The 64738-nt window shown below is 41.0% G+C and overlaps 1 protein-coding gene across 2 annotated transcripts; it reads left to right on the top strand.

The window, feature by feature from the left end:
* The first annotated feature begins 29577 nt into the window (after positions 1-29577).
* LOC117821694 (carbohydrate sulfotransferase 11-like) lies at positions 29578-60070 on the top strand. 2 transcript variants are annotated; one of them, XM_034696148.1, is made up of 4 exons: positions 29578-30850; positions 52515-52591; positions 53597-53761; positions 55332-60070. In XM_034696148.1, the coding sequence occupies exons 1-4, from the start codon at positions 30757-30759 to the stop codon at positions 56013-56015; spliced, it is 1020 nt and encodes a 339-aa protein (XP_034552039.1). In that variant the 5' UTR covers positions 29578-30756; the 3' UTR covers positions 56016-60070. The 2 variants fall into 2 exon arrangements, with proteins under 2 accessions (XP_034552039.1, XP_034552040.1); XM_034696149.1 differs by having other exon boundaries at positions 30276-30850; positions 53600-53761.
* Positions 60071-64738: the final 4668 nt, after the last annotated feature.

Raw genomic sequence — 64738 nt, forward strand, 5'->3', positions numbered from 1 at the left:
GAAACCTCCAGCAGGACCAGACTCATGTTACACACACATCTGCTGAGACCGTGTTGGAGAGAGGGATAGAGGAGATTAAGAGAGAGAGAGATGATAGTAATGAGACGGATAGTAGTAGTTGAAGCAACTATGGCACATCTGGCGATGATCCAGAGGGACCTACGGGACAAGGGAGCTCAGGGACTCCAGAAAGGTCTATGGTTAGTAACTTTAATGGGACAGGAAGAGTGAAGGGCTCAGAGAGTATCTTATGGATTAAACAAGGAAGCTAACATTACTTGGGGGAAGAGTGAGAATACTGAGAGCTTAGGAAAGTTACAGCAGCATTAAGGATCTAAGGAAGTAAGGATGCTTGTGTTATACACTCTTCCGCCTTGGCTTAAGTGGTGTAAGGGATGTGTCTTAAAAAAGCCGATGCACTCTCATCATGTTTAGACTTTGACAGATTTTATGCACTGACTGGCCAACAGATTCGCTAGTTGCATGTTGAAACATGATTGAAGGCTGTTAAGAGCCAGTTTAGCAATGATTGTCTACAATGCAAAGAGCTGTAAATATTTAAAGTTAGACTTATCAGTAGCCTGGACAACATAACCAATAACGTAATGAGTCAGGACCGTGAAGGGTTTTCATTTTGGTAATTTAAGAGTACTGTAACCCAGTAGTTTCTTATAGTAACACATGAATTAAACAGGTTTAATAGCAGTAATCTTGTTTGTAATGAGTTCTTTTTAAGAGTTACATTACTCAACTGAGGCCAAGACTCAACCGGTCGGGTTGGGCTGTACGCTCTCCCTCCCCCTTCAATCCCGTTTTCATGAGAGAAGAGAGAAAACAAAGAGGGGAGTATGAAAAGAAATATTAGGAGTAAGAGAGGAAAAGCAGAGCCACGGGGAGGGAGTGTGTTTGGGCTACCACTAACACCCGCTGGGTCAGGCTGGAAAATAGTGCATATTCAGACATAAGAGGACTGTTGAGTGTGTCTCAGTCAGCCTTGAATTCCTGTTCACTTTCCACTGATGGCAGCTTACAGAGTCAGAGTCAGCTCTGGATTACTTCTGCAGCTGTGGAACAATCTAGTAAACCTTTGAGCTTCTTCAGGCGTTGCAAAGACTTTATCCACTTTGTTATGTCTGATGCAGAACAGAGCTGAGAGGAGAATACTGCATCTTACGAGCCGCCACCCAGAGAGTGCAATCAGAGAGAGTCAGGGTCTTGATCTCCGTGCTCTGTTTATCTGTTACACACCTCAACGTCTTCTGCAGTCCTTAGAAATACTTTCCCCCCTCGTATTTCCCTCATTCTTTCTCCCAGGTTTGTCTGACACTTTTTAGTTCTGAGGAGTTTCTTAAAGCGTCAAACTGGAAAACTTCCAAAATAAACGGCTGGTGATGAAAGAGAGAGCGTGCGACAACAGCAAACTGAGTTGCAAAGACAGTTTAGGGGTCCTCGCCGGTGTCGTCTTTGTTTGAAACTTATGCTGTCTCAGAACAAAGTCTGACAGGGTGGAAGGAAAGTTTGAATCCATAAAGATATGCTGCATATATCTCCTGTGGCAAAATTCACCCTGCTTTGCCGGTTATGCAGCAAAAATTAAAACTGAATAGAAGAGGCATTTTCCAACTGGAGAGCCGTGTTACACAGACAGCGTAAATATCAAAATTGAATCTTCAGCACTTTGTTATGTGTGACTGGCAGGTAGCAGAGAACATTTCATCTTATTTCTGTTGTTGTGACTGCTGCGAGGAAAGTGATGAATTGTTTTTGGCAACTGGCTAATAAGAGTGTAGCGCACAATTTCAGTGGTGCCAAGTGTTTCTATCTTCTGTTTGCATTTGTGAAACGGACGCACTTAAATTTAAAATGGGACAGCCACCGCTTGTCGAGCAGCCCAGATGGAGCCTGAGGAAAGTACACCTGCAGTATGGATGTACTCCCATAAAAAACAATTACAATAAAAAGATGAATCCAGTAAGAGGATGAGATGTGCTGCAGCTTTCTGTCTTCGTGATTGGGTGATTTGTGTTTGAATAACTTTCAGATATTTGACACATTATTTCCTGAGAGCTGAGGCACAGTCAGGATGCAGTCGTTAAGACCCCCCACCCGTCCAACCATTTCTCCCCCCGCTGTCCCGGGAATTGAATCCTTCAGAAGCCGAATTCTTCTCTCCACTGACTCAGAGCTTCTTCTCTCTTTCATACTGTTTCAGAAATAAAACATCTAGAGGAAAGCAGACTTCATCTCTGTCAACACCTACGACTAGTGCAGTTAGTAATAGCTGCTGGACTTTTTTTAATCTCCAAACTATCATCAAAACTGACCTGACCTTTCACTGTATCTCAGTGTAGCCCATCACCAATGCTCTTTCTTTTTCTCAACAACAATTATTAACTTTCACCAAAGGCAGGTACACACTACAGGATAATCAGGCTGATTTTTGTCCCAATCTCCCCCTTACGATCAAAGCCAGCAAAGGCCCGATTGTCGGATATTTGCAAACGACATCCTGTGTGATTTTCCTGTGGTGTTGGGTGTGTTAAGAGTGTAATGTCACGTGTACCTGAGCAAAAGCTAATCAAGATGCGAGCTGACTCAGATGACTGAAGTAAGAGGAAGTAAAAGCAAACAAAAACATGATGCTGCCGAAACTCACCGCTGTAATGAATACAACTCGCGCTGTAATGCATACAGCCCACATTCCCGCTGTCTCCAGGGGGGGTTGGAAAGTAAGAGGCCGAAAACGAACATCATTGCCTCTTCCTGTTGGTCCACCATGTTTGTTTACACCAAAGCCACGTTTTACTATGCGAGATTTGGAATATTGAGCGTGAAGAACCTGATACTCTGCTGAAGAATCGGTTAGTGTGTGGTGTGCTCTGTAGTCACACACCATAAGATCAGAAGAGAGAGATCTGGTGCGATCTGTCTTTTATTGTCATTAATTGTGTGGTCTCTAAATGTGTGAAGGTTTGAAGAATCCTGTTATGTGTGCCAGCCTTAACATGAGCAAACTTTTTCCAGCACATACCATAAAATCCGAAATATAATTACACAGTTTATAAGATGCATTGTTTTTAAGGGAATGTGGGGGGAAAGATCCTTAACTGTGTTCCTGTGTGAAGACTTCCTTTGCATTCAGCAATATGCAGTTTCTATGAAGATGTGTAGCTCTTTCAAGAACTGTCTGTTTTCATGGTCTTGTCAGCTTCATGTACTGTAGTTGAGCTCAGCCTGAAGCATTGATAGCCATTAAGAGGTATGGATGGACCCACTCCCCGCAACCAGAGTTGTGCAACCCCCCTCTGCAGGTCACTTATTGTCTTACTGAAGTGACAATCAAACAGAAGAAGAGACAACAACAGCAGAAAGTTGACAAGCTGATAAGTAAATTGAGTCTTGTCAATCAGACCAGCACTCCGCAAGGTTCTCATACTTAGTAGTTTAATACGGTTTTCATTAAAGCATTATTATGACCTAATGAGAGAGAAAACGTCAAGAAGTGGCACAGCTAGACCAGCATGCTTTGCACATTGAAGCGGTCTCTTGCCTTTTTGAGCTCCATTTTCTGGGTGAAATACCACAACACGGTAGAACACGTCTCTCTGTATTTTATACGGGTGTATTGGTGGCAATAGTGTATAGGACACAGCTCACTTTTTAGATGACAAAAAAGGTATTCAAACATAAAGCTGTTATAGGTTTATGACAACTTTAAAGGTCATTACAAAAGGATACATGTAAAGAAACATGGGTAACCAACCCCACATCCTGAATCAATTCAGCTTACACTGAACAATTCTTATCAGCTGAAACACACTTAACTCAGCTGATGCAATTAGTATAATAAAACACTTACTTTAAGTTACAAAGTGCATTTCTAGGGCAGCAAAACAAATCAGATAGGATATAAAATCCAAAGCAAAGACAAAGAAATAAAAATATCAATTGAATGTATGTCATAATTTCATCTGGAAACATCAGACCAAGAAGCTTGCAGATTTTGATCAAAGGGCCTCATGAATCATTAATGTACAGTACGTCTGTGATTGTTTAAACTGGGTGTTATTTTGCTTTATGATCAGCAGAGGTCATAGTTTCACCACTGAAGCACAGCTAAACTTCCACCAGACCACTGCAGTCAAACTAAGAGATATTTATACAAACAGGCTCTGAACTGATACTTTATTTCCTCAGCTTTGTAAGTGACAAATTAGTTTTCTTTATAACCACATTCAAATAATCAAAGTATTTCTTCTCAGATTTTGTGCTGTGCTTGCTTTTTATTCATATATTTTCATGCAGTCTTAAATACATAACTTTAAATGTACAAAGAGCAAATAATGGTCACTGCAAAGGTGTCCACAGTTCATCTTAATAAGTATTTCTGCATGTCCTCTCTTAAACTTTGTGTGTGCATCTAGAGCTTGTAGTAGCATATATGTGGTCTTAAGTTTATGCAGAATGAGGTGCATGTCTTCTGCAATGTGTTTTCCCTCACAGGTAACAGTTGTAGACTTTTCAGCTAGAGTCACTTCAGTTCTATTGGCCTCTTAAATGTGCAGATTTTAAGGAACAGATTTAAAAAGGACACCCTTGTCTTCAAGTTTTTGTTTTTTATGCAGCAGATCATTTCCAGGCTCTTTATTCTCTGATTTTCTAAATTGCATAAAAGCTGCCGACTGGATGTTTTATTATATCTGAAAAGCCAAATGTCAGAATAAGGAAAGTTGCCACCACAGAGCAACAAAACACAAGAGCCTGTGTGGCTGTTTTTGGAGGTCATGGTTTAACGGGGCACAGATGTGTGCGAGGAGATTAGTGCTCATTCAGGCATGATGTGTGTCGTTGCTCAGATTGAATTTGATTCTCCTTGTTTGGTTGGCCGTTGTTTGGATCCTGAGAAAGAGTGCGTCTGTTTGACTGGGACGGACTGAAGTGCGTGGACGGATCCATCCTGATCTGCCACCAGGTGGTATGGAGGCCACATGGACTCCATGTTCTGTACTGTACGGTTATCTAACTCTGGCTGCTCCTCTTTTTTTAATCACCAGCAGCCTTTTGGAGCGAGCTCAGGATAGAGTACAGACACTTGGCGTGTTGTTACAGTATATGAAATGCAGACACTGATCAAGGAAACTACGACAGCTACAGCGTTAAAAAATCTAGTCATGAGGGATTATTTTGATTAATGAGTATTTAATCTTTGATGGATGGGTAACTGTGTGTGTATGTGGGTGTCTGCTACAGGTGGCATAGGAAAATCTAAATTGGCACATCTGATGCCCAGCCGGCACATGTAGGAACATCACAGTCTGCAGATTCAATCTGGAATACTTACGGAGCTCCCCTCATCATTTATCAGTCTGTTTTGCTTTCTGTCTGTCCGTCTCTGTACGTCTCTCTCACACCTCATCAAACTTACCCTGTCCCTCCAGTCTGACCCTGTCTATGTCAACAACACTGCCACCTAGTGGTACAGTCAGGTTCCTGCTGCAGATTTCCTGGTTCAGCTATGAAAAAACATCTTTGACCTTACTCTGTCAATGACACAATCAATGACATGTGTACTTATAATATGAAACAATTTTTCCATGAGTCAAATTTTATATCAGGGCCAACTAGTCAGCTTCTCCTCCAGCAGTTACTCCCAGTTACATCGCACAAAATATCCCAGAAATATCTGATCTCTGGGATAGGACCATGTCGATACAAAAAGGATATGGAGTGCAGATATAAATGATATCGTCACACGTCGCATTTGTGTTGTCAGCTCAGTATTTTCATGCTTCGGTGACAAATAACGATGACATGCCACAGACTTCATAATACTCCAGCCAAATACTGAGTACATTTATTTCATGATATGGCATCGGGTTGTATTTGGATAAGTAAGTGAATGTACATGTAACATTTGGCGGAACGTACTGTATCATATGAGGGAAATTCTGCACAGTATTTGTCCTGATATAAAGCACAACAATAAATCTCCATATATGTTCCAAATATGATCCAGATGTTTGCAAGATTTGCAAAAAAAATATCTCCAGATTCTTGTGGTTTTGGTGCAGTGTCACTTGAGTAAAATGTTGACACTGAATGCATCAGCAATGTATATTCATAATATATCAGCTTCATAAATGTATAATGGATATATTGATCCCACTAAATCCCACTAAACACACTTTATTTAAACTTTGTATGTTGTGTGGTTTAATACAGAGAGTGTCTGCAGGTTCGAGCAGAAATAGACTTTTTAATTACATTCAACCAACACTTAGATTATTACCTCATTTAGACACCAGCTCCAAGGTCTGTTTCACCGGCTTCATAGCACTCTGGATGATGCAAACCCTGAACTCTGGTGTGACAGTCCTGCACTTTGTAAAACTGTCCTCCACTCCAGATTTAATGTTTTAGATAAAGCATGGCAAATAATCGTCTTAAAGTTAAGATTTCTGGTTGTTTCTCGGGCCTCTAAATATTTTAAAGCAAAGAAAGGAGCTGAAGGTTGATTCCCTTTTTTTAATGCAGGTAAGTTGAATATTAAAAAATGTATAATCTAGTTGTTGGTTTAACTCAGTTAGTAGAGCAGGCGCCCCGTGTACAGATGCCATACTCCTCGTAACACTGATCGTTGGATTGATTTCTGGTACCGACATGATTTCATACACAGCATCCTCCACTCTCTCCCCACAACTTTGAATCTCACGAGATGTCCTATTTTATTTATCTTAAGAAACTTTTTTCGACCAGGTTGGTCCCACTGAGATAAAATACATTTTCCAGGGGAGACCTGGCTGAGAGAGTCAGCTGCAAAAAAAACAACAACACAAAGTTGCAAACACAGACATCCGGGGAATTAAGGAATACAATTAACAAGCACTAAAACTTGTAATAAAAGAGAAACTATCTAGGGGTCAGTTGTGCAACCAGGTAAAATAAAGACAATGACAACAAAAAGATTCTATCAAATAAAGAAGAAGGTTTGAATCCACATAATGACTTGCAGGATTGAATGTTTTTGTCTTAAGGGGATAAAAAAATTATATCACGTTTTCACTTTTCTTAAAAATATTCATTTTGTTTACAACAAATCCACCATAATTTAAAATACAATATGACAAAAATAGCTTTGCATTCTATAAACCAAAAAGAAACCGGATCTTCTTGTTTTATTTCTCTGTTAGATTTCATCTCAAAGCCCGGAGAGGAAGCCAAGACGGATTATTCGATCAAACAGATTTCCTCAGTGTAGTATAGCAGTTAAATCTGAAAATGTACACACACCAATGTGTTTCTGATTTACATGAACTCATGGCGCTCAGTAAACCTGGAGCAGATGAACGAGGCTGCATCATGACATGTTAGAAATGGGACAGCTTGGAGTCAGAGTGCTGGGTCTCTAACTCCCCTCCTGTCTGGTGCTGTACCACATGTGTTAGTATGTTTGGACACGAGGTACGTGGTGTTCTTCAGTGGTGTTTCATTAAAAAAGTTATACAGCCAAGTACTGGTCTGGAATGTATACTCCAGCGTTTTCAGTCATTTCTGTTTTGTCATATGACTGCTGATTTATTTTTTTAAACACAAAAAATAATTTTCTGTTTTTAATGGGGCCATTGTCGTGTACAAGCCAAGCAACAACCTCCAGCCATGAGAATTGAAGCCGATGTGGAAGTGTTAAAAACTGCAGTTTCTCAAGTGTCTGAATAGCTAATTTCTCAATCAGCACACACTGTACTTGATAAACAAATAAACTCAGTAGTTAAAACCAGTTTTTATTATCTGAGGCTTTTTTCCAAAATTAAATCTGTTGTATCTTTTAATGATTTTAAGCGCTTTATCCATTATTTTATCTCGACCCGCTTGGACTACTGCAATGCACTTTACACTGGCATTAACCAGGCCTCCCTCGCTCGCTTACAGGTAGTCCAAAACATGGCTGCTCGCCTTTTAACAGGAACCCGCAAGCATGAGCATATCAGCCCCGTCCTCACATCCCACACCTGGCTCCCTGTCCATTTTAGAATTAATTTTAAGATTTTAATGTTTGTTTTTAAGTCACTACGGTCTGGCACCTCAGTACATCTCTGACCTCATAAACATCTACGCCCCCTCCAGAGCACTGAGGTCAGCTAATCGGGTGCATCTCGTCGTGTCAAAAAGCTGACAAAAGACGAGGGGTGACCAAGCTTTTTCAGTGGTAGCTCCTAAACTCTGCAATGAGTTACCCACCCAAGTCAAAATGGCCCCCACCCTGGATACTTTTAAATCACGTCTTAAAACTCCTTTTTACTCCCTGGCTTTTAATACAGCACGAGAGTTTGTGTTGGTCTCTGTTTGTCCTTTAATGTACTGTATTTAAAATTTTACTGTTATTTATTTGTACCGTTGGTATTTGTTGTGCAGCACTTTGGTAACCTTGTTGTTTTTAAAATGTGCTATATAAATAAAATTTATCGGATTGGATTGGATTGGGGTGAATTTCTGGGGGGAACATGGCAGTTCATAAGGTATTAAGATTACAAGTTTTCCATGATGAAAGGCACAGCTGACTTGATTGACAGACGAGAACAATGCAGCTGTTGGCTAGGAGGCATAAAGCCTGCCTCTTTACCTCACACTAGCTCAACAGCAGTTCCATTGAGTTCAGCATATCCAATGTGGCTCCAGCCAACAATTGGCTTCAAAACAGCGCTTCAGAAACAGCAGGGTGACCTCATGGATACTACGTCCGTTATCTATACAGTCTATGGTACAAGGCCTGAGTCAACTCAGACAACTGATGATCAGTGAACAGAACACGCTGTTGGTACTGCCCCTACTCACTTTCTTTGGTGCCAGGATGTAACAGTCCCAGACTTGTTTCAATTTAGTTCTTCAGACTTCTGAAACTAAACTTATACGTCACCAGCATTTTGACATGCATGAAACATCGTACAGATGTGGATAACTGTGGACTTGCTCTTTTAGATTGTCATTCAAACTTTCTGCTGTTGTTGCCGCTGCTTCTGTGTTCTTTGTCACATTCCCCATCTTGTGCATCTTGTGTCCATGTCAAACTAATTTTTCAGGATGTGCACAGTTGACATGCTAACCTATGCCTTGGAGCCTTCATTTGTGTTGCGAGTATATATCAAGCCTAAGTTTGTAAAGGTCAATAATTTACTGTCATTTTAAATCTAATTTACATTAAAGAAATGGAATCACTTTTTGTGATCACGTTTTATTTTTATAGAGCCCAAAACCGCTTTTTTTTTAGGGCTGTTAACATTTTTAATTCTGCTGTTGAGTTAGCACTTTTTGTATGGGAATCTACAGAGACTCTCAAGATTATTTTTGGCTCATCCATGTTGGCTCCATTTTTAGAACGGAAGATTGAAGATTGTTCCCAAATAGTTAAACGAGTCCCTCAGAGCCAGATGTCAGCTTCTCTAAACTCCCTCATTTGGGGCATTTTCTTCCTCCTCCCTCTGATGGGGGATGCCTTAAATCCCTTTAGGTTATTTTGTGGTGAAATACTGCAGCTAGCAATTTTCTACTTCTGAAAAATCTCTCTTTTTCTAAAGTCGTTTTTCACTTGAAAGCTTGGAAAACATCCAACAGAGGAGTGTCAGTTTGTAATCAGCCCATCCTCTGTGGTCGCTGCTCCTCTTTTGGTCGTAAAAAGGAATCAATAATTCTTCTGTTCTAATTAAACTACCCTTGCCTTCAAACGCTGCCACAACCTCAGCTGAGTCTGAGTGCACAGGGTCTGCCTGAGCCGGACTGCCACATGACTGAAGTTGTATACTTTGGGATCAATTCAAGTGGTTTGTGTGTGGTTAGACAACCCATTTGCAACGAACTCAGTACAGTTTTTACCTTCCAGCTGGACTGAAGCAGTAGACCCTGCAGCTTTGTGGATGAAATGCAGAAACATTCCTCTGCCATGAGCTCCTCCAAACATTTGGAAAGCTACTTGTTCTACAGTAATTTGCAGTGTCAGGGTGGATAATTGTCGAGTCACCAGACGTGCCGTCCTGCACACTTTGTACTCACTCTGTGCGTATGAAAATTGCAACTGCATGGTGTGATTCCTGCAAACTTGGTATGATCGGTGTAATGACATGCCCTGTGTCCGGCTTTTTACGTGGCATCATAGAAAGTACGGAGGACATAGATGACTGAGATTTGAGTTCTCATTAAACAAACCGATAGCAGAGGAGCAGCATGTGGAAGCACTCAGGCTGTGTTAGGGCCGCTCCCCTCTGAAGACTACCTAAACACTGCCGGAGAGCAGCAATTACAGCACGAGAGATAATCAAAGCTCTGTGTGGTAGCACTGATTCACTCAGCGTGTGTTTGTAAGATTCCTCTGTCACCAGGTCACAAATCATGAGACAGAATTAAAGATTGCTGAAGATAGAGATTCTGTCTTTTCTTCGTAAAGTGAAAATTGTAAAACATATTTATCCTAGTTTTGGTGTTGGGGTATTAAAACATCTCACAGGCAGTCATGCTCTTTAACGTCCTTACCATCAAGAAACTGCTTTACATATTCAAGTCAAATCCCATAACTTTATTCAAAAAGCACACTTAAAATCAGTTGTCCAAAGCTGCACCACTTCATTCCCCTTTATGCTTCATGTTGATCCTTCATCGGCGTAATGTTTGTGTCATGCAAGGTGCTGTGGAAGCATTAAGCCTGGTTTATAAGTCTGCATTGGATCAACATCTTAGCCTACGTGCGTAGGTCTGTGTAGCCCCCACACATATGCAGAGGCCTACACACGTTGCAGACATGCACCTCCTCCAAACCGTAAGCCCTGTGATTGGTCTGCTCGGTGGCCTTGTATATCATATCTCCACTGATGTCTCCTCTCTATTGTACCCTGCAATCATTGCTTTATGGTAAACAGCAACATGTATCAGCTCTAAATTATCATAACACGTTCAGAATCGCTGCAAAAAAGTGAACAGAGAACGTAACGGGGCTGGAAAAAAAAGGGCATTGTTCCATACTGCTTGCCCCAACCCTTTACAGTCTCACCGCTGCAACGCCTGTTACTACCTCTGATGCAGAGAGCGACATCATGCCTCCATAACATTTATGTTCATAGCAAGATGTTACATTGGTGTAAATGTATACGTTTTTCAGTATAGGAAAAAATCTGTACAATTCCCAGCATGCAGGCCTGCTCATGGTACCTAAAGTCTTTGAAAGTAGTATAGGAGGTCAAGCCTTCTCCTTTAGAATTGATCTACCGGTCAGGGTCTGGGACCAGAAATCGTCTCAGTAGATGTGTGTCTAACATGAGTCTGGTTCTGCTGGAGGTTTCTGCCTGTTAATGGAAGTTTGTCCTTGACGCTGTAACTTGCTAAATGCTGCAAAGTGCTCTGCTCATGGTGGATTAAGATGAGATCAGACTGAGTCCTGTCTGTAAGATGGGACTTTGTTAATAATATAACATACATCTAGACCTGCTTGGTTTGTAAAGAGTCTTCAGATAACATTTGTTGGGATTTGGCACTATATAAATATAGATTGATTGATTTAATGATTGATTGACAAGTGCAAACATAAAACACTAGAAGACAGACAAAAGCCTGAGTAGAAAGATTGGACTTTGAAAGTGTGAAAGGAGACCATTTATTAACCAAAACTGTTCTAAGTCCTTCTTCGAGCCCAATTGTTGTCCCAAATGAAACTTAGAAACTAGTTAAAATGTTCCTCTACGCCCACTCAGGGTGCTGAATCAATAAATCTGTCTTTTGGTGCTATGATAACTCTCTTGAGCACCAGATGTGTTTTAAAGTACACCACATACCCCTGTAAGCACTGGCCAAAAACTAAAGGGGCTCTTCTTTTTCATTTTTAAATTATTCCAGCTGTTTGTTTGACATGTTTCTTTAGTATAAATCCAGTATAAATATTCAGCGGTATTGCTCCTGCAGAGAAAAGAGAGGAACAGGTGTTAAAAATGGACAGATACATTCATGAGTCTTTTAATATGAAATCCTAGAAGTCTTATTCCTAAAGGTGCTCATTTAGTGTCAGAGGCTTTTATTCTGAAAGGTTTGGATTTTTTTTCCTTCACTTTGAATCCAAAGACACTCAAAACTTTAGGAGTATTTTGAAATGAAGCAGATTTTCATGACCTGTGATATTTATTTTGCTAATTTGGTTACACTTGTCTGTGTGTCCAGGTCTCTGCTTTATATTAGGTGTTCCTACACCACCTGCATTCTTTATCAATGTCAGCTGCCTCGTTGGTCAAGACCTGTTAATAGTTTAATCTAACATCATGGCGGTCTGCTTGAGGAGCACCAGCTTATAAGAAGTTGAGGTCATATTTGGCAGATTTGAGTCGCTGGTTAATGAAGGCTTTTAAATTCCCAGCTCTTGGCCGGGGTGTGTTTTTATTTTCTGTGGTAATGTTTGTTGATGTGAGCTTCGGCAGAAGCTCAGGGTCTGTGAAATATTACAGAGTTTTCCCTCAGACAGTGTAATACGACGATAAAATTAAACCATGACATGCATGATTGCCTCAGTTTGTGTACCTAAAGCCTTCAAACACCCTGAGTTTCAATGTTCAGTACGAGTTTGACCCACATTTTACACACAACACACATACAAGTGTTACATTAACACCGCTGCAGAGAAATAAAGATTCACTGGACAATTTTTTGAAGCGTTTCATAGGTTTTAGGAAGAAATGCTGCAAATGGAAAGAGTTTAATAAGTTCTCTTTTTATAGACATCATCAGCTTTTATGACTGGAAATATAATCATAATGTTATCCTCGCTGATGACGATTCAGGGAGTTGCGAGTACACATCCTGCTGCCCTCTTTAAAGTTTTTTGCTGATGCACTGTAACCCAATGATTTCAGCCGCAACACGTGAGATGCAGCTTAAAATGGAGTTCATCAGGCGTCAACTAGAGGATGGCTGCAGAAACACCGGAAACCACATACACACCAATTCAAAAAAGACTATCTTTGTAGCAATAATGAACATGTTTAAATCCTGGTTCAAAAAACACTGTAGGTCAGAAAAGCTAATTTCTCAATCGGCACACACTGAATGTGGGGTGAATTTTTGCAAAATGGCACCCACTGATGATTGGCTTCAAAACAGTGCTTCAGGAAAAGATGGGTGACATTACAGATACTACGTTCATTTATTATACAGTTTATGGTGATAAATCTCGTGACAGAATCCATTCCATTCCACTTTATTTACAGAGCATATTTGCACAGTGAAGAAAAGAAGAAAAAATAAGTAAAAAAAATGAACATAAAACACTGTAGAAAAATAAAAGCAAATAAAAGAACAGACAGAGACAGAGGCCACACAACTATCTTGCTGGGTTAAAAGCCAAGGAGTAAAAAGAAGTTTTAAGACAGGATTTAAAAGTTTGTAAGGTTGAGGGGGCACTGCTGAGAAGGCACAATCCCCTAGTTTTCAGCCGAAAGACCTTTAGTGGTGCGGCCTTGCAATAGGTCAGAGATGTACTGTGATGCCACTCCATTTAAAGTTTAAAAAACAATAAAATCTTAAATGAATCCTAAAATAAACAGGGAGCAAGTGGAGGGAGGCAAAGATGGGCTCTTGCTTACGAGCACCAGTTAAAAGACGAGTAGCAGGACTTTGGACTTGCAGATTTATCAGTGAAATCTGGTTTAAACATAGACGCTAAATCAAATTTTCAAATTGACGTCAAAAAATGTTGCAAATTGTGTGAAAAGTGAACGTTTTCTAACGTTTTCCAACATTTCCAACAGAAAAATGCATTATTTCACCAGCATCTACGTGGTATGCTTCAACAGACTTTCTCTTTGTTATGCCTCTGTCAGACTTTTGTAGGTCAACATCAACCCAGAGATTAAGTTGGAGCTCAAGAACTCTTCACGGTGGGTTCAAAATTATACCCATCATGGTTAGCTTAGATTAGCAGAAAGCCTTTGGTAACCATATTTTCCTGAGTTATAAAACTGAGCTACTAATCTTCAAACTGCAACTTTATAATAAAGTGAAAAGAGCAGAGTGGCATTTAACTTCTCATGACTCACTCACAGCAATTAAGTGAATGGGTTTATTTCTGAAAATGATAAACCCACTTTATAATAAACTAGATCTCGTAATGCTGAACATACACAGGCTCCGAGTTTTACGCCCACCTTTGACTGAACAGTCAGACAGCAGAGGCATGTCTCGACTTCAGGAGAACTTTCTTGATTTAACATTTATTCCCATTGTTGGAAATTTATCAGCAATAGTAAAATCTCCTGGTTTAAGGGCTTTATTATAAACATGTATGATATAAGGTCAGTGAACAGGACCGTAAACCTTAATGGGAAAAGCAGAAAACATTCAGGCTGAATCAGAGTAGTTTCTCTTAGTTTAAACTCCCATGTGTGTTTCTGTTTGCTCTTTTATTGTTGTAATAGTCAACAAATCACGTTGTGTTCCCACCAGAGAGCCATGCCAGAGTCTAATAAAAGGCAGATGATGAAACTGTTTAGGAAAGCTTACAAGACAGAGAAGGATTTAATCTTTATTTACAGCTTACAGCAATCCCGAGATACCAGTGCTTTGCTCTGTGGTTGATATTCAGCGTTTACAGCCAGGAATATGTCATTTTCCATCGGTAATATTTTAACATGCCACTAAAAACATCTATTATTAGTCAGGCTGATACTGATTTATGTTCCTCTTCTCAGAGTTTATCCTCCTCTCTATTCATGACTGATTTCCATCAATCTGTCCAGCACCTAAATGTCGATTCAAATCACATATTAATCAGTCAACATTGAAGGTGAGGCTCATGAGGAGGAGGAAGCATCACTGGCTGTACACTGAAACCTCCACTGCAGATTCTTGCACACTAAATGTGACCAATCCGTCCACCAGGAGCTCTTCCCACGGCCTCCTTGAAGAAGACCGCGGCCATTAAGAGATGGTTTTTTGTTGTTGTTCTTGTTGTTGTTGTTGTTTTGAAGCGGGGTTGTATGAGGATCCCAGTCAGCTCGGCCCCTTTGTTGAGAAACACAGACGTTAGGCCATCAACTGCTGCAGATGGGGTCAACTCTGTCATGTACTTTGGCTCATTTTAAGATACTTCAACCCAAACATTAATGTTTCTATGAGGGTAAGCTATATTTAGAAATTTTTCAGTACTTTGCAGTCAGACAGAAACTTTGTTTTAGCACTGTTCATATACACGACACATACTAAATGCTCCGACTGCAGGGCTCTGATCAGCTGTTTACGTTTTCGGGCTTCAAAGAAGACAAAACATACAACCTAACTAAAAAATAACACATTTTTAAACCTCATACAACCCCACTTCAAAACAAACAAACAATATATAAATGATTATACCATCACTCTAGACACTAACTGACACCACATTAAAAGTATGGTGAACACAATCACTTTGATGCCTCTTGGGGACTAAACGTGACTTCTTTATTAGACAATCAGACATTGAACAATCCCACACCACAGGATAATAGTCCAATATAAATATAATGACCACTATCCGGCTCACCACTATCATCTCTCTCTCTCTTCATCTCCCTCTATCCCTCTCTCCAATTCTGTCTCAGCTGATGTCTGTCTAACATGAATATGGTCCTGCTGGAGGTTTCTGCCTGTTAAAGGAAGTTTGTCCTTGCCACTGTAACTTGCTAAATGCTGCAAAGTGCTCTGCTCATGGTGGATTAAGATGAGATCAGACTAAGTCCTGTCTGTAAGATGGGACTGGATCTTATCCTGTTTTGATGTAGGGTCTTTGTTAATAATATAACATAGAGTACGGTCTAGACCTGCTCTGTTTGTAAAGAGTCTTCAGATAACGTTTGTTGTGATTTGGTGCTGTGTAAATAAAGGTTTATTAATGTAAACGTCATGAGGACAGAGTTTTCCTCTTTGGGAGAAAAACTGACTAAGAAAGTGAAGTAAGAGGTTGGGTGCTAAACTTTTTATTTGAAAGCAAGACAGAAATCTCAGCCTGATTCAGCTCAGGTAGCTATATATGGCAATTTTCTACTTCACTAGTGGTGCTGATGCAACAGTAAAATCTCATGAAACTGAACAGCTGGCGTCCATATGGCTGAAAGTTCAATTTAAGACAATAGTTTACATAACGAGAGCTTGCAAATAAAACTTTAATATGTAAACCCATAAATTGTCCAAAAAGTGGCATCAACCATTTTGCTTTGAACTTGCAATATTGGTGTACAGTACACTCACCTGTGTCATGATGTTGGTTGATGGATTGCTTGGCAGCAACTTTGTAATCGCATGCAGCTACACCCTAAAGCATACCCTGCATTAACGTCTGATTTCTTTACAGTTAACAAAATGAAAATCATGCAATTCTGAAAAGAAAAAATAGAGATTGATTAAGATGAATGTTGAATGTCAGCCTCAGTATAAACTGAGGGTGTCTCTTTCAGATCACAGAGGAGCAGAAGTGGAGTCAGGCACCATCAGGTGTTCCTTTTTTGTGAGACAAAGTGTCTGTCAATGAATCTTTATTTGTATAGTGTCAAATCACAACAAACATTATCTCAAGACGCTTTTACAAACAGAGCAGGTCTAGACCGTACTCCATGTTATATTATTAACAAAGACACAACACCAAGACAGGGTAAGACTCGGTCTTATCTCATCTTAATCCACCATGAGCATTGGACCTTGCAGTAGGCTATTTAGCTAGTTACAGCGGCGAGGAAAAACCTTCTTTAACAGGCAGAAACCTTGAGCAGAACCAGACTCATGTTAGAGAGACATCTGCCTCGACCGAGTTGGGGTTGGAAAAAGGGATAGAGGGAGATGAAAAGGGAGTGATGATAGTGATGAGACGAGTAGTAGGAGTAGCTGCTGCCACTTCAGTCCAGCACGTCTGTATCAGCTGGAGTCTGGAACGTCCACAGCAGGAGGATGTCTACGGCAGTGCCTCAGAGGAGCCTAAGAGACAAGGGAGCTCAGGGACTCCAGAAAGGTCTATGGTTAGTAACTTTAATGGGACATATAGAGTTCAAGTAAGTGATGGTGGGGTGGGGGTGGGGGGAAGGGGTGAGATAGGATCCCAGTGTGTCAGTGTGAATTTTTGGCTCTTACACTTTTTTCTAGATTACATCCTTTCCACTGAATGTGTTTGGAGTGGAGTGAATGGGTAAAATGAGTGAGGGAATATTTGCTTCTCTTTTGATTAATCTGGAAAAGCCCTTTGTGGGTTTAACAATTAGCACACCCCTCTAGCCCTGCACAAAACAACCACAGTAAGTTGTCAACCTTTTCTCAGGTCGATGTCTTTTCTTCATTACTTCTAGAGTCGTGCAGTAACTGGGGTGCTGGATGGGCCCCTTGTCCCCATTTCAGACAGGATAGACCTTCTGAACTCATTTCCTTGCTTCAAAAACTGTCTGTGAAACTCAACACTGACTTATTGTACCAGCCTCTGCTGCATGCTGAGCACTGCTTTTTCTATCCAGGACCAAGCTCACAACAGACACTGAGGGAAACACAAGTCTGCTAACATTTTCCCCTCAAATTAAACAGCAAGTTTCGAGAGTGATGGAGTAATTAACTTCTATTGTCCTCAAGAGATCTTTTTAGAGAGGCACAGAAAATCCCTGAATTTGTACTCTAGAGGCTTTAACAGCAGTGCCATTCATTAAGTGATGCATATAAACAGTTCAGCTTCATACTGAGTTTTGATGCAGCCTGGTTGGATCTAATTGTAATGTTCAATCTCCCCCTTTAGTGAGAAAAATAAAGAAACTGATCACCCTACTATGCTCCATTTTAGCATCTTTCAGCTCCTTATTTTGGTTTGCAGCACACAGCTTTCCTGCTTTGGCTCAGACACACTGAACTCATCGACCCCATTTTCCAGCAAGTCCTCCAACCCCTGACCACAAAGGTTGTTTATACAGTCTCGGAAGAAGAGGGATTGAGAAAATGCTGGTAACAAGAAAATAAATTAACTTCCCTTTTGCCTGGATCTATACATTTGCTTTTGTTCACATAGCAGCATCAATTGTGAAAAACTCCACACACAAAGTGGGTCGGATCATAAAGGATACTTGCTGCTCCAGAGTTTTGGAGGCCCTTATGTCATTCAGTGTCAGTAATGCCAAATCAGACCATCAGTCCATCAGGCGGCTTTCATTCAGCCTCCTGGAAGAGGACAGTGGCCTTGAATACAAACTCCTACTATTTTAAAGTGTGTTAGATATAATCACTTCAACAGATGCTTCTGTGGTGGAAGGATACGCTACCTCTGGTGCACGCAGAGTAGCTAGAGAGATGGCAGCATTACGTCGTTTAGGATTACATTCATGTTCCTACACCTCAGAATCCAGATCCCATGCTGAGGTTCAGAGCCAAGACAGCAGCAGTCTAACACAGGCAAAGTGTTCAGGGGCGTGTCCAGACTTTTTGACTGGGGTGGCCCTGCCTGGGGTGGAACTGTCTTATGCAGGGGTGGCGTGACTTAAGTAGATGCAAACTATTTACCATTACTGTCTCAATTACTTAAACCTACTTTGACTTCTAACATTGCAGTGGCATTAAGATGGTATGTTTCTGTGTATGTATTCTATTAACTTTCAGAAGTTACACAGCAGAGTTTCAACCTTTTAAACTTCTTCGCTTTTTTTTAAGGCCTCATAATGATGGCTTTTTTTCTCCAAAAACACATCTTAGAGTATGCTAAAAAGTTTGTAAGCAAACTTCTGCACACTGTGTACACACATTTGAGTACCGACACATTACCAGCAAACCTGTTATTGACAGTTAGACAGTGTGCAGGAATTTCCTTGCAATTTATGTTGGACTAATTCCTCTCTTGAAAACCTTTCTCATGGATTAGATGTGCAAACTTTTTTCCCACCATTTTCAAAACCAGCAAAAGAAAATGTGCTACATTATAAGATGTAAAGAAAGCTACCAGCAACCTGTTGCAACCAAGCCGCGAGAATTATAGCCAATGTGGAAGTGTTCAAATCTGCAGTTTCTGAAATGTCCGCTTGAGGCTGGCTCCAGAAGTACTGGAAACCGCATACACACCCATTAAAAAAAGGCGATCTTTACAGCAGAAATTTACAGCGTGGTTCAAAAAACGAGTGTAGTTTGGATAGCTCATTTCTTGATGGGCACACACTGTACGGGGGGTTATATTTTCATAACACTGCCATTTCGAAGATATTAAGATTATGAGTTTTCCACAATGAGAGGCACCGTTGACTTGACTGACAGACGGGAACACTGTAGCTGTTGGCGAGGAGGCTCAAAGCCCGCCTCTTTATCTCACACTAGCTCGACAGACTTTAGGTTGAGCATTTCAGCATTTCCAATATGGCTCCCGCTGACAATCGGCTTCAAAACATTGCTTCAGAAATAGATGGGTGACGTTACTGATACTACGTCCATTATTTATACAGCCTATGGTTGCAACTCAGTCCAAAGAGTTGATAACAACATAAGTCCTGCCTCTGACAAGTCAAGCAGCTAATCATAGTTAGAGAATTTGGCATAGCAGCCCTGGTGGCCAATCAGATTTCAAGGGGGATCTGATCCACTCCTGGCCATCCCTCTGAACACGTCCCTGAGAGAAGTATGCCTGTTATGTTGAAATTCAGAAAGTGAGGGTCTTCGTATGTTGGGATAGAGTGGCCGATGGGCCCCTCTTACCTAGAAAGCTGTTTTTGAAAACATTACTTGTAGCACCTCCAATCTCAGTATTAATTAAGTACATCATACACAACAAACAGGAATATTTCCAAAGTGAGCAGCCTTACTGATCGTTAGCAAAAAGTCATCATTCAAACATATTGTTACTGAAATCGTGGAATATTTTGGTGTGAAAATCTTGCAGTTTTCATTGCCAATAGAACAAACAAGGAAGGGGTCTATGGTTTACCAAAAATAAGGTTCCAAACATACATTCTTGAGTTCAGTCAAAAAGATTGGCCAAGCTCCTTATTCTGTTCATGTACATTTTTAGGGTTGGACTTATGCACATAGTGAGTCTCGAAACAGCATTTACCACTGGCTTGTATTCTGCATTCATGTACTCATACAAGTATGAAAAGTTGAGTCAAAGTCTAAACTTTTTCCCAATGATGGCCTAGGGTTAATTAAATTGTATTTTGGTCAATGATCATATCCCGCTTTTACATGTTTGATCAATACCTCTTGGACAGCAAACAGGCAGCCAAATCTATAGCAACTAACTAACAGATTATTCATCATATGCAAATATTTATTTATAGAGACCAAAATAAACCTAACTTTGACTTCCTGTCCATCATCAAAAAGAGAGAAAAACCTGTAGTGACTTGCTAAGTTTTCGGGAAACAAAGGCAATGAAAAGTTCTGCTATAAGAGAGATATAATCCAAGATTACACATTCATTCACAATAATATATGACTAAAGAGATCATGAAAAAATGGATGGGTTAGGTTGAAAAGAGAGACAATTTAAGATAAAAATAATTTAATATTTCACAACATCGTCCTCTCTTGTCTTCCTGAATGGCTCTACTTAAAGCTCCTGTCAGGAACTTTGAGTTAGTGTTGATTTGGGAGCCCCCTCTGTGTAAAGTGATACCTCTTCTGTGCATGTAGTAAGTATTTATTCAACAAAAAAGCTCTCCCTGCTTCATTTGAACTGTTAAATGTTTCACTCCCTGTGACTCTTTGCTGTGGAAAATGCAGAGTGAAGTAAATCACTTTGACCGACACCTACCCCTGGCAGCAGATCCAGACATGAAAAATAACTTTAGAGAAGTAGCCCGTCTTCTTCCTGATGGCCTGGTTTACTTTAGTAGCTCATGAAAAAAAACATCAGGATACATTTTAGTTTGTTTCATGACCAGTTAAGAGTTCCTCACAGTAGTTTTAACATCTGTAGTCACATCTTGCATTGAACAAGAGACATTTGACCCTGCATATAGTTCAGTCTTTCATGTTAGCACTAAAGCTGCAGCAGTCTGTCCATTATTTCAAATGTCTACTTGCTAACCCTTTCTCAATGCATCATCCATACATGGAAATTCTTACTCCTTCATCAAAGGGTCAGTCTGTGCCCTCACTGAGCTCGTTCAGCACTGATTCAAGTCTTGACGAGAGTTGACCTTTCTGTGCTGGGGCCACAAATGGTCATCAAAAGGTCTGAAGACCATGACAACATAACCGAGAAACACATGTCAGCTGAGATCTCAACCCAGCTGAACACTTCAGAGAGAGTTGGCTGTGCCATTTAAGGGATGGTACTTTCCACAGTCGTCTACAAAACATGTGATGATCTCATGGTTCGTAGTGGTGCACCCATCCGACTGAACTTCAGACACATACTGAAGGTGTTTTGGCATCTTGTGATGGTGCAACACCTCGTAAAGACTTCTAACGGTGGTCAGTTTGACGTTGGCAGTTATCTTTATGTTATAAACACACGTTTCTAAAACCGTATGGAGCATTCTTTACAACATCATCCAGGTGCTGTTTGCATCTTCATCTGCAGCGTATTACTTTAACAGTTACAGTCTTAACAGCCTAAAGGAAATGACACACACGGATGCAATGCATACACACACTGGTGATTCTGCTCTGTGTGTCGCAAGAAATGGTTAAATGAAAGTGTTTTCACAGTGCAGCGACCTCCTATAGGGTGACTATCAAGCCTCATCAGATGGAACAGAGAGAGGAAGCAGAATCAATGTCGCAATGTTGTTAGTTAAGCAATGGCTCCCAACCAGGGGGCCCAATGAAGGGTTGTAAGATGACTCTGTGGTCACATGATTATAACTGAGAGATACACTCTGCAGTTATTGACATGTTTCTCTAGTCTTTATATGTCTCTTATATCATGTTGCATAGTTTTTCTTCTTCATTCTGAATAGTTGAAATTCAGCTTGTGTTTGTCCCTTGTATTGTCCACATAGAGCCAATCAGGAATCAGCCAGATCCAGTTGCTTATGTCTTCTGTCCAATCATTAATTTCACCCAGGACTGTAAATCTGTTAGAATTTGTCAGAGTAAATTTGTTTTGATAGCATTTGTGATCTTTTGTTGGTAATCCCTTCGTGCAGCTTGGAAAAAATGGTACTCTGTAACCTAAATGTACCCACGCTTACTACATCATCAGTGTTTACAAACTGTAGTCTGGATAGCTCATTTCTCGATCAGCACACACTGTACACTGGGTGAATTTTTCATAACGTGGCAATTTTCTAAGATATTAAGATTACGAGTTTTCCATTACGAGAGGCAAAGCTGACTTGACTGACAGGCAGGAACACTGTAGCTGTTGGCTAGGAGGCAAAGCCTGCCTCTTCACGTCACACTAGCTAGATAGCAGTTAGGTTGAGTTCAGCATTTCCAATATGGCTTCCGCAGACGATTGGCATCAAAACAGCGCTTCAGAAACCGGTGATGTCACAGATATGACGTCCATTATTTATACAGTCTATGGTTCCAACTGTGTTTCATTATCAGAGAGACAATGCAAAGTGTAGGCAGATGACTTTTTGCAGCAGTTACAGTTTGGTTTGGTTCGGACTCTTAAACTTTGAGTAAGGTGTAAAAAAAGGTAATTCTTTGGATAATAATAAGTACTTAAGTCAGTTAAATTATAGATTTTTCTTTGTACTAGCTTAAACTCCTTCAAGGTACATCAATTTAAGTTACTCTATATTTTGTTACATCCCTGACCAGAGTAACAACACTTATATGAAAAAGTGCTGTAGCATTACAATTAAATTGGGCTAATGTTATGTGTTTCATTCATCTGCCCATGACCAGAACCTAAAATAGACTTCATTGCTGCTTTAACTCCACCAAACTCTCCAGAGAATCCATGTGTCCTACAAAAAGATCCTTATTGACAGGTTTCCTCATGAATAAAACACATAAATCTGTTCTGCTCTGCTCTGATTGTTTGCTCATTTTGATGCATTTAGCTACATTAGTTACTTGATACTTTCTGCGTCTGCTCATTAAAATGGAAAAACTGTGGAAGGTCTTTCCAGTGAAATCAAAAGGCTGAACAGCAGTGTGTGGAAACCTGCAAGCAATTTTTCACTCACTGACCGCTTTTGGACATCAACTACAAAAGCCCTGATACAGAAGAATAGGCGCTCACAACGGGATGATTGTTATATGAGACTCAGTTTGAGAGATTTGCCAATCCATTGCATACAGCCTAAAGATATGTTGTAAGCTAGATGGATGTATCTGTGTTAAAATGTACTAGTTTGAACTTATTTAGCCACTGTCAATGCAATATGGGCAGAGGAAAAAACAGGCATCCATGCATTATCTATACTACTTTTACTGTATGAAATGCACTATACAAATAAAGTTGCCTTGCCTTGCCTTGCCTTACCATTCACAGTCACAGGGCTGGAGCCTAAACCAGCTGCATTGAGTGAAAGGCAGGGTACATGGATCACCAGACTATCACAAGGCCAGACATACTCAGACTAACACCTAAGGGCAATTTAGAGTGACCAATTAACCTAATGAGCACATCTTCTGTCTGTGAGAGGAAGCTGGAGCACCTGAGGGAACCCCACAGGGAACTCCACACCCTCCAGCCGGGATTCAAACCAGGAACCTTCTTGCTTTGAGGCAGCAGTGCTGACCACTGAGCAGCCCTGCAGAGGGAAATATTAAGGGGAAAAGATACAATACAAAATATTAGATTATTTTCCTTCCTCTGGTTTGAATCAGCTGCAGCTACGACATGCTTCTCTAAAGCATGCCAATTTGGAGGGAAGAGATCCTGTCTTGAGTTGTCTCTCATCTTTTATATTTCAACTCCATATTCCAAAATGATGATTCAAATGAAGCACACAGTGACACAGACATGTCTCTGGAAATGCTGGTATGATTTTAATCCTTTTAGAGAGATTTAAGAGGAGACAGCTGACATATAACAACAAAGCCTCTGGTTGAATTGGAACACAGGTCATCATAAGTGCATGTGCTGCTGCTGCTGCTTCTGCTGCTGCTGCAGAGAGCCCCAAATGCTGCATGTTTGCAGAGGCAGAACCTTTTGGTTGCATTGATGTTGCAGAGATTAGTAGGTTGCATGCTTTTGAAAAAACACATACTTATTACCCAGTAAACTTAAAAGTGCAAGCAAGGTTGTCCATGTAATGAGGTTTCTGCGGGAGCTTTTTCTTGTTCTCACTTTGGGTCACAGGGTTGAGGGATTAACTGAGGAGGGGTCATTTTCTGTTATTGTTCTTATGAGCTTGGCTTTCTGTGGCTCTTTGAAACTGGATATGTGGTAAAGGATGTATAAAACCTGATAAGGATTTTCTTTGTGATGAAGTAACAGCAAGCAAGGAGAAGCATAGTCATCAGACAGTCTACAGAACATGATGACAAGTGGAGGAAAAGTCCTCTTTATTTTCCCACTTATGTGACCTACTTCAGTTTATTTGGCGTGGTTGTCTGAAACAAGCTGATTTTATACAGTTGGTGTATTATAGGCTGGCTTTACAAGCTTATGATTAAATCTTTTCTAAGCCTTAAAAAGTGACTCAAGTTCATGTCCAGGAAAATGTTGCCTCGTGTTGAACAGCATGTTTTAGGGCCCTATTATTGTCTTTGAGTTTTACAGGGGATGTCTCCACACGAGACCAGCCATCCCAGCCCATCCCAGCACCACATACAGCAAAACCATATGAGATCAAAGCAGGGCAATGAAGCTAACCGCTAACTGCAGGTCTCACAGCACATGTCAGAGCGAAAACTGCAAACATTTATCTCCTGAAGGTTTTATCAGTCACAAAGTACGTACTTCTCAAGGTCATGGTTTCTCCCAGCTAAGATTTATTTACCTGCAATCAGTGCACAACGGTTTGTAAGATCAGAGAGAAAACATGGGTGAAAGATTAAGAATAATGACATACACCTGGCACAAGAAAAAGGAAATCTGGAGCAGGGAGATTTAGGAGATGTTTCACTTTGACTGTAAATTTGAAATAATTAGAATCAAGTTGATATGAGGAAATAATTGTCTTTTGTAAAGTTTTCCACCACGCATCTGACACTTTTGCTAAAAATCTGACTTTATTCTCAACATTTTATTTTTACATACAACTTTATATTCAACTGTTTTGAAATTTCTTCATGCCTCCTTTGTTTAGATTAAATTTTGACAGGAAAATATGCCATCATTTCATTTCTTTATCATCTTTTTATTAATAATCATTTATTTGTACTGTGTACAGACAGAGAAAAAATATTATAATTTCCTTTGTTTTAAGAGATGCATGAGGTCGTTAGCCTGTCTTAAGATCATGATAACTCATGGTCATGATCGTTAAGAGTTTTGCAACTTACAGACTAAAGTTGTGAAATGTGTGACCGAGTCCTTATCTGGTCATGGTTTCAACACCTCAGCCTGATACTCCTCTGTAAAAAATAACATCATCTATGGCATCACAAACACTGAAATGTATCTGTAACATGGTGACTTTACCATATTGCTGATGGCTAATGGTCATATGCACCCAAAAGTATTTAATAGCCAAATAACTTTCGATATGTTAAGCTCAGTAAAAGTATCCTCACTCCCCCATACAGACATGCTTATCACGTTAATACTGACATAGATATTGGAAATCGTTGTCTCTGTACATTATGGACAGCATTAAAGGTACAGTGTGTAGGAATGTGAATATTTAGCGATATCTAGCTGTCGGATTGAAACGCTCCCTTGCTCACCCCTCCTGTTGATGAAGCGATGGTGGCCTTGGAGGACAAGAAGATCATGATCAGTATGATCCCCTTTTGTCAAGTTTTTATCACCAAAAACATCTATCAATACAAACCACTCTCTTCTTCTTCTGCATCTGGGTGCATTTCACGCGAGAACTCAATAAATACAAAAGTGCATAGGTTACTAGTTTGTTCTGTGCGTTGGCAGCACTCTGTGGAAGGTGACCTGTGACCTATGTAGACTTAAAAGTCTCAATCTAAAAAATAAAAAAGAGTTTTATTCAGGTGATCACAAACTAATATAAACATACACTACCAGTCAAAGGTTTGGAAACACCTTCTCATTCAACGGTTTTTATTTATTTATGATAACTCATGGTCATTATTGTTAAGAGTTTTGCAACTGAGAGACTAAAGTTGTGAAATGCGTGACAGAGTCCTTAGCTGTTCATGGTTTCAACACCTCAGCCTGATGCTCCTCTGTAAAAAATAGCATCATCTATGGCATCACTAACACTGAAATATATCTGTAACATGGTGACTTTACCATGATGCTGATGGCTAATGGTCATATGCACCCAAAAAAAGTATTTGATAGCCAAATAACTTTCGATATGTTAAGCTCAGTAAAAGTATCCTCCCTCACCATACAGACGTGCTTATCACAGATATTGAAAATTGATATCTCAGTAAATTTGTTGTAGCATCAAATTACCAAGATGATTAAATAATTTTCAATGTACTGGAAACTCAGTATTGTTCTTTTATATTGTGGACAGCATTAAAGGTACAGTGTAGGAATGTGAATATTTAGCGATATCTAGCTGTCAGATAGAAACACTCCCTTACTCACTACTCCTTCTCCTTCATCTGGTTGCATTTCACGCGACAACTCACTAAATACAAAAATGCATATGTTACTAGTTTGTTCTGTGCGTCGGCAGCCTCTGTAGAAGATGACCTGTGACTTATGTAGACTTAAAAGTCTCAATTTAAAAAGTAAAAAAAGGTTTATATTCAGGTGAACATACACTAATTTAAACATGTGTTAATATGATAAATACCACACACTGCACCTTTAAGTTTTCCCAGGTGGCTTAACTCCAAAGGAAATGTTCTTTAATTATTGTGTCCAAAATGATTCACGTTCTAAAAGGCTCCTGGATTATAGATATTGAAATGTCTATGATAGAGAAATCTCCCTAAATACTCAATCTTTATTTCTTGATCTGTTGCTCTGTCTAACTGACTATAAAACATGTCATTCTTTACAATTAATGGTTATTAAGGGTTTCCTGCTTCATCTTACTTCAGATCAGGCAAAATGCTAATAAGGTCATAAACACTCTATGACTCAGGAAAGTGATCCCATGTGACGTCTTTGGAAATAAGTCATATCCTTATCGTAGATGACTCCATAAGAGGTCATAGCAAAGAAACCAGTTCCCAAAATATGTTTCCTCAACAGTCCAAAGAGGCGTCAGCTCTGTGGTTACGATGAAATGACACATCCTTACTTGAGACCTGAACGTAAGAATAAATCACAGACATCAGCAGTCTATATCCCCTAAAGTACTAGTCAGCAGACTGGTAATGAGGAACTTGTTGGTAATTAGGGAGTAGATCGAATCCCAGTGGGTGGTCAGTAAACCATCTGCTGGTGAGAGTTGTGCGGTAAAAGCTAACATTTGCCCAAACAGCCACATAATTTGCCAACTCATCATTAACCGACGCTCTCTTATTCTGAAGTCTGAGATCTCTGAAGTGATTCCAAGAAACAAACAGGGGAGACTGCATGTTTTAGGTGCTATGATAATTACAGCATTCTTGGATATGGAAGTCTGAATGGTTAGGTTGCTCACTCGCTGACCTGGCACTTCCTTGGTGGCTCGGTTTCTGAATCAGAAAAGAACTGCTTCCACATTTTTTATTGGAAAACTGCTGAACTTATATTACAGAGACAGTACTCCTTCATATCTTCTTATTCATGTCTATTAGTTCTAAATTGCATTCATCCTATCATTGTCAAAATAAAACTTTGTTATTTAAATCCTCTATAACTGTTCAGTTATTGTTAATCTGAGTCTTTTCTTCCTTTGTTAAAGGAATACTCCAAAACATTTCTGATTAACAGAAAGCTGCATGTTGACAGTTGGCTGTATTATGCAGAAAATTGGAGTCTGCATTAAAGGCTTTAAAATAGATATCAGCATTGGCTAAAAATCAAAATTGCTGCTGATATAACAGGCTGATTACATGACATTTTAATTGTGCCCACGCCGTTCTCTGAACACTGCATTTCAGAAAGTAGCAGTATGCATCTTCAAAAACGGTACCTAGAAATAATACGGCATGTTTTACATGTAATACACAATTTGTAGAATTTGGAAATAAACTGACTTTATGTTTCTATTTGCTTCTAAAAATCAAGATGACAGAAGTGTAGTGTATTGCAATAATTGCACTTCGGGGGGGGAAAAGGTGTCGTAGTCATATGAAAATGTTGTATATATCGGTATTGGCAATTGGCCAGAATGAGTAGAGATATCGGCATGTCAGATGTCGGGCAAAACTGAAAAACTGAATAAAACTTTCCCCTCTGGCATCGACATTTAATAGAAGCATTTTATTGGTTTTGGTTCTGGGATATAAAAGACTGAGGGAAATGCAATTAGAACTAATTTAAGAGCAAGAAACTGAGCAGAGTGGAATTTGAAAACATGTCAAAACAGCAAAATAACGAAAGAATGATGGTGTTTTTTTAAATACTCCGTTTTATTTATCTTTTTTAAGTCTACTTATTTTTAGTTTATTGAATGATATATTGTTTGAAGTTGCACAAGTTAGTGTTAAAATGAACCACTACTGCAGCCACATTAAGTAACCTATAGATTCATTCACATCTGAAGCATGCTGCTTTTTTCTGCAACTTCTGCCTCTGTTATCAGGAATATCTAACATGACAGAAAACGAAACCGTGCGGTTAAGTTACTTCACTCATGCTCCACGTCAAGCTGTTCAAAAAAGTTTGCATGCTTGTCTTTGTGTTTTTATTTCGTTAACTATTCACTAAGTGCCTAGAATTCCAAATGGCTTCCATATGTTTTCGTTTTATCTTTATTGGGCAATTGTATTTCATAAATCGTCTCACTAAAAGTATCATTTAGGCTGTCGCTGTTACATGTGTGCGAGGACACGCTGTACCACAGTCTGTGTTGAAATATCTGTCAACGTAAACGACAGTAATGCTGCGTTCAAGTGCCTGCCGTAAACTTCTGCTTATCACTATTGTAATTGATAGCCTACTGCACAGAGATACATGGGGAGTACTGTGCACGTGATGATGATGATGATGATTATTATTATTATTATTATTTTATAACTTTTATTTAACCATAAAATGCTCATTGAGATTAAAAATATATTTTTCAAGAGAGTCCTGGCCAAGATAGGCAGCAGCACAGTTACATAGTTACAATTAGAAAATACACAAATAGTAGACGCATACAACAGCTACACAACAAATACCTCCAGAAAAAACAGCATGAGTTACATTTAAACAAAATATCTGCAGACAGATGCATCAGCCTCCATGACATTTAGGGTTCCTGATATTGAAGATTATGAGATCCTGAGTTCTTTTATGTAATGTTGGTGAGGAGGTAAGAGGGAAGTAGTCCAAAGATGCACTTATAGGTGGTGCTTTAAGTGTTACCATTGAATCATTAATCTGCATGTTGCCTTACAAAGTGATGACATATCTTACTCTATGTGACAATTTACAACACAGCATCCATCATATGAATAATCAAACATTTATCATTTTAATCCTTAGCATTTCCGAGTTGGGCTGTCCTCTGGACTCCATAGAGGAGATGGGTGAGAGGAAGACATTAGCCAAGCTAACATCCATCATGGACAATCCCTCTCACTCCCTGCATGAGACTGTGGGGTCCCTGAGCAGCTCCTTCAGCAGCAGACTGAGACACCCACCCTGCAGAATGGAGCGCTACCGCAGGTCCTTCATCACATCTGCAATCAGACTGTTTAACACCAGCACTGCAATGTCCCATTAATTACCTGTGAATGATCTGTTATCATCTTTATTTCACTACATGGCAGTTACTGTGTGATGTCTCTGTCTTCCCGGGTCACTGTTTATGATTCACACTGACAAACTGTTGTGTCCATCTCACATCTGAATCGCACTGATTTCTCATACTGTGTATGTTTTTTAATAACCTGGTGCAATTTTATCTGTGCAATAACTTACACCACTATCTATTCATCAGATAGAAGTGTACATAGTGTGTAATAAATCTGTAATATTTGCCATATTTTATTTTATCATTACTATTATTATTGTTATTATATTTTAACTATGTAAGTACATTGTGGTATCCCCCTGTCCCATGTTGTAAGCTGCTGTAACAAAAGAATGTCCCCCAATGGGAGATCAAATAAATCTTATCTTCGACGGTACCTGAAGGCAACACAACAGCTTCAATGTGGAATAGGGTGCGCGCGAGAGAGAGGAGAGGGGTGGGTGTGACGTCATGGCGGCACGGTGCCCCGTCCATGTTTGGAGGAGAACTTTGTATAGCTTCGACAAACTCTACACAGCAGTGCTTTGAGGAACAACCAGAGCGAAGAAGTAGAGGGGGGTGTACTTTCATTTACTTTCTGAGGCTTGTAATATCAGCGTGGCATCATTAAGTGAAGGTGTCCTCACTTCATTGATCATAATTATTGAGTTTACGTGTAAAAATTGGACTAAAATCAGCTTCTGGATTAATGTCTCTCGACCGTTTACATTAACGGATCATGTCATAACGGCTCACCGGCTCAGGTTCCCTTCGGATGGTCGGCTGCTTTTACTCTCAGTTCCTCTGCTCTTCATCAATGGAGTGAGCTTTCTACGAAAATTCACGCATCCTCCGCCGGGTGGTCTCGTATGAACCGTGTCGAGGCAGCGACGAGGGGTCGTCGGGGGCTCCGCCAGCAGAGCCGGGCTTCAGGATGAGGATGCCCAGAGGAGGACGCCTGTTCCTGGCGACGTGCCTCGGCTCGCTCTTCGTCCTGGTGCTCTACTTCCAGAGCATCATCAAGCCAGGTAAACACCACTCAGACTCTGCTTATGCTTCAAATAACTACACTGTCAAAGTATCACTTTGTAATGATGTGATAGCTTGTAATATAAACTGTACAACCTGATTCTTATCTGTTCTCCTGATGCTGATAGTTACAGTGAAAGTAGCTCATTGAGTTGGTGATCAAAGTGACGTTAAGGCAGTAATACATGTGACACAGCTACATACCTACAGACTATGTGCATACCAGCATATAGTGGCCTCTTAACTTATATAAATAGTGATCTGGTCTTGAGAGAGCTTCAAATGCAGCTTTTAAACACAGCTGTGTGGTCTGTGAGTAACATTGTGATTCACTTCCTTACCTCTTTTTGTGAATCTACCTGTATTTAACAGAGGGAGCCGAGTGACAGAGTGAAATGTGAATGAGATGAAGTATGAATAAGCTCACTGTGAACTGTGTAATGTTTTGATAGCCCCCTCCTCCTCCCAGAGACCCCCTGCATTCCTGTGCTCAAACCCTCCTCCTCCTCCGCTCCTCTTCATATACCTCTCCTCTCCTGTCCGCTCTCTTTGTTTCCTGGCCTGAGCCCACTCTGGACACTGAAAGAGACAGATTCACCCCCCTGAGGGGATTGAAGACTACCAGGGAGAGAAGTGAGAGCTCAGAGGTGGTGATGATTGATTTGAGCTCATCATTAAAGGTGCTGAAGCTAAATGACACATGGGCATGGAGGAGAGGAAGAGGAGCTTCTGATTGAGAAGAGGTGTGTCCATGTGGATGAAGAGGGAGAGAAATATGGTGCAGAGAAGAGTTTAACCATAAACTACTTAAAGTGCACAAGTCTTTGCTTTGTACAACGCCTGGTTAAGGTGATGTTTCCCTGCTTTGCTGAGAAACCCTTCAAGCGACACTATAGAGCTGTCCCATGTGACACGATATAAAAAAGATAACGATTAAGAAATAAAGCTAAAACATTAAAAAGCTTAACTGCGCCCATAATTCCACCTGAATTGTCTCCGGCACACATCCAGTGTAAACCCTCAGCAGTAAATCCTCTTTTATAGAGCAGCACACGTTGAATATACGCTCACTGTCAGACGCACATGGAGCCAAAACCTGCAAGCAGCACTTTTCAGCACTCCCTGTGACCCCCTCCTCTAACTAGGTGTACGTCCCCACACTTTGGACCTGTTCAGGCTTGTTCACTTTACAGCTCCACCAGTAGACATGCAGGCCTCATAAAGAGCCTCTTGGAACCACATTAGACGGGACTAATTCACAGGATGTCATGAAAGCACAGGGCGCCCTTAATTACTGTGTATCTAGTCAGAGACAGTTTGGAAGCCAACACCAAACTTCTTGCTTGGTTCTATTTTGTCCTGGTGGCTCGGTGCCTCTTCAATCCTCTCTCTGACTCTGTTTCAATCAGACTGGAGGAACAGGAGAGAGGGAAGTCAGGAGAAGTCTGTAGCAGTATGTACTGAGGATGTCCCAGTCAGGCTTTTTGGCCCTTGATCCTCATCCAAATTTTGAATATTTGCACACCATTTTTTTTTTCTTTCTTACAAATGTATTGAAGTCAATAAATTAGCTAAAAGAAGTCTTGAGCTGAACTTAGTCCAGCGAGCATTGTTGCAAACTCACACATAAAATCAAATTTCGACTCAGAATGATGGCATAGCTTAGATTAACTTTAATTTTCAGTCACAAAAATAAAATAGGCACTGTGGATCTAAAAGCGCCAAAAACCCTACATCCTCTACCACAGAGAGAGGCTGCTTGTCCAAAGCGATGAATGCAACAACCCTCTCTGTAATCTTTTTGGCTTTTTGGCTCTCTCAGGGATATTTATCCTTCCAGAGTCCAGAGTTTGGTGCTTAGGTTCAGTAGCATTTTCCTCTGTTGCATGTTCAGGTCTTAAGATGTCGTTTCAAATTCGTAGTATTGCACTCAGTTTACTGCTACCGCCTTGGAAAACCAACATATTGCGTATATTACAATATATTGGCTGGTGGACTGTTTTAGCTTCCTAATTGAATGTATTTCCCAAAGACTTTAAAGAAAATGGACGTCATCTTGCACGGCTCGAAGTGAGGTCGCCGCATAGGGCAGCTCCCCCTGGTGGATGGCTGCAGTATTGGTCAAAAACTCTGTCTCCCCCATTCATTTGAATAGGGCTGCGGTCAAACTTTAAAAAACAAGTACACGCCGTACGAATATTTCTCACATCCGTATGCTGTGGTGTATGTGATGTGGTGTTATCTGACTGTTTTGTGTTCAAGGTCTCTTTTGTCCCCAAAGTTTCTTTTTCATTAGTTAGGTTAAAAAACTGAGTTTTACTTCCGGGTTTACTTTGATTGACAGCTGCAGTAGAGAGAAACTCCATAGGACGCCCATAGCCCTACGCTGTAGGGCGTAGCTCGTTACCGTGGAAACACGCAAATTCCCTACTGCACAGAATCTGGCTGCAGAAAATGTACAAGATGGCAGTGTTCTGGAACAGGGTATTTTGGCTTCAAAACCGTTCAATGGGAAAAGGCGGAGCGACGCTGTCCATTATATATACAGTCTATGATTTTCACACTGCGGACATTTTAGCCACAGGGTTGCTAATGCTAAGTTATTCGCGCTCATTTGCATTCAGTGTTCAGTTAACGACACCTGACGTAAGCGATCAGGGTGAGATCATTAGCTCAACTTTTCTAATCAACTTTTTCTAATTTGAGATCGGATCAGGACGTCCTATTTTTTCAACAGAACATAGTGTCTGAGAAATATATATATATATTTAAAGTTATATTAATTTAATGGACAGGACAGCTGAAGAGAGACAGGGGGGAGTAGAGAGTCGGGGAGGACATGCAGCAAATGGTCCAGGCTGGAATCGAACTTAACACCTCTACGACAAGGGCTATAGCCTCTGTGTATGGGTCGGCGCTAAGACCGCTAGGCCAACAGCGCCACATATCTGAAAAATATTCAGTCTTGTTGTGAAGTTTTCTGACTGTTAGTGGAGCTTGGCACTTGGTTGAGATTAGATAGACAAAAATTATGTTGATGGGTAATGACTTCAGCTCTGTGGTTTGAGATCAAGCGGCAACGTCTGGCAGAGAGAATTGAAGCCAATGCAGAAGTGTTAAAAACTGCAGTTCCTCAAGTGTCCATTTGAGGCTGGCTTCAGAAGTACCAGAAACCACATACACACCAATTCCAAGAGACAATCTTTACAGCAGAAATAAACATGTTTACAGCCTGGTACAAAAAATTAGTGTAGTCTGAATAGATAATTTTTCGATCCCCACACACTGTATGGGGGGTGAATTTTTACATAAAGCGGCACTTTCGAAGATATTAAGATTTCGAGTTTTCCATAATTAATGGCACAGCTGACTTCATTGACAGGCGGGAACACTGTAGCTGTTGGTGAGGAGGCTCAAAGCCTGCCTCTTTACCTCACACTAATTTTGGTTGAGTTCAGCATTACCAATATGGCTCCCACTGATGATTGGCTTCTAAACAGCGCTTCAGAAACAGATGAGTGACGTCACAGATACTACATTCATTTATTATACATTCTTTGGTTGAGATAATGCCTTAACTGTTGAAGTTTTTCAAAAATAAAGGAAAATATATACCCTCATACCTTTGAAACTCCAAATCTCTTGTTAGCTGGATTTTAGTAGAAAACACGCCATTTCCTATAATGGATATTTCAGAATAAAAGTAGTCCCACATATCAACTGAGGACTTCTACTTTTAAAAGGTTGTAGAAAACAAAATACGTTTATCATTTATTTAAGTAAGCTTTAGGAAGGCTACAACTGGCAGTGAGATGTTACAGAGATGCAAATCCCAGGCGCCTTGTTACCTGCTGACATCAAACTTTGAAGAGAGAAAGAGCACATGCTTACCTGATCGCTGTGCCACAACTCCCTTTCTCTGTAAACCCTGACACCCGCTCTGACAGGAGGAGGAGGCAGTGCTCTTTGATTATTTAGACTCTGAAGTGTCAGTGGGAACAAGCAGAAAACCAGGATTGAACCTACATGTTGTTGATCACAAAACACTGCATTACACCGCTCACCCCTAGCTGTGCTGACTGTAATGCTATTTTTAGTTAAGTTTAACTCCACACCAAACTCCTACACCAGCCTTCATTAGAGCATATTTTTCCTGTTAGGTTTATGGTTATCACAGTCCTCCATTGCTTTTGACAATATCTTTATACCTGAAGAAGGATTTTAGTCGCCAGACCATTTGATCTCATGTTGTCAGAGAAACAAGTCTGAGCCAATGTTAGCAGCAGCTCCACTCGCAGTCTCTGAGGAGCATCAAACGGACTGATTTCTAGCATGAAGAAGCTTTACTGAGTGTTTCAATCAAATGCTCCATTAGATCTGCAGCCGAGGAGACCTCTGTGGAGAGTTCAGCTCTCGTGGAAAACCTCCTTAATGATGAGCTCTGAAGGGTCATTTGGAGACTCGGTGTGGGAAGTTCACAGCCTGCTTTATTTGTGTTCCTGTGTTGCTTTATTGAGGATGTGGATCGGGATTTTGTGCAAGCCATGCATGAAAACTTACTTTATAAAGCCCACTGTTCACCCAGACTAACTCTGTTCCTCACTTCATCTTGCTAGTTATTGCTTTCATAAAAAAATTTATTCATATAGGGCTGGGCGATAATGCGATAACAATAATTATGGTGATATAATTTTTCTTGATATAAATATAACAAATGTTTAATAAAAATGTCATATACATAAACCTGTAATCACATCCCCCAACCACTGGAAAGGGAGGGGGTGCAAATGAGCCTTAAATGCTAGTTATCACCCAACATTAGACCGAACAAGAAGAAGACTTCATTGAACAGCCAATCATGTTGAAGGGTTAGAGGTAGGCGGGGCTTCAAGACGTTTGGAGCGGAATGTAAACACAGCTGTGACTAACGACAGCGACACTGAAGAAAACTCAAAACCTACAAACTCAAAACAGAGTCGTTAGTCTGACACTGTGTCGACTCTGTGTTAACTATTAACGTAATACACTTTATTAAATATACTTTCAGGATGTGGGTAAAGGAAGAACACGGAGACAACTTCTGCTGTGCATTTTGAACACGTTTGCTGTTCACCGCTACAGTAGTACACCTGAACACAGAATAACAGTGATGCATTCACTGCACTGTGGGAAACAACATCACTCTGCCCATAATGTATAACTTTACAGCAGTTGCATCCATTGTTCTATTTATGTGATAGGTGTTTCATGAGAGCATAACATGGCTTTATTTGATTGGAGTATCCTGATCTCCCAACTGTGTGTGTGGAGTGGGCAGGGCTTACCGAAAAGTGTTGTTAGTCCTTTAAGTTTCATTTTCACATGGTTAAGCGTCAGGACTGGTACGCCTTGTCGGTGAGTAATTGTATATTGTTAGTGCTGATGTTTCAGCACTAAACAAGAATTAATGTAAACTTATAGTGGTTAATTTTGAGTTGTGTTTTGTGCTTATGTTGCAGGTTTACAACCTAATAAGAGTCAATTAACTTCTAGACACAGAGTGTCGGTAGGCAAGTGTGCGTTTGATGTGTGAAATAAACGTAAAAAGAAGGAGACTCGAGTTGTTCGCCGTATCTGTTCTGACAACCCTTCCAGAGGGGAGTTTATTAAAATATAGCAGGTACATTAGTAAAATCTGGACCATAGACTGTAAATAAAAATGGACAGTGTTGCTCCGCCTCTTCCCGTTGTACAGTTCTGAAGCCAAAAAATCCCTCTCCTAGGCGCAGCCATTGTGCAGCCAGAGCCTGTGAAGCCTTTGTAATAAGCTCCGCCCTACAGCGTAACGTCACAAGACGCTGTGTGCCCTTTGAAGTTTCGTTCTACGGCGGCTGTGAATCAAAGGAAACCCGGAAGTAAAACCCCGTTTTTTAAACTCTAATAACTAACGAAAAAGAAACTTTTCATATATATCATATTCTACATATAACCACAGCATACGGATGTGAGAAACATTCGTACGACGTGTATTTATTTTTTAAAGTTTGACTGCTCCCCCATTCAAATGAATGGGGGAGACGGATGTTTTGACCTATACTGCAGCCAGCCACCAGGGGGCAGTCACACTGCTGAAAGCCTCACCACCAGGGCCGTATCCGGCACGCTTGATCTGGACACATAACCCTTAAGGCTGATTTATACTTCTGCGTCTCCCCTACGCAGCAGGGGCTGACGCGGACATGAGCACCACATACTTGTGCGTCGGTGTGTCTGTGTCGCGCAGCAATTCTCCGCCGAAACGCCTGAGGGCAGTGTGGTCTCTCTGATAGCCGGCTTCCGGTCCCGCTACGATCTCTGTTTACTTTTCCACAGAGTTTCAGAACGTGTTATGTTAATCTACAGCTGATACATGTTGCTGTTTATCAAACAGACATGATTACATCAAGAATAGAGAGGAGGAGATGAAATACACGGCCGATGTGCGGCCGATGTCCGGGATCCCGGAAGTGTTGTAAATGCGGGAAAGACAAAGCCGCCGAGCGAACCAATCACAGAGCTTGCGGTCCGCGTCGGCTCTACGGGGAGTTACATTTTGGAGGAGGTGCACGTCAGCTACGTGCGTAGGCCACGGCGTAGGTACGGGAGCTACGCAGACCCCCGGCGTAGGGTACGCCGTTGATTCAACGCAGAAGTATAAATCAGCCTTTAGAAACCTTAAAAGGGAAAGCACTACTCAAAACATTACTCCACTAAACTGACACATCCTATATAATTTGATCTTTGTTGTCAATTTGATACAATTATGCATATTATCTGAAAAAAATTAAAATCTACAAACTAAACCTTCACAAAAATCTCATCTTACATTAAAGACCTGCTTCCTGTTAGCAACGTCAGAAATGATGGATTCAGGAAGTTCATCAGAAAACTAAATCCAGATACAAGCTAACAAACCGTCTTCAACTTAAACTCAGGAGCAAAAATCTGACTTTGAATTTAAATGAAATAATTATTTGATAGTTATGGTGATATTTATCAATATCGACTAATATGAAAAATTATATCGTGATAACATCTTTTCAATATCGCCCAGCTCTATGTGCAAGCCATGCATGATAAAAGCTTACTTTATAAAGCCCACTGTACACCCAGACCCACTCCTGCTGTTTCTCACTCCATCTTGCTTGTTATTGCTTTCATAAAAACCTTACTTGCTTATGAACAAATCAACGCCAGAAACACTTCACGTCTGGTACTTGAAGTTGAACAGGGGAAGTTTTTATGTCATGTTCAAATACACTGGTGTTTCCTGTCCACTCGTCTCTCTGAACCACATCTCCCAATTAAGCCTCCTGTTGAATTACCGGACAGGAAGCAGAGTGCGTATTATCCTGCTCCCATTGTCTGCTTTCCTGTGCCCACACCCTGGGTTAGGCACTGGAGGAAAGAAATATAAGTATCCAGTGCACTGTTATAAACTCATTACTTCAGTCATGACAGATTTGTTGTTATTCTCACTTTTAACTTGTTTAGGTTTAACTTGTTTGATTCAGATGTGACAGCAGACTGATTTAATCCTGGTGTTTGGCAGAGACGCGGCACTCTGTCAGGTCTTTATTAATATAATATATGTGTCCAAGCTTCTCAGATTGGTAAATAAATACTGAAGTGATGACAGTCATCACATGTTAGATAAACAACACAACACACGTCTAATGCAACTCCCTGCTGTCCTTCTGTAAACAATAAAGAGGTGTCAGTGCATGTCAAATGGGTCAGTATCCAGTGGGTGTGTCCGCACGGCTTGACAATGATCATGTAGCATTATGCAATATGTTTGTTATGTAATGTATTTGTACTTGATGAATATGCTTCTCCTTTTAAGGCCCACAGACTGCAAGGAGTAATCTTTGATGAGCTGTTATTTACAAGAGTCACAGATGATAATCTGGATTGTAAAGCTGATAATTCATCATGTGATCAGTTCTTTAAAAAGAGAACGTGGGACAACAAATGTTCTACTTTTTTTCATATCATCAGTATTAGCTTGTTCCCCTTTCTGCTCACCACTCTCACCCCTCCCCCAAACCCCCTCATAACCAATGTGACATGAGGTTTTTGACCCACTGTGGACGTTTCCATGATGTGTTGTTTCCAGTTGGCCTCTCTTATTCGATACATCATAATTAGAACAGAAATAGCCGTTTCTCTTTCCTCTCAGACTCTCTTTGACGTGGTTGCGTTGACTCAGCAGTGCTCTGCCACAGTATCATTATGAGCGTTGTGAGTGTGTGTACCAGCTCAGCATGGAGAGGTAAGGCGAAGCATGAGCACTTGACAAACCTAAAGTGAATTTGTCAGCATTAATGAGTGAAAGCCACACTTGTGCAAAGTTGACAGATCCTAAACGCTGCAGTTTGACACACAAACCGTCACCCTTAAACACTAACGTCTAACTTACTGTTTGTATCAAATGATGATAAGTAGGGATGTCTCTTCAGCTTTTTTGGCCCCCGATCTTGATCCTGTTTTTTAATATAGAATATTTGCCAATACAGAGTCATGATTCCATACTTCTGTTAGCCTGAATAATAGTTGCACAAGAGGAGAGGAAAGTTGAGCTGCACGCTGCTTTTTTTCTCTCAACAAAAATAAGTAACTTAAAGGATAACTAGAATATGTCTTATGTTTATTCCACTCAACTTAATCCAGATAGCATTGTTGTAAAACTCATAATCTGTTTTAGAAGCTGCTGTATGAGACCCATGAAACTGGTGTGCATGCATTACAGAACGCTTAAATCTGAGGCTGCCCTGAATGCAACTGTCACGAGAAAGTGCGTGATTCACATTGGCAGCATCCGGCTGCGAAACCGGGAACACAAATATTGAGAGTGAGAGCAAGATCGAAACACGTCCAGTTTCATGCCACTAGCTATGGAGTGGCATGCCTGTATAGAGAACGGCAGCCTCCACTAGTTTAAGAGCAACATCCCTGTGTTCACCTTATTTTCAGCGGTTTAATGAACGTAGGCAATCTATGATATTTTGTGAAGCACTTGCAGTTTCTTACTTCCGGCCAATGCTAAATGCTGGTATCTCAACCCATTCAAACCCATAGAGCAGAAAATCTCTCCACAGTTATGTAATTTCTGGTAAACGGAGTGTGTGTGTGCCGTCAGAGGTTGTCATAACAGCTGGTACAAAAAGCTACTCAATGACGAATATTATAACCCGGATGTCCGACACGAAATGCAATTAGGGAATAGCTTTACTTCCGCTGACATATTATGCTCTTTTTCATCAAAATATATTGGTCTAAGAGGTCCCCAAAACATGTCTTTAAAGTTCATTGCTCAAAAACCACGTTGAAATCAGGTTTTGGCATGCCTGTAAACCCCTCTTTTTCAGCCCTGCTCAGAACAGGCTGTTTTCTGTGTCTCTTCCTTTAAATGAGAATGAGCTCTCTGACCACGCCCCCTCAGGAAGTGGATGTGGCCTCGGCTGTCCAGCACGTTGATCTAATGATTACATGTTGGCTGAATATACACGGCTGCTCACAGACCTGCGTTACTTCAACCCTCTGAATCTGATCCAGAATCTGATCCTGACGGAGAGGCGCCTACAGCAGGACCTTTCTGAACGATCGGTCACAGATTTTGTGTTTCTTGTTGTTTTATTTGTCAGTATGTCGACGTGTGTCTTGGTACACAGCTACGAACATGTAGCTATGTGGCTATGCTAACTAGCGCTAGCACTTATCCATGAAAAAAAAAAAAATCATCCACTAGATCTTCAAATCTGCAGACGTGGGCAGTAAAACCGACCTTTGTGTTTATTAAGACAGCCTACAACTAGCATGCCTCCATCCTAAGCTCCTTGTTAGTACACGTGTGCAGGGAATGAAAAACGGAGGAGGAGTTGAGTTGTATTTTATACAGTCTATGGGCTGAACAAGCTCCAAGCTTTGGCTTCCGTGACAGACCGGATGTCGTTGTGATGTATGAAAAACACTGAAAACTGAAACGGCTCGTTTCAGCACACATTTACAGAAAGGTGGAGAAATCAAAACAGGGGCAGAATGGATTTTTTTCATTTCCGGGGGGTTTGTAGACATGCCAGGGACACATATTTCAGGTAGAGAAGCATTAAAAAGTCGATTTTGCATGATATGTCACCTTTAAAAATAAGGTGAATACAGATCGGCAGCTACTAAGTTTTGGAGCGACATGCCGGTATAGAGAATGGCAGCTACCACTAAATATCCCATTTATTATTTTCTCATTATAAGTTAAGGGAACTCAGAACACTCAATTACACTCAGCTGCAAATTGTGTTCAGTGACATCGGACGTAAATAATCGGATGAGATGATCGACTCAATTGCTGATCACCAATCAATTAAAAAACGACCAGATCGGCTCCGATCCGATAGTTGAGATCGTGATCGGGACATCCCAAGTGATAAGATATCTCCTTTGTCACGTTTGCATCTGAGTGTGATGGTCTGAGCACCATCAGGACTTTGACAGAAGGCGTATGTTTGAATCATTTCTTGTAATCCCTGAGCATACTGTGCTCTTCTGTTCATGGCTCTGTTTGCTCTACATTCACCCTCTCCAACTCTTCCACCTCATTTGCTCGGCGGTTGAAACATGGCTTCACATACGAGAGGGTGGGAAAAACACTCCACTCTCTTTCCCAGCTGCAACCAGACAATAGTGAATTGTGTGATGAAGCTGAAATGCCCACGGGCACCTGAACAACACATTTTAAAGCCATGCCTCTCTTTTGATCCCTGTCGCCGTTTCACGTCTCCAGTTTTCTGTCGCAGATCTGAGACGAATGGAAAACATGAACTGCCACGGATGGGTGACAGGTTTTTGAAGATTGTTTTTGCTTTCTATCACTGGTTCACGAAAGCAGAATCCTCCCTGTTGGTTCGTCTGACAGTGATGAATTCCTCCTCTAAACAGAGCCAGCATCAAGGGTCTGATGTGCCCACACACAGCGTCTGTAAACAGTCCACTATGTAATCTCAGGCCTTTGTGTCACTGATAGCCATGGCCTGAGTCCAGCCCTCCTCATTGATGTGATACTTCAGGAACTACAGGAGGAAATGTCATTACATCACTTTAAACTGGCTGATCAGTCAAGGTATAGTGACAAACATCTGTTCACTCACTTTATGTTTGAATGTCTCAGACATCCCATACACACCCGGTAATTGAACACCTTACCATGTGGTTATTTACTCTCATCATCACACTTTGACATCAGAGCAGCTGCTGTGAAGTAAACAAACAAACAACCCTGCCGATGTCTTTTAGAGACGCCGCTGTTCACCACATGCTACACCTGCTGTCTGTTTGTCATGCCTCAAACTGTGGGGCGCATCAAAGTTGATTTCTTAATATCCCGAACATGCACCGTCCTGTTAGCGGTAAGGCCTCCGAGCTTTCATTGAGGATCGTTCTGTGGAGAGGAAGCACTAAAAATGAGTGAATTCATATGCAAATGTAAGAACTGGAGGTCTGTGCCCAAGTTAGTGAGAGAGTTTGAGGTTTCAGTGCTTCATGGTCACATCCGTCTGTGCCTCTGATCTTACTGGTTCTATTATAAACCAGCAGCCTTGGGTGAGCAGTGATGTAGAGCTGTGGTTACTCGAGCGCTTTGTAGCTTGTCTCTTGTGTCAGGGATGAAGGAGTCGGTTGATTTTGATTGAGAGAACAACGATGACGACAAATGAGGAGATCACTTTTAGGAAGATAGAGTAACTGGGCCCTTACAATCAACTCATATACTATATAGAGCTCTATGATTTATACATTCAACCACTTCAAGAGATGTGGAGATTCATTACAAATCTTGTATAAATGCAAACTCAAACATTAGCTCATCATCACTTTTTCTCCACTGGATATTTTTTTAGGATTTTAGTGACTTTTAAAGAAAAAGGTTAAAAAACATCTGAATTTAACTGCTGAATAAAGCATGTTCATAGATCTAAACGTATTATATCTCACACACACACACACACACACACACACACACACACACACACACACACACACACACACACACACACACACACCTGTCCCGTTACCGGTCCATTTGTGTGGCGGTCGCATTAACCAGCAGCAGGACGAGGGGCTGCTAGTAGAGCGCACTGAAAGTAGAGCTGGGCGATATTGAAAAATATGTTATCACCATGAAATATTTCATATCAGTCGATATCGATAATTATCACGATAAATACCAAATCATTATTTCACTTCAATTTAAAGTCAGATTTTTGCTCCTGAGTGAAAGTTGACGAAACCAGACTGTTTTTTAGTTTGTATCTGAATTTAGATTTCTGATGAACTTCTTGAATCCATCATTTCTGACAGTGCTAACAGAAAGCAGGTCTTTTGTGTAAAATGAGATTTTTGTGAAGTTTTAGTTTGTAGATTCTTATTTTTCTCAGGTTGAGCTTATTTGCATAATTTGATTTAAATTGATGACAAAAATCTATCAAACTATATTCTGTGTATTAGTTTAGTAGAGTATTGTTTTGAGTTGTGCTCTCTCCTTAAAGGTTACTAGGGGTTAAGGGTGGAGTGATATGGTTTCCCACAGTGCAGTGAATGCATCATGGTTATTCAGTGTCGCGGTGAACAGCAAACGTGTACGCACAGCAGAGTTGTCTCCATTCTCTTCTCTCCATTCTTATTAAGTGAATAGTTAACGCAGAGTTCACACAGTGTCAGACTAACGACTTTGAGTTTTCTTCAATGTCGCTAGTTTCAGCTGTGTTTACATTCCACTGCAAACGTCTTGAAGCCCTGCCGACCCCTCACCCTGCAACACGATTGGCTGTACAATGTAGTCTTCTTCTGTCTAATGTTGGGTGGCAACTAGTGTCTAAAGCTCATTATCGCCCTCCCTTTCCAGTGGTTGGAGGGTGTAATTACAGGTGTCTTTTATCAATTGTTATCAAACATTTGTCATAATTATATTGAGAAAAATTATATCACAATAATTATTGTTATCAAATTATCGCCCAGCCCTAAGTGACAGCGTCTGTCTTGATCTCTACACCGATCAGCAGCGTTGCATGTGTGTTTACATTTTATAGCCATGCTCAGTCTCTGGGAATACATGTGTAGTAGTGTGAGATTCAGAATCGTAGAAAATCGCTGCGACTGTCGCTAATTTTTTCTTCTTCTTTTGCTATTGAATGCAGTTAGCATTCTTCTTCTCTTGTAAATTAATCTGGCTAGCAAGCAGCTTTAATAGCTCTTCGCCTCCATCTGGCGGGATGACCGTATTACAACCAGACAACCCGGACAAAACAATATTTTCAAAATGAGAAAATATTTACATTAACTCTTCGATTTTTACTTAGTGAACAAATATTACAATATTCGAAAAATCATGTCCCATCCCTAATGCCATTGCTCGGCAAATTACATCTTTAGTCTTAAAACATGAACTTTCTTTCTCAGTGAAACCAAATCACTTAAAAAAACATCAAACCTGCACTTTACTTTTTGTTTTTCTACATTTTGTACTCTTCAGTTAATCAGATATTGAAATGTATCGTTATCTGATTGTTATGCAATATATTGATTATATCAGTATCAGTGTACGGTGATATTATTGCCATCATGGGCTATGTCTTGAGTATGTTATCGTGTCATCAGTCACTTGGCGGTTCCTACATCTTGCATCAAGTCTGCAAACATCTCAGCTGTGGGTCGCCTTGTCTTCTTTAGCGTTAGCTAAAAAAAAAACTTCTTTAGCGTTAGCTAAAGAAGACAAGGCGACCCACAGCTGAGATGTAGATTAGAGGTGCAGATTAGGGCTGTGCCATATCATACCACCCTTGGTAACACTTATATACATTTCCATGTGATAAAAAGTGTCATATCGCGGTATAATTGATTTAATGACTAGATGAAGAAGACACTCCAGATCAAAGCCAGAGAGACACGCTCGCTGATCAAAGAGCCCTGCCTCCTCCTTCTCGTGTCAAAGCTGATGTTAATGTCTACAGTGAAAGAGTGACTCAGTTGTTCGGTAAACTTGCATTCTCTCCTCTGCAAGTTTGATGTCAGCTGATAGCATCAGCATTATGTGTGTGCGGAGAACAACTAAAATAAATCAATAAACATTTTTTTTTCTCCGCAAATTCAGAACTGAAACCCCATTGATTGTTCGAATAGTCGTCAAATAGATGCCAATGTTTATTGAATAGTATTTTGGCTTGAAATGCCCATCCCTAATATCACTATCCCTGGTGCAGATAGATTTCAGGTCAGCCTGGACTCTCTGAGGTGAGAAACTGATATTGGTTGATGCACTTTAACTCAGAGATGTGTGAAAGAGAAGTTAGTGTTGCACTGAGACTGAAGCATTCAGCTCATGTGGACATGACAGTAAGAGTGTGACTGAGAGGAAATGCCTCCCTCACTTCAAAGGACATCACTGATAGTAAAGTCACCTCATCTTGTTGCTCTAATTACCTCCATCTGCTAGCATGTGGAGCGTCCCACGCTGTTGAATGAAGCTACGCTCAGAACAAACACTGAGAGTCTGTAGCTAGTGATAACTGCGTTATCTCTTCCTGTCTGCACTTGTTTTGTGACTCTTTCCTATTTCAGTCACTTTCAGTCTGATTGTGAAACAGACTTTTTATAAACCTCCATAAAAGAAAAGAAAAGAAAATGACATGTGCGTTTCTCTCAGCTCCTGGAAACTTCCATTACACTGCTGCGTGAAGGCAGGCCTTTATTTAGAGCGCAATTAAGAGTCATTTAGCCCCTTAAAGTAAATATTTACATCATTGCTCCTCTGCTTTTTACCATACTCACTGCAGATTTGCCAGAAAAAAGGAAGCAGCAGAGGAGGGGATAGAGTTTGTTGTCTGAGATAAAAAATTACACATTTCTGAATATGGATTTTATTGACAATGAAAGAAGTTTTGCTGCATCAAGTCCACTCACACACACAGAAAAGATGTCAGGTTTACATGTTGGTCACTAACTGTCTGTGAACTAATGAGTCATGAGGTGATGGTGCTGTCTGTTTATAAAGATCCAGCCCAGTTTACAGACGTAATAGATCCTTGTTTGTCAGTGAGTATAACATCAGCATGTCCTCACTCACATAAAAACAACACAGAGCCTCTTTAAGTGTGTGTCGTCTTCTGCTCATGTTCAACAGTCAGCATTGCGTCACGTCCTGGGCCTCAGGGGAAGTGGTGGTTTTCTGGTGCATGTGATAGAACACGCACCACAAAAGATGTGGTCTCTGAAGATCAGACTGGATTACACCCTGAAATGTTCTACAGAGTAAACACTGACTGTGTGAGTGCAGGTAGAAGCTCAGTGATGACAATCAGAGGTAAAAGAAACAAGTTTAACTTGTTCTGCGCGGTTAAAGAAAGTGCTGCTGGGGAGGAGAGATCTGTAAGAAGACCTTTGTAAGATCAGAGAAAGAAGAAATGGAGTCACTTCATCTGAATTATAGAAACCAGTCAAATAAACTACTAAACTATGTCTGGAAAAGCTCATGTTTGTTCACCACCCACACCTCGCACATTCACACCCATGTTTCACACTTAAAGAGGTTGTCTCCTCTGAATGACACCTTCTTGTTTGCATGGTCATAAGTCGTTGCTCAGTCTAAAACCATGTTACTGCTGTCTGAGTGTCACATGCTGAATTTTAGAGAGACACTTTTGTGCTTTTGTGCTTGTTAGATTTGAAAACAGTATTGTTCCTCTTTCACTGCTTCTCCTCCTCAACAGGAAAGATTAAAGTGTGTGAAACTGTTCGTTAAAGCACAGAGTTTTTCCTGACCTTTTAAAGATGTTGTTTCACTTTCAAATGTTTCAGTGTTTAGTATTTAAAACTTCTACTAAGGCTGGGCGATAATACGATAATGATAATTATCTTGATATCATTTTTATCAATAGAAATATCACAAATGTTTGATACAATTTGATATATTCTAAAACTGGAACAACAGAGCAACATTGGCACAGAAGAAAACACAAAACCTACCATCTGAAAGCAGAGTCGTTAGTCTGACACTGTGTTGACTCTGCGTTAACTATTAACTTCATACACTTCTTTGAATAAACTTTCAGGATGCGGGGAAAGGAAGAGCACAGAGACATCTTCTGCTCTGCATTTCGAACACATCTAATGTCCATTGCGACCGCAGGACAACTGAACACTGAATAACCGTGATGCATTCACTGCTCTGTTGGAAACTGACTCTGCCTGTAACCCTTAGTAACCTTAAAGGGGAGTGCACAACTCAAAACACTACTCTAAACTAGGGCTGAACGTTTTATTGATTTCTGATCAAATTTGAGATTTCAGACAGCGTGATCTTGTGATCGCAAACGCTGTGTTTTTTTGCAGCACTCCTGACTGACCCAAGATCTGTTGTGTCAACTATTTTTCACATACATGGCGTCTCCCTGCCATCCTGCCAAGCACACCAATCAGAAGCGACATGCTACTCGTGGACAGGTCATGCTAACCATCAGTATTAACCTGTTCCTTGTGCTTTGTAACATTAACGTGTTTTGAAATGACTTCAGCGGAACTCCCCCTCCTTTCTCATTTCATTCATTTCTTCCTCACCTGTTACAGCCGCGACTTTCGCAGTGCTACGGTGAGTGTCGCCCCCTGCACTCATGCATTAATGAATGGAGACTGACGACAGGAGGAGAGACTGTGTGCCTGTCACCAGAGATGACTGCTAAGTTGTTTAATTAAGCAATAAATAGACATTCAATAACAAACTCTGGAGGCACACTGAGAGAAGGGCACGGCTACACACCTGCCACAGGATTACCACAGTCAACAGCTATAACCCATCAGATAAAAAACACTACAAATATTAGAAAATAGAAAATGCACAATTTATGAGAATAAAAGGCTTGACAAAATAATCCTGCTCAGCTACCGCTACGACCTCCTACCTCTCCTGAGATCACAGGCAACAGAGCACTGTTTTAACTCTAATCTAAAGTGAAAGTTACACTAACGACCAAAACAAAACTTAAGGAGCGAAAAGGCTCAAATCGCAATTTGATCTTTTCCTAAAATCGTTCAGCCTTACTCTAAACTGATACACCGTACACAATTTGATATATCTTTGTAAATTTTAATAAATTATGCAAATAATCTCAACCTGAGAAAAATAAGAATCTACAAACTTAAAGCTCCTGTGAGGAACTTTCGGATTGGGTTGATTTTGGCGCCCCCTGTGGACAGAGCAGCTCCTCTTACAGCTGATTTATTTTTGTATGTGGGCGTTTTCTGAAAACAAAATATCATCCTGCTTGCAGTGAAATGTTTCACTCACTGTGAATATTTGTTGTTAAGTTAAAAGGGCTCTTTCTTCATGCCTCGTCTGACACCTACCCCCTTGGAGCGGTTGCAGGCATAGAAAATTACGGTAAAGAAATTATCAGTCGTGTAGCTGCTGGTCTCATTTTGTTTTGTAGCTCATAAAGAGGCATCACTGTGAACTTCAGCCTGTTTCATAACCAGTCAAAAACTCCTCACAGGAGCTTTAAACTTCACCAAAATCTAATTTTACACAAAAGACCTAGCTCCTGTTAGCAGCATCAAAAATGATGAATTCAAAAAGCTTAGCAGAAAACTAAATCCAGAAACAAGTTAACAAACTGTCTTCAACTTTCACTCAGGAGCAAAAATGTGCCTTTAAATTCAAATGAAAAAAGGATTTGGTATGTATTGTGATATCATCTTTTTCAATATCGCCCAGCTCTACTTCTACCTTGATCATTGAAGTCAGAAAATAACTCTTTTTCTTTTTTACATTTCCTCTCCACCAGAATGGATGGAACACTCAAGTGAATGTTTATCCTTCAAAACAGGAAAATAAAATCCTTAATGTGAGTGGAGCATCCTGAAATGTCTGACCTATTTTCCCGCTTCCTGAGGAAGCGTCTTGAGTTTGTGGAAGGCTTATCTACTTAAGATGTGGACTGCAGAGCCGACTGAGAGCTCAGACGCCTCATTCATTATGTTTGCTTCTACCTTGAGTGTGTGATTTCTATGTTTCACACCTGTTGTGATCTCTTCAAACATCCTCTCTCTTCAGTAAATCATCCAAGAAGGAATTCTCTGTGGAGTGTTTTATCAGACATTTATAACTATCAGCATACAGCTGTGACGTGTTACCTGTAGATGAAACTGTGTGTGTGTGTTCTGTATGCAGAGAGACTCAGCTGTCTGTCTCGTGTGCTGGGATGATGTGGCATGGATCGACCCAGAGGAACTTCTGATGCTTTCTGTGATTCAGGCAGCAGGGTGGGGGAGTCTGGGAGAGGCTGCATCACAAGGGAGACTGAGTCTCACTGTCTATCTCAGATCCTCTTGCTTTCTATTTTTGAACTGTCAACACTTCTTTAATTCTTCTCCTCTTTCTGTATCCTTCTTTCTCAGAAGAGCAAGAAGCAGTCATAGTTTACAGTTTGATTTTGGTCCTGAACATGTGTGTACTCGCTGGTTTTTCCTTTCAGTGACACAAGCTGGCACCGAGATTTATGAAAGCTGGATGTCATTTAAAAACAGTCAAAGTTTGTTTTATTTGTAGAATATAAACTCGGCAAGAGGAAGAAGAAAGTCAGTGGGGGAGAAGAAGGCTCTGTCTTGTGATGGATTCCATACTTTCACAGCGTAACCCTCCTCTCTCAGTAATATGCTTTCCATATGAAGGAATGCTTTTCCTCATCATTCCATAGATCCTCTTTCAAGTACATTCCCATATGCTGATATACATAGAGCACATTCCCCCACTCCTCCACCTTCATTTGACTCCAACTTATGTAAATGTAAAGCACTCCAGAAAGAGTCCAATCTGAGGGAGATGAGACGTCTTAAATCAGGGTCATACATTTGTCTTTGTCCAGCTGAACTTTTTGTTTCAGGCGTTTCATCCTTTTCATCTGAAAAGACATCAAGGCTTGTTCTTCACTCGTTGTGAGGAACACACCGTGACTCATCTGAACTCTTATAGTATTAATTGTGTAACATCCTCAAGTTCTGATGAACTCCAACAGAAGTTTGGCAAAGGAACGTGTTTATCTGTGATTGATTTCTTTCTGAAGAAAAGCCAGTCCTGTTTGTGTTACAACTCCTCTTAGTTAGCAGGAATTCATTTCATTATAACTAGCTATCTTTCCATCTGACCTCATGGGGTATAAGGGCTGTGCTCTATCATACCGCTGACGGGAATACCGGTGTGAATTTCCATGTGATAAAAAAGTGTCATATCACCAGACGGAGATACACGCTCACTGATCAAAGAGCTCTGCCTCCTCCTCCGTACGCAAAGCTGAAGTTAATGTCTTCAATGAAAGAGCATAGTGACTCAGTCATCAGGTAAACTTGCATTCTCTCCTCTGCAAGTTTGATGTTAGCTGATAACAGCAGCATTAAGTGTGTGTGTTCGCTAGCACCGACTCTTCTTGGGTCTGTTTGGGGCTGTAGCATCGGCTATGTGCTGGAATTGAAAAAAAGTTAATGCTTTGATGGAAAATGCCCGATTGAAAATATTGTGATTATATATCGTTTTCCAAATTTGATTGAAATATCGTGATGTAATTTTGAGGCACTATCGCCCACCCCTAATATTGCCTTACATCCAGGGCTTTAAATGGGCTTGAACTCTCCAGCACTCAGAACCATCACCTCTGAATTGAACCTCTTGGTGTAACAGGATTTTTTCGGCATACAAGAACTTCTTACCAGCTGCATTAACCCTTCCTGTCCTCTCCATGTTACACTTTCTCTTTGCGGTTCATAATAGGGATGAGCGTTTCAATACAGCAGTATTTAGCTAGTTACACCGGTAAGGACAAACTTCCTTTAACAGGCAGAAACCTCGAGCAGACTCATGTTAGACACAAATCTGCTTCGACAGAGTTGGAGTTGAAGAGAGAGATAAGGGGAATAAAATAGAGGGAGATAGCGATGATAGTGATGAGACAAATAGTAGTATTAGTAGTAGTAGTTGTTGCCGCTGGAGTCTGTTACGTCTACAGCAGCAGGACGTCTATGGCAGCGATCCAGAGGGACCAACTAGACAAGGGATCTCAGGGACTCCAGAAAGGTCTATGGTTAGTAACTTTCAATGGGACAGTGAGAGTTAAAGTAAGTGATTGGGATGGGGGGGATCCTGACCCATCCATAGTTCATAATAGCGCCTATTATCCATGCTGACTACAGAACTCTGCATCCTTTTGCAGGCGTTACATGACGCCTTTTTACGGTCTCTAAGGGGTTGGATAAATGCAGAACATATGAGTAAAAAGATAACGAAGGCATGTTTGCCTGGCTCCTAAAGGGCCCAAACAAACTTTGTTTATGACACACTAAAGTTGTTTTTTCAATAAATGTATGTTTTGAAAATTAACATGATCTTTGGTGTCTTCTGGGGACATGACACACACGCCAACAAGTAAATAAGAGGAATAGCAGCATTTATTTTTCTTCCACTTGAAGCCCTGTTTATGTTAGGTTGTTTGCAAAAGCTGTCAAAGCTAATCCTTCAGATAAGTTCATAGTTTCATGTATTAACGTCCATGTTTTTAAATCTTACTGCTATTCATTCTTGTATCTAAGAGCTGACTTTCACAGCGCATGGCTTTGTTTAGCCACATGTGCAAAAGAAAACACGTTTCTCTCTCAGCTCCGTTAACTGCAGACCTAAACACTTACTGCCATCAGGCCCGGAGGGGGGTCTGAGAAGGGGAGGTCGTGGGGGAGTGGGGGATGGAGGGAGAAGACAGATGTGTTTATAAAGGCTGGAGGACGGGGGACAGAGTCTGGAAAGATATTTTAACTTGTTGAGACCAGCAGAGCCTCCAGCGCGTCCATCATTTACAAATGTTCAGCATTGTTGTAACCCTGAGATAACCAGAGTTCACCGCACGCTTTCCATTGCATAATGTCATAAAAGTGGAGCTGGCTGTTCTCCACATCTGCTTTGTTTGCTCTGTGTATTCCAGGAAATTTGATGTTTACACATAAATAAGATAAATCTCAGAAGGACAGATTAAAGATTAAAGTTTCATGTGGAGCCTCGGCTGAGTCTGAGAGGTGTCACTTACATAAGAGTCAGAGAGTTTGGAAGGAACACACTGTTCCTATGGAATCTATACACTTAATGAAAGAAAGGAGGATTTCAAAGAGGCATCACGTCATGACAAAGGCAAGAAGCTTAGGAGAGTTTGGAAAGTTGGCTCTGACTCACCTTTCCCCATAACTCTGCGTAGACGTCTTTACAGTGTAATTTAAACCTCTCTGCAACTACAGGACACATCGTAAAAAGAGGTGACCTACATAGACGCTTCTGCAGAGATGAAAGTGAAGAGGTCTGACTGAAATCAGCGCTGACAAAACCAACAAAGCACTACGACAGGAACTCATCCGGCTTTGTTCCTCTCGGTTCTTTGCTGACGTATATGATATAACATGATACAGATTCACTCACGGTGTCATCCTTCTCTCATAAACCCTGAGAACAGTGTGTTTGAGGGACGGAAAGAGGAGAGGAGAACGCTTCCTTTTTTACATTGTTAAGATAATCAAAAATGTGTGGAGCAGCTGGAATCTGATGTGTGTATTTGTTTGTCTTCGTAACTGTAGAACCTGGTGTGAAGACGGGCAACAGACCGGGGAAGATCAGGAGGAGTCCACTGCAGGCCCTCTACAATGGAGACCAGGTGAGACCACAGGAACACCTCTTAAAAACAACTGAACACATAACAGGCAGCATCAAACGGAAGTTGCAAAATTCCAAAATTGGAAACATTCCATGGGAATAAACTATAATAAAGCAAGAATTTACTAAATTGAAGGTTGGCTCTTAATTGGGAACTTAAATATAGTTGGGGAAAATATATTTTGGTGTAATCCTGACTAAAACAACCAGATTTCATGCAAGTACAGTTGAATATCTGTGCTATTCCTCAATTACATGCACATAGCAAACTGCTTACTTCAGGCCAATCAGACCACGCCCCCTACATGCACTTATTATTTGCATGTTGAATGGGACTTTTTATGGAGGGAGAGCGGCTCTTTTCATTTAACATTTTGAATTGGACTGTTGGGATTGCATTTTTGTTAATTTTTGAATGGGTTTGGGTCGGGGGAATGAGTAATATTTAACTCAACATTCATGTTTTTGTTCTTCAATGAAAAAAATTAATGTTCAATAAAATATTTAACACTTGATGAAGTTCTACTTACAAATAAATCTGTTTTAGTTGTATTATTTTGGATGGAAAACAAATATTTATGCTTGGATATGATACCTTTCCATTAAATCCTCAGTTGATTCCCATAAATTCCAATTTGGAATATTTCCAAAAGTCCCCAGCTCAACTTCCCATGGAAATTTACCGGAAATGTTCCACCCCTTTGCAACCCTAAACGGAAGACAAGCACAGTCAGTGCCAAGACAGTTATTGTAAAGGATTTCAACATGATGGTGGAGCCCCAAACAGAGTCAAAAGAGGATGGATGTTTGATAGATGACTACAGATGATGATAACTCTGCTCCATAGCTGCTGTTTTTCTGTTTTACCACATCTCATAACATCTAAACTCACCTGACATTGTCCACTTTTGTTACCATGTGCATCTCTGGACAACAATATTTAAAGGTCTCTCTCTTCTTGTCCCCTTTCTCCGGCCCTGCATCGTCCTGGTCCCATCACTACAAGCAGCTGGACCTGTTGGCAGCTCAGAGGTCCCTCCAGGGCCGCAGGGAGCTGCTGGAGCAGGCGTGTCTGAGCCACACCAGGAAGCGGCAGGTGCTCTCGGCTGAGGATCTCAAACACCTCATTGTGGATGATAAGCACAGCCTCATTTACTGCTACGTGCCCAAGGTTGGTGACTATGAGATGAAGTGATGGCTCAACTTTCAGACCGGAGGTTTTAAAAGTTTGAATAACTGAATGTGTGATAGAGGGGGATGTATGCAAAGATAGCTAGCAGGACATTGTGGGGTTTGTCTCCAACAGAGGAGGCATGGCCCTCAGAAGAGGAAGCACAACATTTCAGCAGCATCTAGAAGTCCTCTCTGATGAGTTTATGAAGCATTAACAACACTCCATTTAGAAACCACAGAAAGAAAGAGTTTCCTTTATAACAGCCCTTCAATATTAAAGTAATCTATTAATAGCTGACTTTACAACAGGAACGGCTCATTCAGAATATTATTATTGGTGCCAACTTTCCAAAATGTAATGAAGGCTTAAAGTAACAGAGCTAAACTAGCCTGTAGCACAAGTTAATCATTCAATGGTAATAGTATAAATACTGGAAACAAGAAGGACTGGAGGGGTCAGGGGAGGAAGTACTTTAGGCTTTGTCTTCGGAGGCAGAATTAAAATCATTTTTGTTCTTTCAAACAAAGTTTTAGACCATCAATCAATCAATCTTAATATATATAGCACCAAATCACAACAAACGTTATCTCAAGACGCTTTTACAAACAGAGCAGGTCTAGACGTTACTCTATGTTTTATTATTAGACAGGATAAGATCCAGTCCCCTCTTACAGACAGGACTCAGTCTGATTTCATCTTAATCCACCATGAGCAGAGCACTTTGCAACATTTAGCAAGTTACAGCGGCAATAAAAAACTTCCTTTAACAGGCAGAAACCTCCAGCAGAACCAGACTCATGTTAGACACACATCTGCTGAGACAGAGTTGGAGAGAGGGAGGAACCTACGAGACAAGGGAGCTCAGGGACTCCAGAAAGGTCTATGGCTCGTAACTTTATTGGGACAGGAAGACTTAAAGTAGGTAGGTGATAGAAGGGGGAGGAGATAGGATCCCAGTGTGTCAGTGCGCCAGTTCCCCCGGGTGTCTAAGCCTATAGCAGCATAACTAAGAGCTGGTCCAAGCCTGAGCCAGCTCAAAAGTGAAGTTTTCAGCCTAATCTCAAAAGAAGAGAGGGTGTCTGCCTCCTGGACCCTGGCTGGTAGATGATTCCAAAGGAGAGGGGCCTGATAACTGAAGGTTCTTCCTCCCATACTACTTTTAGAGACTTTAGGTACGACAAGCATGCCTGCATGCCGGGAGCGTAGCGTTCTAGAGGGGTAATATGGCACTATGAGACTACTACAAATTCTGATATCCATCCATCCATTTTCATCCGCTTATCCAAGATCGGGTCGTGAGGGCAGCAGTCTGAGCAAATCGACCCAGACATCCCTGTCCTCAGCAACCTTTTCCAGCTCCTCCTGGGGGATCTTGAGGCGTTCCCAGGCCGGATGGGATACATAATCCCTCCACCGAAAACAATTCTGATATATATTTTCTAACTCCTGAAGCTTTGAGATGTGAGCTTTCATAATGTATAAACACCTTTCTGTCACTTCTGCTGTTTGTATTTATGAGAGTGTATTTCAGTGAAGAGTAAGAGTGTCCTCCTTTAATCCCTCCCAGGTCGCCTGCACTAACTGGAAGCGGGTCTTCATGGTCCTCACCAGTGACGGCCGCTACACAGACCCTCTTGCCATCCCTGCGAACGAGGCTCACGTGGCGGGTAATCTCCGCACACTCTCCGAGTTCTCCGTCGCCGAGATAAACCATCGCCTCCGCAGCTACCTCAAGTTCATCTTTGTGCGTGAGCCCTTCGAGCGCCTCGTGTCCGCCTACCGGAACAAGTTCACCCGCAGCTACAACACCGCTTTCCACAAACGCTACGGCACCAAGATCATCCGGCGGCATCGGCCCGACCCGGAGCCAGAAGCGCTGGAGAAAGGGAACGACGTGTCTTTCCGGGAGTTCGTGCAGTACCTCGTGGACCCACGGACGCAACGGGAGGAGCCCTTTAACGAGCACTGGGAGCGGGTGCACTCCCTCTGCCACCCCTGTTTGATCCACTACGACGTGGTGGGGAAGTACGAGACTCTGGAGCCGGATTCTCAGGCTGTGCTCAGGTTGGCTGGAGTGGAGGGGATGCTGCAGTTTCCAACATCTGGTAAGAGCACCAGGACTGATGGAAACATGGCAGCACGCTTCTTTAAGCACATCAGCCCGTTCTACCAGAAGAAACTGTTCAACGCGTACCGGATGGACTTCCTGCTCTTCAACTACTCCACACCGGAGTACCTCAGGACTCGATGATGGGCGGGGAACAGGTCTCTTAACTCAGCCGCTTCACACTCTGGTCTTTAGTGAGGATGTTTTTTGCACTTTGTGGTGACCAGAGACTTTTACAGCTTTGATCACAGACCGGCTCGTCACCAGCACTCCTCACTGACTCTCCAACAGAACTGGCTCAGTGAGGAGGACTTGAATTAATCGAGAGGGACTGTCTGAAGAGAACCAGATACCTCTCTGGGAGGAAAAGACGGTTTGTGTTGTATTTCATCACAAGTCTGTTCATCCAATTTCAAGTGAAAGTGGTTTTGACGTCTGACAGAACAAAGTGCAGACAGGGTTGTCTCTGAAACGTGTTCTCCCTGTCTCTCAGGCTGTAGCTTCAATTTAAAGTGAGAACTTTTATTCATTCATTTTACCAACAAATGACTTTCTACGTTTAAACAAACCTTTTTTGATTTTCACGTCAGTTCCACGTGGCGATGGAGTCAGTGTAATCCGCCCTGCCAGCATCCCCGCGGTGCCCACTACAGTAAAGTTATCCCTTGCCTTGCTTTTTCTGAGAGCTAATGAGCCATAAATGAAAGGCACCCTTCAGAGGAGCAGGTTCTCCTCTTGCCTTCGTGTGCAGGTGAAAGAGCTGACACTGCAGACTCTTTTAGGGCACCTGGGGGACAAAAACTCTGGAGTGAATTTATTTATGTTTGCCTGCGAGTATTTATATTTATGGTGAGAATAAAGACTTTGTGAGAATGATTTTTTAAAAGAATTTAAGGAGGATAAATTTCTTATTTGCTGCCTCGGCCTTTGCACCACAACAAACAGATAACTCTCATCACATCCTTCTCTTCTCTCAGTTCAAACGTGTCGTATGTGCCACAGCAGTCACCTCATTTCCAGGGAAACTTGCAGTCACGTCTTAATTCCAGTAAAGCATGTTGCCATCCCTCCTCTATCGCTGTCTGTATTTAGCTGTGGGCAGGTAGGCTGAACAAACAACCACATAGCTGTGGTCAGGGCTGGGTCCAGCCTGGAGCTGCCCCTGCTCAGAGCTCCCCTTGTTAGAATGAATGAAGGGAACATGAGGGGTTAATCAGCCTACACTCATCTCCACTGCAGGGCCTTGTTCAGCCCATTTGAACTGAATTTATGGTAAATAATTCAGAGGAAAATACGTATAAATGACCTGGATGACCAAATATCATTTTTAGAAAACGTCTTTTTACAGTTTGAGCTTTTAAACGGAGTCTCCGTCGATTCTACAGACATGCTCTGTTTACATGTCTGAGTCACATAAAAAGTTTAATTAAGTTTCCCTGAAATAAAACAGTTAAAATGTTTCAGTTTGGCCTGAATGTAATCTGGAAACATCAAATAATGATCAGTGACTCATCCTGTGTAGGTGGGTGTTTATAAATTAGGGGTCCAATAAAAAGCGGTCTCTTATGAACTCGGTTAGAGCTTTGGGTCATCACCATGTTCGTGTTCTAACATCAGTGGCCTGTTGCACCAGCTCTGCATAAGTTGAGTCCTAAGTTAGGGTGTAAAGTCGTCACTAAATCACACGTTGAAACGAGTTAGTTCGTAACTTAAGTTGTGTCATTGTTCGGTTTCACCACGGAGACGTAACGTTCATCTTAACTCATCGACTGTAACGTCCAAACTAATCAAAATATTGTTGAAGATATGGCGTGTTCAATCGGTTTGGCCAATCAATGAACAGCTTTTTTATTCGTACTGGGGTGTTTGTTTAAGTGCTAACTCCCATTAGCTTCATTGCATCTAAACAAGCTAACGGCTAATCACAACTGCTGTAACTCCCGTTAATCGACAAACAGCAACATAAAGGTGAATGAAATATGACAAAGCATGTTGATAATTAATCTATAGTGTAAAATAACAACAGTGACATCTAGTGGTGAAATCTTAAACTACAACATTCTGTATGTCAGTATAATGGTACTCATGGTGTTGTGCAGATGTAGGATTATTATCTCCACTCGCCTGAAACAAAGTGCGAATTAAGATCAGAGTCATCACAATTATTATTCGTGTAATCTATCGCTCAGAGCTTGTTGTTCACACATCACTGCTTCTTCTCATCCGTCAACTAATCCTGTCTTTGAAAACAGAGCGCCATGACAACGGTCTTTTACGTAGTATTTTGCACCGACTCAGAGCTAGGTGTAAAATTTAAGATATGTAACTTATGCTAACGTTGGAACAATCTTAGCTGGTGCATCGCTCTAACGTTAGCAGTATAAACTCCATCCTTAATTAGAAATTAAGTTCAAACCAGGCTACGTTTGAACTTACGCACAGCTGGTGTGACCCAGTGCTGAACTGTTGGTGTTATTTGTGAGCTTCTTCGAAAAAATGTATAGACCAGACTCCAGACAGCTGGACTCGCTCAGATGAGGCTGAAGTCTACGATAACCTAGTGAAGTGGTCATAGATACAAGAGAGTCCTCTCTTAAAGGTACAGTGTGCAGTAATTAGCAGCATTTAACAGATCAGACTTTGTAGAAATGGAATAGACTATTCATTAGTATGTTTAGATTAGCACCACCATGTTTCTACAGTGTCCCAGAACGGAAAAATTAGAGACCTATGCGTGTTTGTATTCAGTGACTGGAAGTGTGAAATGCACCGGCTGGAGGACAAAGACGAAGAAGACAGTGTTTTTGTCGCTTCACTGACAGGTCTAGATATAGCTAAATATTCCCATTTCTACACACTGTACCTTTAAAGCTTGAAGCTGATCATTTAAGGCAACATTGGATTCTATTAGCAAACTTAAACAGTTAACACGCCTTCTTTTACTCTCCTCTCATCAGAGCCTGCTGCTTGAATCTCAGACCAAACTAAAGGTGGTTGAGTTTCTGCATGAAGGCGGAGTAACACATGGATTAAGAGGAACTTGTGGTGATGTTTTAGGACACTGAGTCTGTTATATCCTGAAGGTAGGTGTGTATAAAAGTGGACAATGCATCCATTCAGCATCATCACTTCTCAGTGATTCCCTCTAGTCTTCATTCAACAATCGACTTCTGTATTTATCTGGTAGTCTCGCCCCACATTTAGAACATCCTGAGGCTCCTCTGTTCATCATCAAGACAGATCTCACACGGATGAACCGGAGACTCGATCATTGAAGTTCTTCTTGACATTTCTCGTTATCATCTGCAAATATCAAAGTCATCACCCCGTTCATTAAAGACATGTCAGGGTATCAGGCTCCGCTCTGGATGCCTGCAGATGTGTGTGGGTGCATGTTAAGACAAGCTGGCATTGAACCTGCAGAAGTATGTTTAGTTTTATCTCTCCATCTTCCATGTCTTTTGTGAATTATCTCATTTAGCTGATGAATATTGTCTGACAGGCCCAGACAAGCCAGCTCTGGAAACTCTGCTTTTTGTCTGTCATGCTTTGAAAAGTGCAATATCTATGTGTGAGGATCTGTAATGTGTCGAAGGCTGTATCTTTATATGTGACTTCCCCTTTTCGTGTGTCATCTCGTTGCTCCTGCCACATTGTATTCCTCTCTCTGCTGGGCTGGGATTGCAGCCGTGGATTACAGGGTTTGATTTTAATGCTCCCCTGTGCAGAAGTATGTGATCTAAACCATTATTTGCAAGAAGACGTGACTTCCCAAAAAGCCAATCATACCCTTCATGTTATTTATCCGTACTGGCTCAATGACACGCTGCACAAAATACACGTTTGTACCTTTTCATTTCCTTTTTTTGACCCTGAAAATACCGAAACAAACAACAAGCAGCTTCTTCTTTCAGACTGCATGACTCACTCAGACGCTGCTGTGTACGGACACAGTACAGACATTAGAGTAGAAATGTTACCTGTGAGTCATGTGACAAAGTGAAGAGCACATTCTGACAGAATCTCTCATGCACCAGTTTAACTGTGCCACCAAACTGTGAATGTGTTAAAAACTGAAGTGCACTTGCTGATGTGATGATTGATGTGCTGGTAACCTTGTCACCAAATACAGTTCTTTAAAAGCAGCACTCTGTTTGTGTTGTATTTTTTGTTTTTTAATAAAAATCTCAAAGACCTTCTCCCACTGTTGGTTGTTTTTTTCTCCTGTGATTGTTTGGGAGGCCTTCCACAGAGTTGTATTGAACAGAAATGACCTTGTTCCCCTGACCTTGTATATCCACTGCTGCAGGAGCAACAAACCATCCTTTGAAGGAAAACCTTTTTTTTGTAAGAACGGTTCATGCTGCTGAAAAACGTTTCAAAACACATCCAAAAAAAGATACATTTTGGCAATCCAGTTGCATAAAAAAGAAAAGATGATTTTGTTGTTTGTCTTCTTTTTTTTTTTTTTTGCAAGACAAAACACTGACTAAATCAATCAATAAATCTTTATATGTGTAGCACCAAATCACAACAAATGTTATCTTAAGACACTTTTACAAACAGCAGGTCTAGACCGTACTCTATGTTCTATTATTAACAAAGACCCATCATCAAGACAGGATAAGATCCAGTCCCATTTTACAGACTGGACACTCTGATCTCATCTTAATCCGACATGAGCAGAGCACTTTGCAGCATTTAGCAAGTTACAGTGGCAAGGAGAAACTTCCTTTAACAGGCAGAAACCTCCAGCAGGACCAGACTCATGTTATACAGACATACGAGACAAGGGACCGAGTTGCAGGGTTCCCACTCTTTTCCAGAGATCATTTTCCAGGACATTTTCATTGATGATCAAGCTGGTATGACAGTCTAAATTGAGTTCCTAATTTAGTTCCTAAATAGTCTAATATGTTCCTCTCAGTGGAAGTCTACATTGAAAGACATGTAGTCTATGGCTATCAATGAAATCATCTCTTACATACTTAAAAATTATGGCAAATTGATAATAGAATAATGCAACCACAGCTGTACAGCACTTCACTTTATTAGTGCAACCAAGTAACAATGATGGGCAACATCTCAGCTTTCTCTTTTCTCAAAAAATATATAATGAGCTAAGAAAAAAACAAAAGAACCAGCAAAGGAATTAAGAAGCTGCCTTACTGAAATAAATAAATAATAATGATCAGAGGATCAGTGCATTAATGACCTAAATAGAACTGAATGACAAAGATGGCCACAAATGTTTCTCAACTCAACTCAAACTCAAAATATACCTGCTTAATCATGATATTCATCCTGCTAAGTGGTCGATATAAAACAAAGCAAATGTCACGTTTTTTTATTTGAGTTACCGTAAACTCTGAAAAAATCACACCGGTGTAAAGACGCACTCTGTATTTGAGGATCTCTCAGAGGTTTAAAAAAATGTAAACTGTCTTCCTGCATGGCGATGTCTATTATGATCAGCGATGTCTACAACATGGAGTTTCTGTGCAGCTGTGTCGCTCTTTTTGTTCCGTTTGTTTTCACTATCAGGAGTTTGCACTCCTAATAGCTAGAGCAGGGGCTCTCAAACTTTTTGGAGCCAGGGACCCCTTACAGGTGAGAAAATTGTCCAAGGCCCCCTCATAATTGTAACACAGATTAAGCACATAAGTGATGTGTCACGATCAAAAGCTGCGGCTCTGAGAGCCGATGCTTTAAAGTGAATCAGAAGAGCCGGCTCCCAGTTTTTTTCTTTCGCTGCTTAGCTCTCTCAGGGCTCAGCACCAGTTCTACTCACAGCAGAACTTTGTTTTGATTGGTCAGCATGGTGGCCATGCGGCCAATCACATGTGAGGATATAGGATACAGGTGATAGAGGGGAAGCTGTGTATCGTAGCGACATCTGTTCCTTCAGAGAGAGTCTTTTTGAAGACCGGGCAAATACTCACTAAGAGGAGAAATCGGATCAGCCCATCCAAGCTGACCAGCCCACCATCTGATTTTCCTCAATGCCAACCTGAGGACATTAATAATGTTTGCCCTAATCATAAATCTAACCATAAGCCTGACCCTAATCATAACCCTAATCGTAATAATAACCCTAATCCTAATCCTAACCCTAATCCTAACCCCAATCCTAACCCTTATCACAACCCTAACCCTAATCGCAACCCTAAGCCTAATCCTAACCCTAGCCCTAATCACAACCCAAACCCTAACCCTAATAACAATCCTAACCCTAATCACAACCCTAACCCTAACCCTAATCACAATCCTAACCCTAATCACAACCCTAACCCTAATCACAACCCTAACCCTAATCACAACCCTAACCCTAACCCTAATCACAATCCTAACCCTAATCACAACCCTAACCCTAATCACAACCCTAACCCTAATCACAACCCTAACCCTAATCACAACCCTAACCCTAACCCTAATCACAATCCTAACCCTAATCACAATCCTAACCCTAATCACAACCCTAACCCTAACCCTAATCACAATCCTAACCCTAATCACAACCCTAACCCTAACCCTAATCACAACCCTAACCCTAATCACAACCCTAACCCTAATCACAACCCTAACCCTAATCACAACCCTAACCCTAACCCTAATCACAATCCTAACCCTAATCACAACCCTAACCCTAACCCTAATCACAACCCTAACCCTAATCACAACCCTAACCCTAATCACAACCCTAACCCTAACCCTAACCCTATCCCTAATCACAATCCTAACCCTAATCACAACCCTAACCCTAACCCTAATCACAACCCTAACCCTAATCACAACCCTAACCCTAACCCTAATCACAATCCTAACCCTAATCACAACCCTAACCCTAACCCTAATCACAACCCTAACCCTAATCACAACCCTAACCCTAATCACAACCCTAACCCTAACCCTAATCACAATCCTAACCCTAATCACAACCCTAAACCTAACCCTAATCACAAACCTAACCCTACTCATAAAACTAACCCTAACCCTAATCAAAACCCTTAACCTAATCATAACCCTAACCCTAATCACAATCCAAATCCTAATCACAACCCTAACCCTAATGCTAATCACAATCACAATCCTAACCCTAATCCTAACCCTATTCCTAACCCTAATCACAACCCTAACCCTAATCATAACCTTAACCCTATCCCTAACCTTAACCCTAACCCTGACCCCAACCCTAATCACAACCCTAACCCTAATCATAATCCTAACCCTAACACTAATCTCAACCCTAATCATAATCACAACCCTAATCACAACCCTAACCCTAATCCTAACCTTGATCATAACCCTAATCATAACCCTAACCCTAATCATAACCCTAACCCTTATCTTAACCCTAACCCTTATCTTAACCCTAAACCTATTCCTAACCCCAAACCCTAATCACAACCCTAACCCTAATCCTAACCCTAATCCCAACCCTAACTTTAACCCTTACCCTAATCACAACCCTAACCCTAATCACAACCCTAATCCTAATCACAACCCTTACCCTAACCCTAATCATAACCCTAACCCTAATCACAACCCTAACCCTAATCCTAACCCTAACCCTTATCATAAATCTAATCATAAGCCCAACCCTAATGCTAACCCTAACCCTTATCATAACCCTAACCCTGACCCTAATCACAACCCTTATCGTAATCCGAACCCTAACCCTAATCCTAACCCTATCCATAACCCTATCCCGAATCCCGACCCTAACCCTAACCCTAATCCTAACCATAAACCTGATCCTAATCCTAATCAAAACCCTAACCCTAATCATAACCCTAACCCTAACCCTAATCACAACCCTTACCGTAATCCTAACCCTAACCCTAATCCTAACCCTAATCACAAACCTAACCCTAATCAAAACCCTAACCATAATTACAACCCTAACCCTAACCATAATCACAACCCTAACCCTAATCACAACCCTTACCGTAATCCTAACCCTAACCCTAATCCTAACCCTAATCCTAACCCTAATCCTAACCCTAACCCTTATCACAACCCTAACCCTAATCAAAACCCTAACCCTAACCCTAATCACAACCCTAACCCTAATCAAAACCCTGACCCTAACCCTAAACACAACCCTAACCCTAGCCCTAAACCTAACCCTAACCCTAATCACAATCCTAACCCTAATCAAAACCCTAACCCTAATCACAATCCTAACCCTAGCCCTAATCTCAACCCCAATCACAACCCTAACCCTAATCAAAACCCTAACCCTAACCCTAATCACAACCCTAACCCTAGCCCTAATCACAACCCTAACCCTAACCCTAATCACAATCCTAACCCTAATCAAAACTCTAACCCTAACCCTAATCACAACCCTAACCCTAGCCCTAATCACAACCCTAACCCTAATCACAAACCTAACCCTAACCCTAACCCTAATCCTAACCATAACCTTGATCCTAACCCTAATCCTAACCCTAATCACAACCCTAACCCTAATCCTAACCCTAATCACAACCCTAATCCTAATCACAACCGTAACCCTAATCACAACCCTAACCCTTGTCATATCCTTAACCCTAACCCTAATCACAACACTAATCTTAAAAAGTTGTGAGGCACAGACCCCCAAGCTCTCTGCCCGACTCCACTGGTCACACTATTACTTAAATATTAGACTCTTTGAATCAAAAGAGCACTCTACAAGGTTAATGTACCATAAAACATAAACGATATACCCCTGTTTTCTGTGAATGCATGATTATGAAGTGAAGGAGAAAAGATGTGAAAAAAGTTGCGCAGTGTCGCTGTCTTTTCCAGCACAGCGTGCACTCAACTTTCAATGAATGGGGATGTGTTTTGTTAATAGGGTCAGGTCACACACAGCCATG

This window comes from Notolabrus celidotus, chromosome 11 (assembly GCF_009762535.1).
Source record: "Notolabrus celidotus isolate fNotCel1 chromosome 11, fNotCel1.pri, whole genome shotgun sequence".
In the NCBI taxonomy this organism is placed as follows: Eukaryota; Metazoa; Chordata; class Actinopteri; order Labriformes; family Labridae; genus Notolabrus; species Notolabrus celidotus.

Excerpts from the sequence above, each read along its gene's own strand:
- LOC117821694 (XM_034696148.1), top strand. The coding sequence starts at position 30,757 with ATGAGGATGCCCAGAGGAGGACGCCTGTTCCTGGCGACGTGCCTCGGC. Across the intron at positions 30,851-52,514 it reads CCAGAGCATCATCAAGCCAG|AACCTGGTGTGAAGACGGGC; the intron begins GTAAACACCACT and ends TCGTAACTGTAG. Across the intron at positions 52,592-53,596 it reads CCCTCTACAATGGAGACCAG|CAGCTGGACCTGTTGGCAGC; the intron begins GTGAGACCACAG and ends CATCACTACAAG.